Source organism: Ischnura elegans, chromosome 7 (assembly GCF_921293095.1).
Source record: "Ischnura elegans chromosome 7, ioIscEleg1.1, whole genome shotgun sequence".
NCBI classification, from domain to species: Eukaryota; Metazoa; Arthropoda; class Insecta; order Odonata; family Coenagrionidae; genus Ischnura; species Ischnura elegans.
The window spans coordinates 6,165,702-6,237,790 of record NC_060252.1 but is presented as its reverse complement, the minus strand read 5'-3'; the positions used below and the strand labels follow the sequence as shown (position 1 = coordinate 6,237,790).

The window sequence follows — 72,089 nt, the reverse complement described above, 5'->3', positions numbered from 1 at the left end:
GGAATGTTTGAAAATTAAAAATAGCCATAAAATTATGATATTTATTTAAAATAATTCATAAAATTATTAATCGATTGCCTTAAAGCTTTGAAATGTATTTCATATAATTTTCAAAATCAGTATCATATTCGTAATATAATATAATTAAAAATATTCCCCTCTTTTTACTGGACATAAGGAACAATTACTGTCTAATTTTAGCAAAAATTTCAATTTTCTGGAAAAATATAAATTTTCTTTATATGTCAATATCATATTCGGAATTAGCAACCTCGAAAACTGTTATATTCCAAATTTCAAACACAATACATGATATTTAATAATTATGACCACCTTTTAAGCATTTGGCCCCACTGTCCGTTGGTCGTGCGAGACTCAGCTGGCCCTCTTTTCACGTGACATTCTTTCTTCTATGGGGGAGGATAAAGGAGACGCGATATTTTTATAATTTAAAAAAGCCTTCGAAAATGTTCTGCACGCGAAAGCATTAGATATATACTAGAATACATACATCCATATATTATATGTTGGATTATATATTTCTTAAAGGGTAGCTCTATATGGCGTTAGTTAAGATACGGCGCAGGTCACATCTGGTGTACCGCAGGGAAGTGTCTTTGGTCTTTTTAATATTTTGATGAACTCACTACCGATGGATATAATAAAGTTAGACTCTTCGCGGGGATTTAGGGCTGTAAAGTGATATAAACAAAGAGTTCGACAAAATTCCGCTTAAGATATCAATGCTTTAAACGTTTTTTGTGGTTCATGGTATTAAGAGTTAACTATTAAAATATCTGTAGAAGTAATGAATGTTTGGAAAAAGAAGGACTTTACCAACGAAAGGTATTCAATTGATCAGGCAAGGTTATTTAATGTAGAGTCGTTTAAGTTTTTATGAGTAACTCGTAACCTATGACTCATCCTGGAGAAAGCGTATTAGGGATATTTTAGGGCCGGCAAATCGTAAATTAGTATTTATTACAATAATTCTTGGAAGATGCCAAGAAAAGGTAAAAAAAACTATGCTATCATTGTCTTGCGATACGTCGTTTGGAGTTCGACACTTGTAGATGGGACCAGAATGAAAAAAGGAATAGCTTCGTTTAAAAATATGATACGAGCAGAAACATTTGCTAAAAATTGTTACGATAAACGTAGTATAGTGCGATGGAATAGTTCAGGAATTTAGTGCGGGAAAGTCTAACCGATTGAAGGGAAAAATTAAATCATTTGCGGAAATATCAAGTGGAGTAACTATGAGGAGAATGCGCGGATAGATTCCCCCAAAGCCTCAGAAAATTCTATAGTGTACATACTAATGTTTTCGCTGCTTTTATGATTTACCGCAGAATTACTACTGAAACGCAAATTTTATGAGCCAAAATGGTGTAAAATGTATTTCCAGGCATGTCAGTTTTCAAAACCCTTTTTTCCTGTTGCCTGGGGGCTTAGAGGGTAGGGTCGCCCCCCAAACCCCTCCATCCCCCCCTTCAAAGCATCCTAGTTACGCCAGTTTGAGAGAATCTATAACTATTATGGTAGAAACGATCGCATGGATAAGATGAGGGAAATTAATTGTATCATTAATATATCCGCCCACAAAAAAGTGACCATAAAGCTTGCGATAGTTTAGCTCAGGGAAACTTTGACTGGGACAAGGTAAAATAGGCTCTTTATATGTAGTTTATAATTCACTATTCATGTAAACTCTATCTACATGAGTTTTTGGCATGCTACAACACATGCAGGGATCACTTAATACGCTAACTTCTCGTATATCTATTACCAACTAGTAGTTTATTTTGTTTGCAGAATTTTTGTGTCCTAAGCTCTCTCCTAATTTCTGTGGATATGGAAATATATAAATCACTCAAAATACAAATTTCAGATGTTGAAAAAGTCCCTAAAATCTACTCAGATACATAATTGAATTATTAGCGGTAAATATTTACAACTGCACCCGCATTGAAGTTTTCGGATGACCGCTTGGAGCCATTTGACTTGACTAAATTTTTTTGAACTATCAACTAATTGCGATTTTTTTCCCGATGAACAAGGGCGAGCTTTCTAATTACACGGGACTTTGAGACAGGCGCGCAGCTGGGAATTGAGGCTGGGGAGGGGGGTTTAGGTGCAACTAATACCGGAGTGTGTGTGGCGGTATAGAATACCCACCAGGAGTAGAGGTAGGTTGTGAGATTAGTAAATTGCTTAATTTTAAGATAAATGGTTCAAAATGGTGAGTTTTACGGCTTCCTGAGCGATGTTTTATCAATCCATATACTATTCTTTTACTAATATCAATCCAATCAAATAAAATGGATTAAACTTAAAAATTTCTCTGAGCTCTCTGTGGGGGGGGGGGTTTATCCCCCAATCACCCCCCCTCGCTGCGCCACTGCTTTGAGATAAGTCGTACACACTGGACGGATGGCGGAATCATAGGCCGGTAGTGCTGCCACTGAAATCAAACTAAATGGTCAAGATCGGAGTCGAAAAATAGAGTTTTGATCGCATCTCGATGATCAAGGCTCGATCTCGAAATCCTCAATCTTTGGCACTGAAAATTCGATTTTTATCTAAGTTGATTATTTTATCTCGAAGTTTCTGGTCTAACCGCGTGCGTGTTGTTGTCTCGAGTGCTTGGCCGGTGTCCGTCGACCGAGCGCGTTGCCGATTTACGCTAGGATAAGAGTGTCGCAAGGGACATAATGAGCAAGAAGCCGTTGTCGTACTTTTAGTCGATTTAATAAAACAATAATCCTAAGTACAGGAAATGTTACACAAGATTCCGGCTCCCTTACAAAGCCACGCCCACTTTGAGCAAAACATTGACAATCTCATAAGGGTCAATGCTTACTATTTGGTGAAATTTTTGGTCATAACTCGGTTTTACTTTAAAATAAACTATCCCTGAGGGCTGGGTCGGTTAGGTCGGCCGTCGATCTGCGCTGGGTGGAGGTGACACAGGCGAACCTATCCGGTTGACTCTAAGGCCCTGATCGAATGGGGTTAATAGCTCAAGGAGGTCGTAAATATCTGGATGGGGCACCACTCGTTTCGAGCGAAGTGTGGGCGGAATGGGGGTGGTTGGGTAGGACAAGCCACGCCCACTTTGACACCAAAACATTGATAATAATCCCATAAGATTTGATGCTTACTATTTGCTGAAATATTTGGTCATAACTCGGTAATTCATTTAAATAATCTGTGGAACTCACAATGTAACCATTTATGTCTTACGCCATTGGTTGGCTTCGCGAAGTTACATCTCAAACATCTTTTCCCCGGGAAAAATTATCATCAATCACCAAGGTTACGTTCTACAACCAGCTCACCTGAAAATTTTACGAGAGTAACCTAGTCATTTACCTGCTCTCACACTGGTATTTAATTTTATCATAGCCAACGGAAAACTAACAATTACAGTGATAAAGTATGTTTTCAAAGATATCCCTACCAGTAAAGTGGCTAACAGATACAGAGTGTATACATGAATAGAAGCATCGCGAATGATGGGAAAAATCCAATGACAATCATTAGATTCGCAAAATATCAGTCGAAGACTAAGTCCAAAAATTGTCAACCTAAGATGGCGGAACACGCCAAAAACTCAGAAACAGAGCCTCCGGATACTTGCAACCCCTATACATATAAGCGAGGGATTCGCGGGATTTTACACTGATAGTCGGCGCCGCGCGCCGGTCACCCCTTCAGACAGTGGGTGGGCCGTCACCGATGCAACGGAGTATGTCACTCGCAACATTTTATCCTAAGACGCTCCGCTCCTATCGTTCACACTACCATTATTCTCAACCAGCGTAAGATGACGTCAGAACCAGCGTGCGTTCACACTTACCATGGCTAGACACTAGCGACATCTGATGAGTGGTAAAGTAAGTGCAAGTGAAAAATGAATCTACGAGAGCGAATAACCTGTTGGAAGGAAAAAGAGAATGTGCAGGGAAAAGTTCTTGCGTTAATTGCAATGATTTTCAACGTATGTGCATATTATGAGCTGCTTATGAATTAAATATTGCATTCCAGCGTCGACAATCATTGTTCCTAGCTACGTGGAAGGTAATTCAAATGTGTTCGTCCAACTAATCATTTCATCGATAGTGTGGCTTCCATTTTTCTACTGCTCTATTTAATTCGAATTAAAGCGACTATTAGTGATAATTAGGTTGATATCAACAACATATGCTACTACTTGCCCTTGATTCGGATGTGTTGACAAATCATTGATGTAGGTGAAGAAAAGGGGACCTAATCTTGAGACTTAAGCCTCAATTGAGGCACACTTGTGGTGATTTGGGATTGAGATACACTTGTTGCTGCATTACAGTCTTAGCAATTATTTTTTTCTGATTTTGACAAAGGACATGATCCAATCTGATGCTATACCGAAAATTAAAACTATTTTACTACAATTAAATGGTGGACGAATAACTTACATAAATGTGACTGGATTGTTGAAATTAAATTTATGAAATAAGAGAGAGAAAGGGGTATTTTTTGTGATATGTAGTATCACCCGACGTTTCTTAATTTATTTTCTATAGTTGTGTCTAACTAGCCGTTATCCTGATATTTTACATATAATATTTTACATACAAAACTTTTGTTTAAGAATGAACATAAGTGATCTTTTTCAAACCGGGACAAAGAACTCTTACCAAAACATTAAAATCATTGTGACCGTCGGATTTTATTAAGGTAGTTTCGCATATTTTACATAATTCTAGAAAAATATTTATAGAGATTATTCAATATGTTCGTAACAATACAATGCGAGCTAATGGCTAATTAACTACGAACTGTATAGTATATCGCATAACTTAAATCAAGTATAAAATCTCATTATATACAACAAATTGAATCTATAACACTTTCCACAGAATTAATTCTTACGAATATAGTTCAACAATAACGACCGTCTCCTCTTCGAATGCTTTACTTTCTGTTTTCTTTCCTCCTATCCCACCTTGTTGCTGCTTCGCCATCTTTTTCTAACCAGCTTTTAACCAACTTGCGTTCACATACGCCTAAACTACCGCCAACCAAGGTCGGAAAACGGCGGTCGGAATCCCAACCACAGTTAACGGTAACTTGCGTTCACACCTCGTTTTGTAACCATGGTCGGGGCTAACCGGCGTAAAAAGAACGTAGTGTGAACGTAGTGTGATAAGGCGGGTCCGATGGCGCCGTCGCGCGGTCGCCAAAAATTCGAGAAAGGCAGCAGGTCATGTGGGAGTGTTATGTATCTCTATGTATTTTATTTTGAAAGCTTCCGCAAGATGTCTCGATAGATGCGTGCGGGGGGTGTTGAGGTTTCAAATAAACCTCAACCTGAGGGAGTGATTTAAGCGAATGTTGTGCGTGTTTTCTAGTGGCCTTTTTTTCTATCCACTACTTCATTGAGCGTGGGAAATCGAATTCCTCCACCCATCCGTTCGGCAAAGTTCTTTTTCGTTTCTACCCGACCTGAAAATATAGTTCGGTTCTCCCATCATGTTCTATTTTTCACTCTTGATAGACGTCCATCCTCGATTTTTCCAGCAATCTAAGCTTAGAGTGTAGCCGCTGAATCAATCACAAGTGGCCTCCGACTAAATTAGCTCCAAACCAACTCAGTGCTTTTTGTTCGCGCATGTTAATTTTTTTAACGGATCCCGCCCCTTTTCCTTTTAATGCTCTATTTAGTTTTATTCGCACCCTATACTTGCCCAGTGTCCCGGCCGGCCGTTTTCCTTCCTTCAGTGACTTCCATTCCTCAACATATTTATTAGCTACCGATTAAGCCTCCACCTGCTTACCATATTCGTTAGGCATACGTTAACAGACGATCACACCTTCGAATGAGTGACCCCGCCTCCGCTCTAGGGCAAAAACTGAACTTTATATAATTCAGCGGAATTTCGTTGCAGAAAACTTGTTCATAATTACTTCTAGCGGTGTAAGTCGATTTTGATTATAAGCGATATATATATATTCAAGTTTAATGTAGTGGAATTTGTCAATCATGATGATCGAAAGAGACAAAAAAAATTTAATTTTCGACACTAAGATAAAACTTACATGGTCATTTATGAAGGAGCGAAGGTTATTTACGCAGGCTCCTTCTTAAAAGGCCACGTTCATGACTGCTCACCGCAGCTTTGTGTTAACCTTCCTCAAAGGAATCATCCATGAGTGAACCACCGTTTCTTGATCCTCTGCCTAATATCCCCTTTCGTGACCTTGTTGGCGTTTTTACAGTCTCTGGTGTTTGTATACGTGAACTTATTGGTATTTCGCTAAAGTGTTTGGGTGTCATATGTAGGGGAGACCGGGGCACGTTGGACATAGGGGCAGGATGGCCCAGTCGAGCTAATTCATACAATAGACACTGAATAGTGCTAGGAATCTATCAGAATGTTGGTAGCACACTTCCCCTTTCTCCACAAAACCATTATGACTGGCGGAGCAGTATTTGACGAGCTGTAGTGATTAATTGTATTGGCGCGTGTTTCAGTAAAATTCTACTCCCAGGTTAAATGTGTGTTATTTAAGCTTTGATCAATTTGGGCCCAATAGTTGAGTACTATAATTAAAGATCATATTTTAAGGATAACTTCTGTGTGGTATACTATCTAAATGGCTTCAGTGAGTTTTGTAACGAATAGAATTTAGTGTAAACATGGCGATGGGGCAGATTGGCCCAGCGACGACGGTGCACGTTGGCCACCCAAGCCAACATGCCCCGTCCTATGCATTCCTTCTTCAAAAATGGCCTAATTTTTAATAGACGGTCACTTCCATCATCAAATGAGCTGTCATTCAGGTTAAATGACTTAATATTGTTTAAAATCGGTTACAATGCATGCTTGCCGACAAGAGTGTGGGGATGTAACCTTTTATTAAGTTTTATTACCTTTTTGGACCAACACATACGATTATTAGGGTATTTATCGTAGCATGACATTAGCATTACATGTCATATTGCCTGAATTTATCATGCCATACGTTCCTCCTTCTCCAAAGCTAGATTTACATTTTTCTGGTTAGCATATATGTCGCTGTTCATGCGAATGACCTTAAGCAGTTCGTCCGAGAAAAATGAAAAAAAAAAAAGTCGAGTGGACTTACGCATTTTATTGCGTCTTCAGTAGGAAGAATTGGATTACAATTTAAATTGAGCTCGAAAGCTGGATTACCCCTTCCCCACTTGCATAGATTATTTTCTGTTTCATTTGAGGGTAAGTTTGCATCAACAGTCAACTCCAGAGGTGCCGCTGGGTCTGCGATTAATCGTCTTCGGGAGCGTTGGGTTGCGTCTGAACTGATTAGACACAAAGACTCAAATTGAATTCACAGAGGCTACTAAACTATAAACGCAGTGGTGAAGGCAGACATCTATTTGAACGTAACATAGTATCACAATGTAACGCATATCAACTGAAGCTAAAGAACATAAAATACGCGCGTCCGATATAGGAAGATGAAGATTCACTGAGCCTAAAGTGTGCCTTTTTCGACGGTCAGCCTGGAGCACAATGTATTTAGTGCACAAATCTCAAGCGTTGAGCTCATCAGACAGGTGTGAATAATGAAATCCGCGTACTATTTTACACGTGCAATAACTGTGCTGATCCTTTGTATCTGAGCAGTCATAAAAGTTGACTAGTTTGTATTAGTACGCCATAAACCCTAATAATTTAAAGCTTTCCCGTTGTTTTAGTAAAATGATTACATATATTGAAATATATTTCTTGATAACTATTAGTTTTATTTTGATTTCCTAAAATTATACTAGTTTAGATTAACAAAAAATACATGGGCCAACGTGCTCCAGCCGCTGGGCCGATGTAGGGGCAGATTGGCCCACCTGTCATATGCCCAGTATATATTTATTTTTCAAAATTTATAACTCATTTATTCAAGTTTAATTTTTCCCATCCAGATTCAGAAAGACTGTTCTATAATTTAGCAATAATTTCATAAAGTTAACTATGCATGTATAAAAAATATTTAAAAAGTAAAAAAATCGGGCCAATGTGCCCCGGTCTCCCCTACAGTGTATGTCCTCATCATCCACCTTGTTCCCACTCACTGCATTTTTGCTAACCACTCCAACTGCAACATGTACATGTATTTTGGACCTTGGCTGGTGTTCGACACCTTGAGAATAACGGTTATCCGTTGAAACCCCGGTCGGCGCGAGTTGCCTTAAAGTGTGGAACATTACAAAAGTTTTTCTATAATCGACTTGGGATTGTTATTAGTCGGAAAAGTCTCAAATTCCTTCAAAACCACAGTTTTGCATGCATAAAGCAATATAATATAAGTATGTATAATACCATCTAGAGCAAAGAGATGAGCTCGATCATAATTTACTTGATCGCGTGGGTGTACTTTTAGCTAATAAGTAGTGCCTGTGTTATTTAGCACTAGGCTGATCAACAGTCAAACCATTCTGTGAAATCCTTTGAATGCCTGTATTGAATGAAATGGTCTGAGGTACCCTTTGAATTAAATATGGCAGCTTTTGTTTGCATACGGTGTTATTATCGACGTTGAATCGATATAAATAAGTTTTTGAAACATTGACGAGATCGTGAACGGGTTCAAAATATCTTAAAGTGACGTAATTGAATTTCGAATAGCCATTGCTTTAAAAAAAAATTTCTCCTATAATTAGTCATATAGAAACATAGGCGGATCTAGGGGGGTGACGGGGTCACGTGCCCATACAGACCCTAAAAAAATATGCAAGATTATTAATACGGTCCCGTTATCATTGCGTTCGTTTTGTATTACGGGGTATCCTTGTGCCCCCCAAAAACAAAATCCTGGATACTTGTGCCCGTCCAGAAAGAAATCCTGTATCGCCCCTGTATAATAGAAAGAAATGCGGCAATGCCTATTGACATTCTAGTAAATCCATCCATGATTGGTACACGTTCTGGACTTCGACTGACAGAATATATCGCTTTTCTAAATGATCTTAATTCAAGCTACGCTGAGGCAAGTTGTTGCGAACGGGACCTTAGAAAATTTTAGCCCGACCAGTTACTTTTGTGATGATTTAGTTCCCTGATGCAATTCCACCTTTTTTCTTATTCATAAGCCCCAAGTATATCTGTTCTATCATGTAGCCCCAGAATCAGCAGTAATTCTCGACCTTATCCATTCCACAGCTGCGTGACGATCTCTATTTGTTCTTTGCAGTATTATTTAAACCAATGCCACATTTTGCTGTCTTCTTTGTGTTCATCTGACATACTTTTCCGGGGGACCAACGTTATTCAGATCTCTGAACGTCTGTACAACGTCATATCTATCATTCATTTCCTTTAGAGAAACCGTGCTACACTTCTAAATTTTTATCATCAATTTTTGTACGTACGTGACATTTGATAAATTACTTACGGTAGTATTTTTTAACCGTAGAAATAACCCTACTTTCCCAAAAACATATTACAAGCAGTTTGAACAACTTTTTTCGAAAACACATTTCATGTTTTAGTACCATGCGTCATTAAAGGCTTCGAAAATCGAACGATAGCGAGGCACAGATGAAAAATATATTTTATGGGAGGCTGAACAGTTCCTTCATTTTCCTGACTTTTTTTCATTATTTGATAAATAACAGAAACCGATTTTTTTAACACCAATAAAGAGAAATTTAAAAAATAATTTATAATAAATTTATATTGAAGTTACTACCTAGAAATGGCAATAACAATTTGGCATATAACTTTAAGTTAGTGTTTAATTTTAATAGTCATTGAATTTATTGTATGTATAAATTACAATATAATTTTTTTTATTTTCCAGGATGAACTAAGGAGACTGTTTCTCGGGAGTTGGACATGAAACATTAGGCGTTCCGAAACAATGAAAGAGATACAAAGTGTCACTAGCACTGAGGAAGGCCTTTTTGCGGCAGATGAATCTCTTATCAAACGGGGGTTTGCAGTGATGTGCAGGACGCTGCCGTCACTGAGGGTTTTTCTCATTTGAATCAGTGATTTCTTTAATTCTGCCAAAAGCTTGTGTTTTCTCCCACAGAGTTCATCCAAATAAAAGCTCTAGAGCATGGTATATACCGAGGTATGACGGTAAAATAAATTATCTCTATGATAAGTGCATTACAAGAGATTCGACTTGGTAATATGGCCCTAGAATTATGGTGATATTCGAAATGGTAAATGCTCATGAATAATTGAGTATTGTTATGAGAATTCTCGTGAACTAGTTCACAAAAACACATTGGTAAATAGGGAATGATTGCAACATTCCTAAACACACAAATGGTACCAATACGGGAACAAAATATCCCAAAATACACAAGGTATAATGCCGGCATAGGGAACACGAACATGCTGTAATTAAGGTATCATATTGAGGAAATCTATGTGTGAGGTTATGATTACTACATTTTGCGGTGCATTTTTGTGGGACTTGATGAATTGTAGTTTAGATACATGTGCACTAACCAATTCTATTACAGGATGACATAAAGACAACGATGAGATCTCGAAGAAAGAAGCGATATGCGTATGCAAACCTTGCGTTCTATCCGGTGCGAAGCGTAATTGAGCGGAAATATCCTTTTGATCGGACGAACGACAAAAGGCTACGAGTGATTCGTGTGTCCTCCAATAATTGGAGGAGAAGAGAGAAGATTCCAGGACAAGAGGACCACAGTATGAAGAATGCGTGTGATTTCGCTTAGCTTTTGGGCCTTTAGGGCCGTGATGATTGCGTCGAGTAAGGCTAGGATTTTTATCTCGCGTTAATTTTAGTTTTTTTTTGTGTCGAACCGAGGTCTGGCATGCGCTGTAAACCATTGCAGTGTATGGGATTGGAACTGTGTCACTTGGATGGAAAAGTGGTGATTTCCTCCTTGTGTCATGGTGACTTCCCGTATGTTGTAGTGGGGCGTATGCTATTCCTTGGGGGAAGGGTTATTTATTTTCCTTGTATGTACTCTCTCCCTCTGTCCCCAGGCTTAGGTCATCAGAACTTCACGTGAAGAGGACCCCAGCTTCACAACTAGGTTAGCTTTTGGGCCTTTAGGGCCGTGATGATTGCGTCGAGTAAGGCTAGGATTTTTAGCTCGCGTTAATTTTAGTTTTTTTGTGTCGAACCAAGGTTTGGCATGCGCTGTAAACCATTGCATTACACGGGGATGAAACTGTGTCACTTGGATGGAAAAGTGGTGATTTCCTCCTTGTGTCATGGTGACTTCCCGTATATTGTAGTGGGGCGTATGCTATTCCTTGGGGGAAGGGTTATTTATTTCCTTGTATGTACTCTCTCCCCAGGCTCAAGACATCGGAACTTCACGTGAAGAGGACCCCAGCTTCACAACTAGGTTAGCTTTTGGGCCTTTAGGGCCGTGATGATTGCGTCGAGTAAGGCTAGGATTTTTATCTCGCGTTAATTTTAGTTTTTTTTTGTGTCGAACCGAGGTCTGGCATGCGCTGTAAACCATTGCAGTGTATGGGATTGGAACTGTGTCACTTGGATGGAAAAGTGGTGATTTCCTCCTTGTGTCATGGTGACTTCCCGTATGTTGTAGTGGGGCGTATGCTATTCCTTGGGGGAAGGGTTATTTATTTTCCTTGTATGGACTAACCCGTTCTCTCGCTAGATTCAAGACACCTCTGGCCGAAGAAATGAAGACGTCTCGCAAGAGGCAGTTTCACCCCTGAAGGAGGAAGAGTTTTTCCTGTGACTTCCACTGAAAACGGTAAAAAAATCGTTTCAAAATATTTTTCTCTACTGTTCCCTCAATGTTTTAATCCCATTTTCTTTATATTTAAATGCATTTTTTGAGTAAATTAATTAATTTTCCTGATGAGTTACTTTGAACTTCCCCATACTAATCTGTGACACCTTGTGTGATACCCAAGACATATTCGATCATTCCCTAACTTTTAAACATATAAAGTACACTAAACGTATTATCCGTCAGAATCTATATATGTATTTTATCGATATAAATTTTTGCTCAAAATGAGTTCACGACAACAAATTTTTGTTTCATATAATTTTTCAATGAGTTTTTTTTACTTTTGATTCAATTTTTTAGTATATTCTAGTGAGTCTAATTTTTATAAATGTGGTATGCATATTCCTCAATTTATTATTCATTACTTACATTTTATCTTATTTTCGCCATTGTAAGGCTTACTTGGGTTACTTCATTCTGTTCTAACAAATTAGGTAATATTCGTTCATTAACTCTAAAGATCTCATTGCCTTTCATCACTCGTAGTGGTCATCGTCATTGCATACTATCTTCCTCCGTTCATTTTTTGTTTATTACTTATCAAGCATAGCCTTTATCCGTCGTATCAATAAATATATTTGTGATTTCTTTTACATTTTTGATTGAGTAATTCCATTATTTCGCTGTAAGTTTCCATAAGTCATTTCTCAGAATAGGACTTCTTTTATTTTTGAGAATTCATTCCATTTCAATAATTTAATTATACCTTTCCCACGATAGAAAGTGCATTTTGTCTTTCAGTTTTCTTCTTATTTATTGACAAATTGTAAGGCGAATAACATTTGTTTTGATATATCAGGTCTAAAAGAAATCTGATTTGATAAGTTAAATAGTTATGCGATACCTTTGCAACTGTAGAGGTTCCCTATATTTTTTCTTTCAATTTAATAGCTAAGAAGACTTTGTCTATTGCGATCACACTTACCCTCTTGAATCCGATGCGATTCACGTGAATATATATGTAAATCGAAATTCAATTTCTGTACCATTTATTTTTCTTCTTTTAGTCGCGAGTCATCTCAGAGGATGTGGGCACAGAGCTGATGGATAAATAGCGCTAATCCGGATTACGACGGGGCACTGACCACGCCAAACGGTAGGAAAATCATTTCATTACGTCCTTTACATTGTTCCATTCATTATTTTGAAATTGTGTTTTCATTATAAGAAATGGAAGCATGCAATTTATTTAGGTTACATCCTATGAATTACTTTTCTTGGTTATTTATTCCGGTGTGCTGCGACTGTGCTGCCACCTTTTGAATGACAAGTGTTCCTGTCAACGGTGGATTATTATTTGGAGACCTTTATCGTCATCTCCAATTTAGTAGATTTTTTAGAATGCATATTAATGCTAAAAATTCAATGGCATTCGAAGCTCTAAATTGCATGTTATGCTCTGTAGTGCACATTATGATATTCTAAGAAACATATAAATTATTGTTTTAATCCCTCCTATTCTTCCATAGTATCCTTTAAGACTACCGTAATTTATAGTATTTTTGATTCAGTCGGTGTCGATATCCGAAATTCAGTTTGCCATAAGGTTCACGGGAATATTCTCAGCTGAATTATGAGCATTGTGACATGAATATTGCAAATTTCAGATAATGGCCAAATTACTGCTCAATTTTTCAGGGTTTTAGGAATGATAGCCATCAAATATTACTTGTCTAGGTCGCTACATGCTTCACTTTTTTCCTGAATTCTTCAGTTCGTTGTCTCCGAAACCTTTTTTTAATATTTTCACAAAACCTGTGTTGCACTTGATTTTGTTGCCATTCTTACTTCGTATTGATTGAAAACTACAACTAATTTATTACCGGACTAGAGTGATTTGCGAAAGTGAAAGGAATAGAGCTGTCTAAGATACAGAATCATTTTAATATCATTTTACTTATTTCTATCACGTGAAATCCGTCTGTCGAAAATCACACTGTTTTTCGGATTGTTTCATCGCTAATCTCATTGTATTTCATCAAGCTGAGGATTGGTTTGAGACCAGGGATGCCGACTTACAAAAAATATTGGGGGGGCCCAAACCGGGGGTCTTGTGCCGGGAAATTTTATAAGTAGTGAGTTTTAAGTTTTTTTAAGCATTTTAGAAGAGTGGATTGATCAACATTAGAACCCTTATAATTCGAATCTCGATATCTGGACACTCCGGGGAAAATCGACAAGCCTGACACATTTTTTCCTCACACCAATAACGAATTTTTGAGGCCCCATGGAGTCGGCGCCACTGTTTGAGGCAGATATACACTACGGTGGGCCGAAAAAAGGTTTATTTTTCCTGATCAAATTTGCCCTGTGCGGGAAAGTTGCGAAATGATATAACGATCTCGTAAACAAATTTTTTTTCAAGTCAGATGGTATGATGACTACCACACACAAGCAGTTGAAAGGATGGAACTAATGATCACGGTGGCATCAAAATCCTTGTGCAGTACAGAATGCAGGCATGGATAGGAATTATCTTGTACAAGAGATAGAGAAATTCAGCCGAAATTCGAAAATATATCACAATATAATTTTGTCAGAGTAATTGATGTGCTTGCATTCGTGTCCTTTGAAAGGGTATTTGGGGGGACACGGGTGGAACTCGATGGCAGCCACTTCCTCATGGTGAGTTATGGGTAGTTTATTCACGAAACAAACTGATAGCTACTTAGTGAAATGCTTGGTGTTCAGGTTCTGCTCTTTCTCAGCCTTGGCTGAATTTCTTGCTGCAAATATCTCGTTATTCGTCATTATGATTGATGTTAATTTAAAATAATTTACCTTATCATTACTTTTTGAGGGAGTATTTACTACCATATGATGGATTATTTACTAAAAAATAAAATTCAATCGAAATAAATTTTATTTTAACTGCAATTTAGCCCCCAAAATGGAATTTTCGATACGATGCTCTGCGTAGGCAAAAATCAGTTGTGTTGTGCGTGTGGTCTATACTATAATTTTGTTTATTCATAGACATTGTTAGAACCATAGATTTTTGTCAAATGAACATCAGATTTCATTTTTGTAAACTATAAACATGTATCCACTCTTTAATATCATCCATAATCCCATATTTACAAAAAATTAGTCTTCATAACCGTTTGATTCTGAAATCAGCCTGATTTTTCGCGAAATTTTAAACTTTAGAGCTCGGGCGGCAGTGGTTAATATCATCGATTTGAAAAAAATGTGTGCGAGATTTCCATATCATTTCGCAACTTTCCCGCATAGGGCAAATTTGATCAAGAAAAAGAAAACTTTTTTCGGCCCACCCTACTTTTCTTTCCAATCTGCTAACCTTTTCAAGCATAAGTATAATTTCTTTTTTGAATTCTCAATGGCTGTATAACTTTTTCGAGGCCGTCCCTTACCCTCCTTTCCGTTCACCGATCGTCTTCATCAGTGCACCATGCTCAATTATATGCCGTTCTAAAATGGACCCGTCTCCTCCTGAACATTTCCAAAAGGCTTTTCACGTTTCTCTTAGCTCTTCATCATTATACTCGGTGAATTCATTGAACTTGCATCGTTCTACGGAAGTACAGTAGCGGATACAGAGGAAACTTAAGAGTAGGGGCGCAAAAGATATCTAGAGTTACCCTTACTTTTATCGTAATGAAAAATAATCAAGTCACATGCAGAGCTTCAGAAATTTATAATTAAAGCGATTATAATCGTATTCAAGACAATGCCATCTTATGATACAAAAGTTACAATTGTGGTTCTGCTATGTTTGGCAATACAAAGCCCCGCAAAGGGGGGTGCGCGCCCCCCATATGTATCCGCCACTGAGGAAGCACCACATTTGAAATGCTTCCACTCTTGCATTATCTGTTGCTCCGACGTCAACGCCATGCTACCTTAAAGAAACAGAACCTAATGAATTGCTTCCTCGCTTTTATGAATTTGTTCTGGGCTGCTTTCCTGCTTCTGCTCCTGTCAACGTCCATGCCTCGCTCACATAGACTAATATGATCCACGGTCGTTATCTCTTTTATCTCTAACATTCTAATTATAACCCACTGTTGCTTATAAGTTGCATCGAAAATTAATACACTTTCAGCTCTTTTCTTGAAAGGTTTAAACTGCGTGTTCTTTTGTGTGATAGGTTGGTAAAATAGGCCTTCTCCGATAATTCCAATCCCATTTAAGAATAAAACTTCCTTTCCCTCGTACCAGTTTTATTTATTCCGCGATATTCTTCTTTACGTTTTCGACCAATTCATTTTCATAGTTGACGTCGTTATTTATATCTTTACCGCCACTCTATCTACCCGTTTATATCCTTACCATGAGTATCCTGTCATTATTGTACTGTAGTAAGATTTTCTCACTCGGTCTGGCATTCTTCATCAGCAATAAATCAGGTCAGCCATCGTCTATACGTGGAAATTCGTTATTTCGCCTTATGATACCATGTCCATTTATTCCCGAGAAAGTTATTTTTAACGTCATTTGACCCTTATCATGCAGGTCCTATTAAAAAATTAACGTTGCAAAATATTTTCATCGCGCTTTTTTACCATCTTGTATTTTTTGCTCTTTCCTGGAGAATAAAAAGATTTACGTTATAGAAAAAAACTACTTAAAATGGACCTTATGTTTAGCAAACGAAGCTAAGTAAACTTTCTTCAATTTTGAAATCATGCCCAATGTCGGTCGTTTTCACTAGAACGTGATCATCTTAACAAAATCCTTTTTTATTATTATCCATTAATTTTTACTTGGTTGTTTCAAGAATTATAGCTTTTTATGCCGGACCAAGAGACCTCCCTATCTTATTGTTGAGTACATTAGATTTTGTTTTTACAATAGGGGGAGTACGGCAGCTTGCACTTGGATAGACCTTGAAGCAGCAGCTGTAGGAATAAAATCAACGTTGACTGCATCTACTTCGACAATTACTGCTGTGACACAGGAACTCGGCAAAGTGAAAAAAGGAACTGAATGTTTAGAGTGAGCACTGAAGAGCCGTAGAATTGAAGAATCGAGAGTTGAAGACACAAGAGGAACTATTTGAAGATTCAAGAGATGAAGAATGGCGATCAACATTCTGAAGAGCTTGATTTTATTTTGTGTTTGTAATTGTGTGTTTATGCCATTGCATCCTCGCCATTTTGTATTTATTTCATGACTGTGATTTTGCGTGAATGACAAAATGCGATTTTGTGTGAATGATAGGGTGCAGTTTAGCGTGAGTGAGATTATGCGAGAGAGTGTGAATGAGGGTAATCATTTGGTGTGAATGAGGTTATGTTGTTTCGTGTGAATGAGGACATTGATTGAGTATGAATGAGAGAATGTCATTCAGTGTGAATGTAGGTTAATTTTTAATGAAAATGAGGTTATGATATTTCGTGTGAATGTGGGTATTATGTTGTATGAATGAGAGAATGTCATCCAGAGTGAATGGTGATATTTATTTGGTGTTAATGATGATGATGGTTATGTTATATAGTATGAATGAGGATAATTATTTAGTGTGAATGAGGTTATGATATTTTGTGTGAATGAAGGTATTTATTTAGTAAGAATGACAGTCATTTAGTGTGAATGTAGGTTATTATTTAATGAGAATGAGGTTATGATATTTCGTGTGAATGTGGGTATTATGTTGTATGAATGAGAGAATGTCATCTAGAGTGAATGGTGATATTTATTTAGTGTTAATGATGATGGTTATTTAATTTAGTATGAGTGAGGATATGGTATGCAGTGTGAATGAGGTTATGATATTTCGTGTGAATGACGTATTTAGTAAGAATGAGAGAATGTCATTTAGTGTGAATAATGGGAAATTATTCTGCGTGAATGAGGTTATGGACAATTTGTTTGAATGCGAGTGTTGTATGTAGTGTGAATGGTTTAGTGTTGAATGAGATTAGGTATGTTATTTAGTGTGAGTGATGATGGTTATAACATTTAGTGCGAATGCGCGGTTATTGTTTAGCATGAATGAGGTTAAGATATTTTGTGTGAATTAGAGTATAGTATTAAGTGAGGAATAGGGTATTATATTTTGCATGAGTGTGGGTATTGTATGTTGTGTGAATGAGGGTAATTATTGAGTTTGAGTGAGGTTGTGATAACTTGTTTGAATGAGGATATTAATTTTGTATGAATGAGAGAATGTCATTTGGTGGGAATGTGGGCATTGCATTTAGTGTGATTGAAGGTATGATATTTTGTATGAATGTGGGTATTGAATGTAGCGTGAATGAAGGTAAATATTTCTTGTGAATGAAGTTATGAAATTTTGTATGGATGAGACTATGAAATTGAGTGTGAATGAAAGTGCCACTTGGTGTGCTTGTGAGTATGTTATTTTATGTGATTGAGAGAATGTACTTTTGATTAATTTGGTCAATGTGATTTAGTGAGAATGAGAGATTTATTTTGCATTTTAATGATTCTTTTTGTATATTTGTGATTGGGATTTCGCGAAAATGAATTAATAAAATGTCATAAAATTTATTGAATGTGACTAAGTATATAGAATGAGAGGATTTTCTGGTGAGTGAATCTTATAGCATTGCGTTGCGGATGTGTGTGGATGAGAGAATGTGATTTGGAATGCATTTATGAATGGCTGAAGTAGTGCTTGTTTTTTTATCGTAGAGCATTGGTAGCGTAGCGTAGATGGTAGTGTAGTGCATGTCCCCCTCAAATCCAGCTGCGTCCTCAACGTGGAGAGGGGGTGTAACAGCGGACAGTCATGTTTCAACGAGGTTGCCATGGTGATTTAAAACAAACTGCCACATTTAGTTCGGCGGTTTTCTTGCTTATTTTTTTCACAGCACTGGCAAAGTAATTTCAGTTAATGCAAACCTCGTATAAATAACTTTTTCAAATGTAAAACTGGTGAACTAGTTTCCATTCATGACTTTCCGCTGGCTAATGCAGTTGGTGACTTATATGTATGTACTATGTATCAGAATGTGTACCAATTTGTTCGCATTTGTAAAAAAAATTGAATTGCCTCAGTTTGTTCTATCTCACAGCCTGTGGTAACTAATTTATCAATATCTGCAATAAATACTATTTTTGTTCCAGTGTACACTTTGCTTTTTTTGTCAATAAATTTGCATGGTGAACTAATGTTTAACTTAAAGTACCTTCGTAGTTCATGTGCTACCGTCAGCAATTACATTTTAAAATTACCTCATTTTATTATGTTACATCTTACAGAAATATTGCTTATCCGTTTTTTATTAATTTGTGATTTTCAATAAAATTTAACCGTATGGCTATATTTAACTGGAATACGTATCAGCTTTTGGTGCTAATGTGAGAAATAAATACGTTAAAATTGTTAATGTAAGTTATCTGCGATTTCCAAAACCATAATATAATGTTTTTTTTTCAAATTCAGAGTATGCCATGTTACTATCAATAAAAATGTTTTGATATCCCCATTTTTCATTTAAAATGTCTTTCTGGTGTATGTCTAGTGTGACAGAAAAAAAATTAAATAACTTATTTTTTGTATTTTGGATTTGTGTTGAAGAATTTACTTTCATGTCACTGATCACAGGTATTCATTTCCAATAAAATTATATGATACACTCATACATAATTTTGATTAACTGCTTGATGGATTTGCCTCTGAGGGAAATAAAAATTAAAAATGACTTATTTTATGTTATTTAAACTTTATGGAAACAGTTTTTTTTTATATTTTGAAGGGTGGATCTGGTCACATTGAATTTATTTGACTATTATTGCATATGTAGTCAACATGTAACTATGAGAAATAAAAACGTGAATTTCGCGGAACTCTATTTTTTTTCTGCTGCTGCAAATACCAATGTTGGTTCCATTTCAATGTAACATAGCCTTTGTATTTTCAATAGAATAAAATTATACATCCTATGTTTATTTTTAAATATTTTTTTATACTTTAATCATGTATTAATGTAAAATATAGACATTTTTAATCGCCTATTTTTATTACATGTACATTATAGCAATGCATTGACATTTTCTTTTAATATTTTGATTGGTAACTTTCTATTTTTTATTAAAATTGAGTGGCACAACCTTTAAGTACTATCTACTTAGTGGTATTTATATAGTGGTATATTGGCATTGTATGTATTTAGAAGATTTATTTTTTGATTGGAGTACTTACCCTCTAAAACTTAATATTATCTTCTTTCTTTGTAAGCTTTATTGTATTTAATTTAATATATTTAACTTTTGATGCATGATTAATTCATACACTATCGACAGAGGGGGAGCATAGTGGCCTAGTGGGTAGAACTGCCGGTCGGGGGGTCCTATGTTCAAATACCGGCTGAAGCCTTTTGAAAACCCAATCCTTGGAGTTGAGGTGGCCCACGTAAAAGTATTGACCCCTACGCTAAATATGTGAAATACACCCGCTTGTGGCACATTTTGAGGCGAGCCCCACACTCCAAACTAACCTCCGTATTGATTCCATGAGTGATTGACCACAGTGAGCAAGATAAATTTTACATTGCCTGTATTTATTACTTGTATATTCCAAAACCAATGTACGTTTTATTTTTCAAATTTGGGTATTGATTATAACTTGGTTTTACATTATAAGTATCATTAATTTCAGACGAGAGTATGTAATTAAATGCAATGAAATTTTGTTGCTAAATGTTAATAAGAATATGGTATACAGTTAAAGAGGACTACGTTGTATAGTGTGAATATTGGGATTTAATTAACTGTGAATGTATGAGTATGTGATTTCGTGTGTTGAGAGGATATTGTTTAATGTGTACAGGGTATGTTTTTTTTATTGTGAATGTACGTAATGAGAATGTTGTGTGCGTAGTATGAGTGCATGTAATTCAGTAAGATGTGAGTATGTTGTTCAGTATGAACGAGAGGAAGTACTTGAGTGTGATGTGAGCATCCTACCCCTTTCCCTATCAATGACGACCCCCTGAGAAACAGTACCCTTTCGGTGGATTGCGGGATATTATGTAGTAGTAGATCAGTCGAAATTTCATGAGAGCTTTTACACATATGTTTGTGATAAGAGAATGCAATCACAAATACAAGGTGCAACGAGATGCAGCCAACGTGTACGAGGTAATAACATTCATCTGAAAAACGGAAAATTTTAAAATGGCAAGTATAGCTGATACTCTGAGTTAGGGGCACATTTACAGTACTGCCAGCCACAGCCTGAGCTCAGCACTTCGTGAAGCCTCACTTCAAGTAAGGCCGCAACAGAGAAATAAAAATAGAAATATAATTAGATCTAGACGTCAAATGTGTGAATGAATATAAGTCTTTTTGTATTTCGAACTATGTTATTGTAGTTCGTCATGTTACGTCCTTTAATAATCAATTTACATTTTATCGGTACTTATCCATCACTCACTGAAACCAGGAACGCCCACTTCGAATCGGCAAATCTTCTCTGGTAAAGTAACCGACGCCTCAGTGGGGAAATGAACAAACAGTATGAGACGGCCAAATCATGCGCGAACCCCACTCAAACACCCCACCGACTCAACCGTTCATAAGTGTTGATGTAATTTGCCAAATTTGGCGGGTATACGATTCAAAGGATCGTTTTCCTTACATGACCTGGTTTTACACTTTAAAATTGCAGCTAGAGTGGTCAGTTTTCGGGGGGGAATTGCTTCGCTTTGGGGGCAAAGGTGAGAGACCAGCGAGGGTAAGCGACTCGAGGAAAGGATTAACCTGCCTCAACCTACAAATCTCCTAAAAACATATTTACATGCTAATTCTCACTCCTAAAAAATATGGAGACATTAAAGGACAAAATGAAGTTAAAAGCCCATTTTCTGGCAATCCTTTCCCAAAGAAGATTCGGCCGGCAGTTATATTTAAATAATGATCCGATCACTGGAGTTCCTCAAAACACTACACCGATGCAAATTTTAACTAGTGGGCCCACTTGGTGCGTCATGTGGGACGCGAATACGGCTGGCGTACTAAAATGCATAATGATAGCTATAAATAAAGATAAAATAAGTGATAAAGATAAAATGCACTTTGAACACGTTTACTCAATGAGGTTGAACAATTCGTATGAAATTTCACTTTAGAGAGTTGAAAAACTGAACGTGAAAGTGTTTCACCGAAATAATACGTGTGGTATGCATTCACTTCTCGTAATCCCAGGACGACTCACCGCGAAGTCAAGTCCAGAGAGAGAGGGAGAGGGACTTCCGGCACTCAGCCAATGACAAATAGACGTGACGTCACGATAATTTCTAACAGTTTTCTTTTTAAAGCGTTGAAAAGTGTTTAAACCACTTAAAAACGTAGATTTAGGATTATTTGAAATTTTATCCAATGGAATACATAAATTCATAAGTGATACTTTCTAAAATAAAATAACTTTATCGCGCGGAAAACCGATGCTTCGCGGGAACAATGATTTGCTCTTAAGGTGGCGCTGTTATACAAGAATTGCACGTAATTTCGCTGACAGCTATTGGTAACAAAACACGTCGATCAATATTCCAACCATCTCCGATGGTCAGTGCGATTGGAGAAGACGTAATCGTATAACTTTAAGAGGAAAAAACCACAGTCGACGGTCAATTTCTCGCCTCCCTGCATTCGACTGTGATTTCCAACCCAACACTTCCCCGCCCCACGTTTCGAAAGAAACACCAGCATACTCACACCAACAGTCCTTTAAGGGGAATCGTATTATTGAAGTTTGTACAACACTTGTTATTTTAAACGTCGCCGTTTTTCGTTCGTTGAAGTCACCGTGTCATTATGTGGAAACGAAGATGGAAAGCTAATAACACATGCCATCAGCAGAAATAGGAGCAGACGTACTCACTAAAGGTAAGCGAGAATGGTATGAGGGTTCTGGGCGAACCCTTAGAAGGATACAACGCACCGGGGCTGGGAACCAAGCACGTGGCTTATACGCCCGATCACCTGGGGAGGGGCAGGAGAGGAAGGAAAAAGGAAAGAGGCGCCGCGGCGAAGGGAGCCCGACGACACCTCAGGGAAAGGATAGGTAAGGAAGGGACGGGACGAGGGAAAAAACACTTCAACGCTATAGAAGCGAAGAGGGCCCTACTATCAGCGAAACCATGCATACGCAATTAATGTGCCAGCGATTTTAGTGGGTTTTCCTATGAGGAAGAAAAATCCATCGATCAAATCGCTAGATGGTAAGCGAGAATATGTAGGTAAGTCATATTTAAATGGCATGGTGAGCACATTAGTGTTAGTTGTAATTTTGCTCTTTCCGGAGAACATTTGGCTGTGGCATAGCTAGGGAGGATGTCCGGAGGGTCCGGATCCCCCGTTCTATAAAACACAATTATTTTCCTTCATAAAAGAAAAAATATTGAAAAATCATGAATTAACAAAATATTTCTCTATCAAATGAAGTTTTTTTTCGATTATGAAAAGGGTTAACATTAGTTTAAAACCCTCTACTTCGTACCCTGTTTTTCAAAAACTTCCCCCCTGGTTTTTGACTCCCCCCGAACGAAATTCCTGGCTACGCCACTGACATTTAATGGAGTTTCGGAACGATAATAAAATTTATAATCGCATTATGCGTTAAGCACAAAAACGTGGCGTATGATTTTGTTCGCATATGTGCATGAAAAATGGAATTCACCTAGTTGCACTTAGCTCTTCTTTACGTTATGTCATCGAAGTATTATATTCAACGACGATTTAAATATAAAGACCTCAAAATTGCATGGGTGCTAATTCGAGAATAATTTAGCTTCCATTCAATGAAAGGATCGCAGTCATCGTTTAGAGTCCATCCAATTCTTCTGCGGATCTAGGCATTATTTCGGTACCAAGGAAACGTATTCATAACACGGAATTATTTTGTAGATATCCTATGTTAATTTCGGCTGCAATTTTGACTTTCGTGTTCTCGAAATTTCTGAGCCGCAGTGGCTAACTATGGGATAGATACCCCCCAAAGACTCAGAGAAATATAAAAAAAAATATTTAAAACTATTGTCTAGTGTTGATATGTGATAACTACATCTGCTTCAACTTAGATTTTAAGTGCCATAATGATATACTATAATGTATTTCCAGGTATGTCTTTTTCCAAAAAAATTTCCGGACATCTTGTTGCCAAAGCTTATGTCTAGTTACGCCACTGCTGAGCCTCGTTTAATTTAGATAAAATTTCAAACGACTACACACGGAAATTACCTGTCATCCTATTTATCAGCATAAACAGTGGAGAAATACCAACAGTCCCAAACAGAACTTTAAATAGCAGCAATAGCCTTCCACCACAGGTCCGTGGAAATCGCAAATAGTTTCCATATTAATTCGGCGTGGCGTTAGTAGCTTGCACACATATATTGACTTCGAAGTAGTATTTGTAAGCCTGATTGAATATCAAATTAATATTGCGTGTGAAGGTAATGAAATACAACTAAATGAAGGGTGAAATGTATGATTAACACAATAGTATGTATTATCCTTTTCGTTCATTCGTAGATTCGTTCCCGAGATAGCATACAGCAAACCTAAGCCATGCCAGAGTTGAGTAACCTGATAGGGCCGTCGCTTTACTGCAGGGATAGTGGAAAGTGTACGAGCAACTCTGTAGCCTCAACAACCAACTGGATATAAAGGGTACCTGCGAAAGCTACTAGCTCAAGGAAAACATAAGGAGTTACGGGTGGAAACAATTTCTTCGCTTGAAGCAAATCAAGATGTTTATCGTCGACCCTTACTGAAGGTTAGTCATGTCGTTATCATTTTACCATTTGAATCAATAAGTTTTTCAAGACTAAAAGCCATAGTCTTCGTTGGTTTAGTTAGCTTCATCATACGTAAAAACTGCCATCTTGAGTAGTTCTAAACATATTTTACTTGAATAATTACAAATTTGGGTTACGTTTTCAAGGGAGTATTATCACTGTCAGTAACAATTAAACGAATGCTCAAGACGCCAATGAGAGCTTTGAGTGAAAGACGCCATGATGCGTTGCACAGGCGCCTAAGTGTATGAAAGACCGTCAACAATCAATGAAGCCCCATTTCCGAAATTTGAACGTGCGCATATGACAAGAAAAATCAGTCTGGAAATAATTCAGATGATTTCAGATCAATCACTCGCCTACTTTATGCTGTGGTTACCCCAACACCATTGATTTTCCATTTGCAAGATTGGAGGCATTCCAGTTGTGGGTAAGGAGAAGGTGAAATGGACGGAAAGGAAAAGGAACGACGAAGTGCTGGATATGGTTGGCGAGGAGAGGCAGCTTCCAGATGAGATACGGAGGAGACAGAAGGTATGGATGGAGGGAATACTTAGCGGGGAGGGGATGTTGAACAAGGTGTCAGAGGGTAGAATGTTTGGTAAAAGAGAGAGGGGAAGGAAGAGAATACGATTTTTAGATAGATTGAAAGGGATTAGGCCTTACAGTGAATTGAAGAAGGTAGCGCTGGAAAGAAAAGGGGGCTCCCTGATCACTTCTTAGTACTCCATGGAAACCTACCTTAATCGGTAGAATACCATAATAATAATGAAACGGTTAAATGGATTGAAATAAACGTGCTTTAGCATTTTAATGTTGATTATTTTTCACTGGTAACGCAGGAGCACACGGTTTGGTTAGCTTATCAGTATTGTGTAACTCAGACATATCGGTCGTCGTAGACTAAAGTAGGGCATTCAAATATTGCAATGTGTACATCACAATGAGTACATCTGGAAAGTTTTCACAGATTTTGCTTAATTTCCCAAACGTATTCGAAATTTCCAATTTCTGTGATTTGCGTGAGGAAACAAAAAAGGGTGAGGAGTTCATTTTTGGAAAACATATCAGAGGAGTGAACAGGGCAGATGTATTGGCTATTCTCATAGGGTTTGACTAGTTTTACTTCAGAGATTTAGATGTAAGCGAAAGAACTATTTTACGTACACAGCCTGAACATTTCAAAGTAGCAGCTGGGGTTTTTAGCAAGTAATACGGCGTGAAAAAAGACTCGTCGCGCAGGAATTTCACGCCCTCTTATGTCAGGTCATTTAGAAGAGATAAATGAAAAAGCACCTTGATCCTTACTTAGTATATCATCCAGCAGTGGCGTAACAATGGGGGGATGGGGGGGATAGATCTCCCCCCCCCCCACAAAACTTCAGAGAAATGAACATAATATTAAAAACTAATGTCTAGTTTTGACTTATAGTGAATTTTAACATAACCTTTTAATGAAACCCAAATTTTAAGTTCCAAAATTAAGTAAAATGCATTTGCAGGCATGTCATTTTTCCAAAATTTTCCCAAACGGGGGGTGGGATGTCGCCCTTCTCCATCCTCCCTCCCCCCCCCCACCAAAGCATATTCCTAGCTACGCCACTGTCATCCAGTAATCGTATTGGATGCTTCCCATTCATGCGACTCACGCGTCGACTTTTGTCGTCTCGCGGTAACTGTTTATAACTCTCTAATTCCAGCGCGTTATCGTTTCTTCACTTGTGTCACAACAGTCGCCGACACACAGAATGGAACACGAAAATCGCGACGCAAGTCGACTTGTGTCGACGTGTGTCGATGAATGGAGAGGACCTATTATAGTCAGTGGAATTGAATGGGGACCCGGTCAAATGGAGCTGTGCCCCCCCTGGGATCACTGCGTCGCATAGGTTTCCATTCGATAATGTTTCAACAACGTAGAGGGAAAGGGGGGGGGGGGGTTAGAGGCTTATCTACTTCCCCCAAACAAATACGTTTCTCACGTTAACCCACGTTTTTCAAGTGTTTTTTTTCAAGTGACCGATGAGAGTGACGCACGAACTCCCTAGAGTGTAGAATTCGAAGATTGCAAAGGTTATTACATAACTAAACCCACTTCATTAATTCAAAGAAGTCGAGTCTGTGACAATCCGAAGTAATGTCACACAAAACTAAAAAAGGCGAAAATAGCATTAAATGGCCATTAAATTAATTCGAGAATTGTTACTTTCAAATTTATCTCGCCATATCACCAAATAAAAAACAAGAGCTGCGTACCAAATAAAATTGCGCATTTTCAAGCGCATTTCTTCACGTAGCGCAAATCCTAGATCAGAAAAAGTTGGAGCTACATTTTAACCATAATCTGCTTCAATGTTTTTAAGCTTCTCAGACTGCATGGGGAGAAACCTACTTACCTTTTCTTTGCTGCCTGGTCCATCGGTGGCAGAGCTCATCTTTGATTTCCCTAAATGTATAAATTCTCCAACAGTTACACTTCACATTCATCACACAACTGAGCATGAGTTTTCTCATGACACTTTCACTCCACTGTATATCTAGATGAGCACTCCCTCGTGCTGTTGAGTAACACGACAGGCACCTTCACACGCTTTCCTCGAGACGACCATTGTGTCAGATGGATGCTCCAATGGTCGAGATGATGGCTTGAGAGGGAGCATTGAAATATTCGTTTTTAACGTGTATTATCATTCAATGGTTAGTTAAATAATTCAGGTTCCGAACACCAAGAATATGGGGAAAAAACTTCATTAATTTTAACAAAATCTCATTGCCAAAGAACACGTTGTCGTTTCGCACTAAAACCATACAAAATTATGTTTTAATATGCGGAATAGCAGAGAATAATATCATTCGCGAGCGTAAAACTTCTTCTTCCGTACTCTTCGGCGGCAGACTATCAACCTCTAATCGCTAATCGAACAGCTGTGAGACTCCCACTTCACCATAACGGAACGAGGACTAACAGGGAAATGTCTAATGTGACGCATTGCTAGGGGATGAAGGGAGGGGTTGTTGCTTGGCAAACATTGCCCAAAGCAGAGTCAAAAATTCTGCCCTCGTTTTGAGTCCGAGCACTTATCACGAAGGTGGAAGGCAGATGACGGTCGTTTTGCGCGCATGTAATTGTGTGGGCAAGGGTGGGAGGGAGGGGATTGGTGGTTAGGGGGGCGGGAGTAAAGAGCGGAGGTGATGAGGGCAGAGGAGAGGAAGTCAGGGCGCATACACACCTATACATGGGGCTGATTAGTTAGAGGTCGCAGGAAGGGAAAGAGTCAGAGATAACTTTTGAGGGCTTCATCTCATCGACTGGGTGGACCTCCAATTATAGGCAAGACAATTGAAGTGGTAATCTCTGTTAGGTACTGAAAACCCATTTTAATAATTGCGTCCATGATATTCCAACCTCTGGTAACACGCTGAGAAAGGTTATTACAAATAGGGTAGATCAAAAAAACGAAAGGCATTGATTGCGATTCCTTACCCACCATTAGTGTATTCATAATATGCAAATTATTTGGTTTTTTGAAATCCCAGTTTAGACGAATGCTAATGGTCAATTTTATTAACCTTATTTGAAAAAGACCAGATTGGCGCCCATGCGATTCCACTCCACGTGACGCCACAGGGACCTAGTTTTTATATGAGTAGATGGGAGTTTTAAATCGTCTGAGATTACCAATGCATGCATAAGGCACTGAGCTCAGGGAGACATGTCTTAATAATCACCTATTAAAACTGGCTAAGGTCGGAAAGTTTCCTTCGTTTGATATGGTATTAATAACCCTTATTTAAGCCAAGCGCTACCTGTTAGCAGGGTACTCTACGCTACCGCCATGATCGGCAGCAAGCAGCCTGCATCGTAGCGGCGTTCATAGCCTCGCACCCAGGTGGCCTCACACAGCAGCAGCCAGACGTCACACGGGCTTTTCCCAGCATCCATACGTAGCCGTCGCGTTTTCGCGCGCTTGAAATTTTTCACTTTTCATTAAATCGCGAAAAATAGATATCGTCATTTAAAAATCTAAAAGCGTGAAATACGTACTCCAGGAGTAATAATCGATTAGGCAATAATAAAAGAGGAAACCACCCTATTGAGGCTATTGACATTTGGTAGCTGTCGAACTTGAGAATAATTTATATCTTTCATGAAATAACATTTTAATTACTATTTGTTAGCTGGGGGAGACGACATGATTTTTTTTAATTTTATACCAAAAACAGCGCTAAGGTGTTGATGTATAGATTTCGCGCAACAGGATTAGCGGCATCAACGTACGATGTCCACTTCTCGAACTTACCGGACTTAATTACGAGAGGATTGGAGGTGATTTGAAAGTTACATAATGCACGCCCATAATTACTTGTAAACTATCCGAAGACATCTGCGGTTTTATGAAAAAAAAGTGTGGGACATGAGTGAGTGATGATTGTTGATTTTCCTCCTTAAAATACATTGGCTTACTTCTTCATTTATTGAGATCCAACCGTCATGAAGAGGATTTCGACCGACGTCTTTTATCAAAATGCACACAATTTGCAGCAGTGAATATCAACATTTTTTTAAGCACGTTTCTTCAGTTTCTGTTTTCCCAAGTGAAAGCACTATATTCTGATCAGTAGTTCGTCTTCTTTTTTTGGAAATCTACGTGTGAAACAGCCAGTTACTTCAAGCGCGTGAGCCCTACAGTAGTTTTTATATCGGTTATTCTCATCCCTTTTCACAAGCAGACGTTCTCAAAGCATTTTTAACCCTTCCTGACGCCTGGGGTTGAATTTGAAGCAGTCCCATGTGAGGAGTAAAAGGTCACCCTGTGTCACGTTCTCAAGTTGGTCGTTATAGCCGTGTGACTGTAAGGTCCAAAGGCTCCTTCATGCGGATTGTTTGTGAAATTAAAACCGAGTAGTTTTTTCCAAAATACTCGCGTCTTCTCACTTATAAAATTATATGCAACTACTCATGATAAATTCAAGAGTTAAAATTCACAATCGGTCATTATTTACGTTAACGTATTCGAAGTGAGAATTCCTCCTATCGGAGGATTTGATAATTACCGATTATTTTATGTTCACAGTCGTGAAAATGACATTATATTTGCGACAGGTGCACATTAAAAAATATGGATGGGCGAGATATTGATGTTCTAGTCGAATTGTAAAAATTTTGTGGTATTTTATTTCCACTTACAGGTGGACTCGTCAAAATTGTTTTTATTACTTCTACATCTACCTTTGCGATTTACTCACGAAGAACTTTTTAAAAATGTTTAAATCTTTTTCAATTTTATGAATTTGATTGGGCTTTTCCCATTACTTGACCATTTTTTCAACAATGCATCATTCCCACTGACGCCAAAGGACGTTCCGAACAAAAATATTTCCTTGTTGCAGTGTTTGCCTGCGTCCTGTTGACTGATCTATTCACCTGATGATAGCGTTGTCCCGGAATGCGTCTGGTATCAAGCATTCCGGATCAATGATCCTCTACTGCAGTTGATTTAACGCAAATTAGGCCGCCGAAGGGAAAATTTGAAGTGATTTCACTTTGCTGCCAGACATTAGACGGACATGGTGGTATGCGAGTTGCATAAACTCGAAATGTTTTGATCTTTCTTACCCAAAATAAAATCATGTAACTCCTTCGCGGAACTTAAAGCATCGTATCAATATAATCTTTATTGATAAAATCACCATTAGTTATTGCCAAAACGGGATTTTTTGCAGTGATTAATTCGTCAATTCTACATGTTTCCAAATTCAGCCTAAATTCGAGCAAATTTTAAAGGGCTCGAGGTATGGGCGTACCCAGCGAGGGGCAGGAGGGGGCAGCTTTCCCCCCCTCCCAGAAGCAAAAATCGCAGATGTCTTTAAGGAAAATAATATTTTTTCAGGCAAATAATTTTTTTTTAACTGATAAAGAGCTGATTAAGTTTCCTTAAAATACTGATTTCATTCACCTTTTCCATGCTTAAATCTTACCTACAACTTGAACAACCATAGCTTGGTCCCCCCCCCCCCCTCCCCAGTTTTGATCCTGGACACGCCCTTGGCTCGGGCGCCAGCGGTTAACAATATCCGATAGTGAAAATATTTCGGATGTTAGGCCCAGATGTGACTCGACAACTTTCCCGTTATAAGTAATTTGATCCTGAAAAACGTCATTAATTCGGCCCACCCAACTGACTGGCCAGGGCAAGGGCCCAGCCGAACCACGGCGGAGTGACTCCTTCCGCTTACGCGTATCCGCTTAGTAATTTATGCACATTGGCACATCATCTAACCACTGACTTTGCAGTAAGACAACTGATCTCAAGCGTTGTGTCCCCGTAAAAAAATGATCAGCTGTAATGAAATTAACTGTAAATGAAGAGAATTTAATTTTGACGTTGTCTCGACATACTCAGTAATGCATCCTTTAATTGATAATTCTTTTATACGACTTTCTGCGAAAAGAGTACTGTTTTTTACACTCGGAAAACGATGGCTAGTCTTCGAACGATATTTTTTTAAAGAACTTCTCGATGCATTGACATGAGGTTCAATGCAGTAAACGAGGACACTATAATAGGTGCATACAGGTAACCACGGAAGAAGTTAAAACTATTGGCAATTGCGTCGAAAATTCGTTTTTGAAGAAAATTCCGCGATTTGGGGTCGTGGGTTGCGGTGGAGAGGTCGATGACACTCGAACATATTTAGAAAGGGAAGCGGAGAAAGGAAACGACAGACAAGCGAATGATGCAGGGGCGAATGACCGTCCTTGTTGGATTGATTGTGTCGCCGAGTGTCAGCGGGGCGAACTACACGAAAAGAAGACTGCCGAGCGACGCACGGATCACAGCGAGTCATTCAAAGAGCCCAGCGGGACGGCTTCCTGTTTGTGAGACCGTCGACCTGCTTGTTTATTTTTTTGTTTCCGCACCACCGAAAACAGCTCTATACGGCCTTTTACATCGGGATTATTAAACCGGTGACGCCTGAATTAAAAAGTCTCTGCGATTTTTGTGGTAATCATATATGTATTTTAATACCAATGAAATTCTGAGTCATTCAGTGCATATTTTATTCTTTTAGCACTAATAGTTACGGAGATACAGCCTGGTACCACATGGTACCGCTAGGCGTTTAAGGGGTCAAAAAAATCGAAATTTAAAAAACATTTCGGGAATCACATTTTTAAGCCAAATACGTTAAATATTTATTATTTTCCGCAAAATACATTCACTTTCATCCAAAATTACGCTAAAATATCGATAATATTTAAATAATTATCAAATATCTGTGATTGTAAAAGGAGAAGTTATGCAGTTATAAATGACGTAAAAATCAACAATTACACGATTTTAGTGCTTCAGACAGTCGTTGTCGCACATTAATATGTTAACAATTTAACGTACACTAAATCAATGCCCTGAATCGGGGTAACTTACCCAGGTGAGACTCGAACCCGCGACCTCCTATTTGGCAGGAGAGAACTTCACCCCGCCGCCACCGAGGACGGCAGCTCATTGCACGAGTTTAAGAGAATGGAGAAAGAGTCAACCATCCGGTAAACCCGACAGCAGCGCCAAAACGGAAAAATAAACAAAGGAAATGACGACGGCCAAATATCTGCTAAAAATCACTTAAAAACAGTGGCGCCGACTCCATGGGGCATGAGGGGGCCCGAGCCCCCTCTAAAATTTGTTGTGGGAGGGAGGAAAAAATAAGTTAGGCTTTTCGATTTTCCCCGGAGTGTCCAGATATCGAGATTCGAGTTATCAGGGTTCTAATGTTGATCATGTGACTCTTCTAAAATGCTTAAAAAACTTTAAACTCGCTACTGATAAAATTTCCCTGGGCTAGATCTCCGGTTTGGGACCCCCAATATTTTGGCGGCATCCCTGCTTAAAAATGTATGTATGCAGAAAAAGAGAGGAGATTCATAACAAAAAGAGAGAGATAACAGGCATTCAACTAGGATAACAAACTATTGAAGTGGTAAAATAGTTCTGCTACCTCAGAAGCCGAATCACCAGAAGAACTTAAGAAAGAGCAGAATGGCGCAGGCGAAGCGGGCATTCGACGAAATGAAGGATCAACATGCAACCTACAATATAATGGAATCTTTCGAAATGTGGAGTTGCAGAGGAACGATGAAAATCGATCGAGCAAGCAATCGAACCCCCAGAATGAGTCAAATAATTCAGTTTATGACGGATGTAGTACCGACGGAAGTAAAACGAAAATATAAGCTGACGGGAGAGTGGAGTGGACAGCTGCGTCAAAGCAATATTCGGAATGATGGCTTATGGTGACGATTGTGATGGACGAAATAATTTATTTAGGTGATTAAATTTTCTTTGAAATAAGGTCAACGCATAGGTATTTTAATGCTGCTATTCTGGATAAGGGGTCGGAATAAATAGTGGTTGCTATTCCGTAGGTCATTATTACACCTGTATTCTGAATGAAGGAGTGCGATAAATTTCTTCGGAACAGCACCGTGCTATTTCTTGCGTGAGCTAATGGAAGCTCCGCATCTTCCTGTATGAAAATCTTTCTGAACAGTTTTCGCAACCAATGAAGGAGAGGAGATTTTATATATTTTTCTGTATTCAACGGAATAGTGACTTACAAATATAAGTAATGGCTTTTTAATTTTTTTAAATTTAAATATAGCCTTGGATACCTCATTATAATACGCTCTGAAAATCTCATTCAGAAAATCAGCAGTTAGTTTCTGTTATGATAGATTTCACAATGGCTTTCGGATAGGTGGGTAAGATCATTATTCCATAAAAATACGAGGGTGGTTTGAAAAGTTCTCGTAATCACCACGAGTTGTCAGCGGTAGTGCAACGAACTTTTTACGTGATATCCATAGGACTGTACGCTGTAAACACATGCCACGTCAATGCTCGTGAAAAAGAACTGTGTCGGTGACGTCGCTTTTTTGTTGTTCCCGCATGGTAATTTGCGAAGATGGAAAAAATCGAGGTTCGTGCAGTGATTAATTACTTCGTAAAAATAGGTATGAAAGCAAAGGACATTCATGCCGATTTCCAGAATACACTAGGGGACTCTGCTCCTCCATAGTCACTGTTGCCAAGAGGACAAAAGGATTTAAATTTGGTCGGGGGAGCTTAGATGATGGTCCGCGCAAAGGTCGGCCAAGAAGTATCACTACTCTAGAAATCATAGCAAAAGTGCACAAAATGGTAATGGAGGATTGCTGTTTGAAAGTGGGTGAAATTGCTCTTGCTTGCCAGATGTCATATAAAAGGGTTTATTATATTTTAACGGAAAAATTAGAAATGAAAAAATTAACTGCAAGATGAGTGCCGCGACTCTTGACGCTGGATCATAAACGCATGAGAATGGACATATCGGAACAATGTTTGACCCGTTTTAGGGAAAACGAGCAAGTTTTATTGCACCAGTTTGTGACCAAAGATGAAACTTGGTTCCATTACTATTCCCCAGAGACAAAACACAGCCAAAGCTGTGGAAACATGATGATTGTCCACCACCAAAAAAAGCAAAGACAATTCTTTGGACTGGAAAGGTCATGGCATCAGTGTTCTGGGATATGAAGATGATTCTGTTTATAGATTGCCTCCCCACTAGGCAAACAATTACTAGACAATACTATGCTAACCTCTGTGACTGATTTCAACAAAATATACGCGAAAAAAGGCCAGGTTTAGCAAGAAAGAATGTCATCTTTCGTCAATACAATCCGCGCCTGCACACTTGTGCTGTCGCCATGGCAAAATAACACGAACTATGGTATTAATAGTTGCCACTTCCGCTTTATTCACCTGATGTGCCTCCGTCAGACTTCCATCTATTCCCAAAATTGAAAATTCTTGATGGTGGACCTGGTGGATAAAATGATTTACTTCAAATGAAGAACTGATAGCCGGAGTTAACAACTATTTTGCAAGCCTTGAGAAATCTCATTTTCTAGATGGGATCAAGGCCCTAGAATATCGTTGGACCAAATTTAGTAATCTACGAGGAGACTACCCAGTCAACACAACAATTATGGCCACAATGTGGCCACACTATGGCCATACTGTGGCAAGGCATTATGGCCATAGTGGGTTGCCATTATGGCGCCATAATGGTTTTGACCCCCGGCCACACTGTGGCCAAAGTGTGGCTAGCCATAATGTGGCTTTAGTGTGGATAGCCACACTATGGCCACATTTTGGCTAGCCACAATGCTCCGCTACTAATATATTAATATTTATACATATAATAATTCCTTTTTACTAGTATTATTATGCCTCCTTCAATCCTAGCTATGCCCATCAATGCAAAAATAATGATTTTTTGGAAAATTAGATGCGAACCAAAAATTTTAATTTACCATCAATTTAAATCATAAATACGTTAAAATGCCCTCTGGTTGGCACCCCATACCCCAAGTAGCACTTTGCGATATAGAGTATCAGAAAGGTAAATGCAAATAAAAGTTCCTACTTAGTAAATGATATTTGTAAGTACTTTATTATTGCAGTAAATTCACCATAAATAACATAATATAACCATTAATGATCGCCTAGGTTAGCCACTAAAAAACATGACAACATTGCAGATAAGCTAGTATTACAATATTGCCTTGGATTTGAGACAGTAACATGTTACACATCCACCTCAAGTTATTTTAGCTAGGCTTATGGACCAATCTGTAACAGGTAAAATCACATATTTAGTCATTACAACATTTACGGTAGTCTATCTAATCTTCCCCACATTTCAACATCACAGTACTCACGGAAAGACGCCGAAATAGATTAAATCAATAAATAATGTGGAAGCCTTTAATACATTTAATTCTTTCTTTAACACACTTTCTTTATATCAATGAAATCAACCAACTCTCATTTTGATAACTCATCAACAAGTCTGCATCTATAGCAACCGTAAACAAACTTTATCATCTGTGGCAGCTGTGGCTTTCCAAAGTGTGGCCATAGTTGCATATGTGTTTGGCAAGCCACACTATGGCTTGCCACATGGCAACCACAGTCTGGCCATAGTATGGCAAGCTGTGGCTAGCCATAGCCATAGTTGCCACAGGTAAACCACAGTTCGGCCACACTGTGGCCATAATTGTTGTGTTGACTGGGTATATTGAAAAATAAAAGAAGTTTCAGTGATGTAAGAACATTTTTTCTATTCCATTCCGAGAACTTTTCAAACCACCCTCGTAATAATAATAATGATTTTTTGGGAATAAATATTGACTTTTATTACCCGTATCCGCTCGGCTGTCCAACGTAAGGTAATTATTGTTGCTAAGTAATTATTGTCCAACGTAAGGTAACGTTGTTGCTAAGTAATTATTGAAAAATAAATATGTTCGAAGTTCTTCACAATGGCGTTTAGCTTCGGCGTCTGTTTATTTTTTGCATGACAAAATAAATATAAAATTCGATAGTGTTATTCGTGACAGTGGCTCAGCGAGGGGGGGTTTTGGGGGATACCCCCCAGAGCTCAGAGAAATTTTTTAGTTTAATCCATTTTATTTATTTGGATCAGTATTACTTATAGAATAGTGTTAGGAGTAATCAAATATCCCTCAAAAGCCGTAAAAATCGCCATTCTGAACCATTATTATTAAAAATTTTCTGGAGGAGGGCCCCCGCAACTCCTGCTTACCATGGCGGGTATGCAATACCCCTACACACGTTAGTATCAGTTGCGCCTAAAACCACCCCCTGACCTTAATTCTTAGCTGCGACCCTGATTCGTGACGATATGGTTTGATTGAATGAACTCGTAGCTTTCGTTTCTAATGATAGCTTTGTATTATACGACTCCCGAAATTTCACTATTTATTCTTTTGCTTAGGAAATGTAGTAGGTTACGACGTTACAGCTGTGCTTTCCTGTATAATGATGGTATAATCTCGATGTTCCATCCGTATATTTAGAAAAAACAGAGGGAGGTGATGGTGAATTTGAAGATGGATGGAAAAGCTGTGAGCAAGCCAATCTAAGCACTAGTGAATCGTGTGGAAAGTGTTGTTGTGTCACCTCTTATTATTGTTTTCGTATCAGCTGATTGCAAAATGCTCAGTTAAAATTCTGATAGACCCTCTACTGTACCGATAAACTGAATCTTAATTGTGTGAAAAACTATCTTGCTTCTGGAGGCAACTATTTGTATTGAAGTCCACATTATGAGTATTGTATTATATTGTTGTTCATTGAAACTGAATATAACTTTTATGGTTAATCATAAAAGTTCAGAACCTTTTTTAATATTCGGAGAAATCAATTTTTTTAAGCAAGCAATTTATGTTTGTTACCCGAGTTACCTTTTAAAAAAATTCCAGGTTTGTAGAGGGATAGCGAATGATGTGTGGAAAAGAATTTTGACTCGAAGCATGTACTTGTATATATATATATGCAGTACACTTGAGCGAATGAACCGCAGATCAAATACATGGTATTATTCGTTTTCGTTTTAGCTATACCTTTTATTTTATTTGGCGAAAACTTATGAAAATGGGTGAACACAAGCTTGGAGAAATTCAAGGATTTACCTGAGAGGCTACATTGAGGATCTTTACGCCGCACGTAAGATATTGAAATAAAATTATGCGGAGTAAATATGAATGTATTGCGGAATAGTTTTGCTATTCGTTGTATTTCTTTGCATCAATTGTTATTGCTTACGTGCTTTCAATGAAGCAAGTTTGTGCTCCACACATAAGCTCGAAAAGATCATTTCTATTCAATTCGCTTAACTACTCGTAATTCAGCACGTACCTATGCTACGATTATATTACTATAATAAAGGCGATTTCATTTCATTTTTAGTTATTTTTCCATTTTTCGATACGTAATTTGGCTACTTTATCCTCAGAAAAACAATTCAACATCGCATTGCGGGGAGTAATACCGAATAGTCCGGTTCGGGAGACGGTGGAATATTTTCCAACCCTTGAATATTGAATGGCACCGGCGCTACAGAAATTTTGAGAACTACGCCTTCCGGTGGAATTGAAGCATCGACAACACCGTTCGGAATATCGTATTGCAACAGGTCGGCATACGCAATATTATTACGCTTACTCCCGCTGTATTGGCGAACAGCACGGTGTAATTCCATACAGAATAGCAGCCCAAGACAATGTAGGTTGCGTTGCATTAATATATCAACAAAATATGTTTCATTGGTAACATAATTTGAACCACAACTTAACATGAGACTCCAGGCTCTAGCGATAATTGAGGGACGTTCGTAATTTTTCCAAGCGACAAAACCACCGAGGAATGGATTTTATTAATATTTTTATTAGCAGTTTCTTTTTGGGTAGGCAACCCGCAATAAGCAGCCTCGTTTTACGCTATACATGCGATAAATGACGCAAAGTAGAGATTTTCTAAGTCATAAACGAGGAAATCATAACTGAAATTGCCAAGGGTAGTCACTTAGATGGGATCACTCTCTTTTATGCCATCGCCGACAGTACTGACCATATTTTCCCGTAAGACGATGTCACTGAAGATGGATATTATCATTTGGGATTCACTATGACGGTTTTATGTCCCTCAAGGATCAAATTCACCTCCCCCTGTGATCAAAAATGGGGTTTATTTTAGTGTAATCTCGCAAATGTGGAGCTCTTCGCTCACCTACTCAGAGAAGCTAGCCAAGCGACCCAAAGCCCACCGCGTGGAGGTGGCTGCACCTTGGGCTCCTCCGCTTCTACCCTACCAACGTAATGCAGACCAGTTCATTTTATCTGAATCCTCACCGTCCTCCATTATTGTGAAAAATTGAGATTTTGATTGAAAATTTGGCAGAACTTGCCGTGAAATCAAAGTGGATCTGATGAAGCGGTCCCTGTCGTTATTGCCGCATACATGGGTAGCCGCTTCGGAGTCTATCTTCACAGTCCGTTCCACTGCCACTGTGTGACAGAGACATGCGGCGAATTACTATTATGGCGAAGTATTTTCAGTAAGATACAGTTTTTTTTAACGAGTCATTCATTTGATATATTTCTCGCAACCATTGCCATGGTAATAGAAACATCAGTGCTTTCCCAGTTAATCATTTCTCCATAATTCATGGCTTCAAAATTCAAATAGGGAGCAATTTTTCATCTGATGCAATGATTTAAATTATCTGATTCGTGTTCTATAGCCCTTAGAATTTTAATTAGCGCCTCCTGTCGGACAGTCAGTTGATGATCACTTACCACTACGGGAAGAATATTTTCTGGGAGTGCAGGAAACACTTTTGTTTGGATGTATGAATCTACTGCTTGGTGTTTTCTTGGCAAGTATCTATATCTATGATCATAGAATTCGATTGGTCACACAGACGTGACGATCATCATCGGCGATGGAAGATTGAGTCCTAGTATATACCTAGGCATTTAATATAAATATCCCCATTTCGATGAATTTATTGGTAGGTTTCGTAGTCCAAATGTATAACCTAAGAAGTCTGTTAGCTATGGTCAATCAACGCGCTTTATTTAGTTTCCCAGGCATCATATTTCCCAGGAAAACTATGTTACCTGTGTATTAATACGGGCTGGAAAAAGCACGGTTGGTATGAGCAGAGAAAGCTTGAAACGGGAACTCAATGAAATGCAGAAGGCAAGTAGCCCATTGCACAGGTTTTCCCGACATTTCTTCTAATTTTTGGAGGGTACCTACCGCCCTTCCAGCCCGCATTGGTGTTCGTCCCGTCATAGCCAAGAGCACCAATCTCATCGAATTGTGCCACCACTGTGAGTTGACTGGTCATGAACTCGAAAATAGCTGTAGCCTCATTATGTGCTAAACCGGAAGATGGTGCGACGTGACCAACGTATTGTGCATTAGATTCTGCCACAAGTGATATATTCCCTGACGGTACCTTAGGGCGTTTTTGCCTTGTCAAGACCTCCATCAAAGTACAGGGTTTTGATGGGATCATCATCCCTAAAGCAGCGCTTTAGATATAGAGAACTTTTTAATAGAGCACCTTGAATTTTGCTCATGTCCATAAACAATACAGACGTTATGTCACTATATTGCTTTTGAGATATAATTCCAGCTTTTAAAGCTGCGTGGAGTACAGTGGATGTAATGTGTGTTGCAGCCCCCTCACTTACGCTATATCTCTGGGGAATTACGGCAGTCTCAGTCAAGTCTAATTTGACTTTGGACTTTCTTTCCCTTGGTTTGGTGAATACTATATCCTTAGCGCACCATTTGCCATGGTTTTCCTCATCAACTTGAGTATCCTCAAAGTATTCACTATCATTCAAAAACGACAACTGTTGATTCAGATGATTTGAGTTTAAGCCTCTCATTTATATGATTACGTTCAGCCCTTTCTTGCATTTTTTTTACATAGGGATGTCAATAGTTCCAATTCGGAATATTCTTGGACCTCGCTTATCCACAAGGAACTGGTACTCTACGAAAGAAACATTTTTTCCTTATGACCGACACATTTGGGAAAGTTGGCACATTTGCAGAAGGCTACATCAAATAGTTCGTCGCCTCCTTAGTAAAAGACCTCAACAAGTCATCCTATGTTTTCTGAACTACCGTTGTACCCTATCGAATTTAATTTGTCCTATTGTTTTCATCATGTAGCGTGAGATGGGTTGAAGTACTCTGGTTTGCGTAACTGCTGGAATAGAAGCTTTTTTCCAAATGGCACATGCATTGACAGAAACGTCAGTGATATCTTCTTACACGAAAATATGGTCAATATAGTCGGTGATGGCATAAAAGAGCATACACTCATCCTAGTGACTGCCCTTGACACTTCAGACATAATTTCAACGTTTTGTACTGAAAATAAATCTCTATTTTGCGTCATTTATCGCATGCATAGCGTAGAATGACGCGACGTGTTGCGGGTTGCCTACCCCAAAAACTTCTTTCGGGGGTGCGATAAAAGGTCATTTTCTCGATATTTAAAGCAATAGAGCTGACATATTTGGTCTAAAATATCAAGGAAAGGCCTATGTTATACTCCATTGGAAAAAATGAGTTCTTGCTAAAATCTAATTAAAATTATTTACATTTTTTAAAAGTTCTTCGTTAAAAAATTTTAAATTTCAAAACAAAACGGCGAATAGAAGATATTAATCATATATGTAATACCCACCCAAGTACGCAACTTTTGCCGGGTATTACGATTCGTTTCTAAACAAAGGTGGCAAAACGAGGCACCCTAGTGCAGACCAATCCATTTATTCGCGATAAAGTAGGGATGGTTCAGTTTGGCTCTTCGGTTCTCCACACCAATGGTTCTCAACCTTAGAACCAGAATCGGAACAGAGCCATAAATCAATCGATAAGTACCAAAATCCCAATTTGAAAGCCCCCTTTCTAAGAATAATGTAAATGGGAATTCCCTAAAAAATAAAAAAATTATTGTTGCATGCATTAGGCAAGAGAGATTTAATTGATCTAATCACTTTTGAGACAACATTATGGGTTATAAAAAACTATTTTTGTTAATTTCTTTTTTTATTCTCTCATTTTAAATTTTTTCACAAGAACTTAGTGAAAATTATTTAATGCTTTTGAAAAATAGAAATGGAAATGAAACCCATATTTAATGATAGGAACCGAGAACTGGGAACGATACCATTTAACAAACAGGAGTCAGAACCAACGAATCAGTGGAATCGATCCATACTTTCAACAGTGTGTGCTCTTGCAAGGATGAACATTGAAAATTTATGAATTAAATAGATTATGCCATCATAAAGTAAAAAATGCAGTAACCAGCCCAAACGATAGTTCATTTCCTAGCGACATTCGGACTGGAGTGAGTGAGCATGGGGATGACAGTGCATGAGTGAAAGGGGTTCAAAGTCATCTGAAATGTTAGTGGGCAAACACCCTCTAAATTCAACCCCATAAACCCTTCTGAGCAAAATTTATCCTTGAACAAGGGCCATGTTTTGAGAGAAAATTCATTTGAGCATATGATCTGACTGGCTATCCTTTTCCATCAAGGGATATCCATTTCAAATTTAATTACGTTCACTTTCTGGCAATGAAAAAAATTCTCCACAAGAACTACAGTGCCTGCAATGAAAAGTTTAAAGAGGATGACAATTTAAATTTAGCATTAAAAAATAGAAAAAATGAACACTATGTTCGAAACATCACTTTTATTTCTTTTTAGTCAGTATAACAATCAATACACACTCTTGGAGCTGTTTTTATTTAACTCTAAGTCGTCCAGTTTGAGCCACTTGCAGGGATTCGATCAAGAAGAACCCACGTCAGCAGCAACACACAACAGCACACCCTGATTTGTACCCTAACATGCGGTGCACTTGGCCACACAAAGTAAAACGTGCAATTGATTTGACAGGCACAAAGTAACGCTAGTTCAGCAGACTGAATTACGGCATCACAGACGAAGGAAATTTTTCAAAAAGAAGGAAGAGACCGATCAAGTGATATTTTTTAACTAACAAGTCAATGTTAAGAAGGAAAAATCAATGCAGGAATGTATTTATTGACAGAATATCATGAACAGGACACCTTCCAATCCCGTGAAAGTCATTTTAGAGGGCTAAGCGAAAGAAATCATGGGCAGCAAACTCATTTCTTGATCGACAAGCAAAGCAGCGCAGAAAACCTTTTTTTTCACTTTTCTTAATGATAATGTTGTCCAGAGATATCAATAAGTTGTTCAATGCAACAGCTCTACCAGGAACATCCAAAAATTTAGCAATAAAAGTATGTACATAAATTTTCTTTTAGGGATGGTACTAAGGAAAAATTATCAATATGTATATTAAGCATGGGAAGCATAACTGCATCAGAGGGTGCATGTGAGATTAGTGTGCACTGCGAGGCATTCATTGAAAAAATAAGTGGACAACATAAATATTTAAACATCATTAAATTCAATTTGGTAATATAATCAGTGAGGCCACTTAAAAATATACCAATATCATACTCCTTGACTTCTCCTGACAATCCAGACTCGTTTGTATGCAGATTATAATTAATTTATGATCCCCCATTTGATGTAAAACAATCCACACCAAACCACTGATCAAAAATAAAGTAATTCATTATTTAATAATGAGGAGAACCTATTTCTGAAAATATAAATATACAAATACTGTCTCCTCTCATGTTATTCTAAAAAATCATAAAATATCTTCCGAATATTTAACTACATAAACATCATGCCTTATAACGTATGATTTTACACTTTCCCGATGAATAATCAAGGAATAACACCGTGATTGTGACGTTGCTATTTTTTTTATATTCTACAAACGTATGTAATGCCAACAATCTTTTTCACATAAAATATCTTAAAGTAGTCAAAACTTCGTGATGATTTTAAATAATTATCAATTGCAGTAACCTAAAAAAATTAATTTATAACAGCTATGGGAACCACCTGAATGAGTTGTTGTAATAGAAAGCTCAAAAATTGAAGGGAAATAAACACCTGAATTTTTTAGAGCAAATAGGTTTCTTTTTTTCCAGATCTTTTGATCTTTTTCTAGGGCAATTCAATTTCTTATGACATTTCCCGACTTTCAGTGTTTTCTAAAAGAGTGGCCAGCCTGATTTAAGGAAAAAGTAGCCTTAGGTTCCATCATTTTTGTCTTCACATGAAATTTCTTTAGTAGCCATTTTTTTAGGGGCTCTCTTTGGCATTTCATTTGCTCAATGAATGAACAATGGAAGAAGACATCCCGGGAAGAAATTTAACTAAATACGCAGTATTTGAAAAGAAGGCACCTATGGAATGACATCTACAGAACAAACCAGCTCAACTTTAATACAGGGTGAGAATCAGTTTGCTGTGTGTTATATGATAGATGGCACCCAGCGCATGTTAATTTAATGTACCAAGGTACACTAATTTCAACCTTACATTTTTGTCCATAAAGCAGCCTTTCCTCTTTAAATAATGAGTGAGAGAGAAAAAGCATAAAAAGTCAACTTGAAAGATTCCCAGAACTACTAAGCACAGAAATAATTTGATTTGAAATGCTGACTGAAAATAACAAACATATGAAGTTCAACCAAAAGTTTTGAATGGATTCCTTTTCGCTACACCCTCATGACTTGATGATTTTTAAAAGGCAATCCAACAGAGATAGTGACTACTAAGTGAAGGAGAAGAGTTTCTCTCGTAAAAAAAACTACCCTTGCCATACCATGAAATGATGAACAGGAAATTATGGAGACTTTCAAGATACTTCAGACTCAGGGTAACAATAAGAAAACACTCAAAGAGACACAAAAGAAATGACAATCAATTGAAAGAGACGCGTAGGAACGACCACTCATGTCTAAAATAAGTTAAAATCACGGCAGTTTCACAACACTTAAGTCTGCTAACATTTCAAACTGAAGGAGGCTAAATAGACCATAAGATACTTTGAGCAACAAAGAACCACTTATGTAAAACACTTTGAGAAATTCATCAAAAATATAAAGAACCCTCACAGGAGGCTAGGGAAGTATTTTACAAAAGAGAACTGTCTATTCTGCACACCCTCACACAAGTGTTAGACTGAACATGGCTACCACACAACTCCTTACGATGAACTTACTAAAATAAAGGATTTGCCTCAGGGATTTACACGTTTTAATGTAACACTTTCTATACATGCCTGTAGAGGGCTTAGAAAAGACTGTGCAATAAATTACAGTATACAAAATTTATCAAAGAAGATCTTCCATGCAAGAAAAGTGCAAAAATATAACTTAAATTTGAATACAGTTACAAAAGCATGCATTGAAATTTTTTTAAAAATATATAAAATTGATATACACCTGTAGGACTAGCTCCAATTTTAAAAATTAATTTGTAAAATTTGAACAAATATATTTATGTGCTATGCTTAATCTTGCAATAACACAACATACATTAAAATATTCACAATTAGCATCTGATTCATATTTTTCTCCTTGGCTCAAAAAAATCACCCTTATCGAGTGTGATATTGAAATAATGCAACAAAAATTAAATGTAATGTATTTTATCAGTCATAATGAGCTTAAAGCGTTTAACGAAGGATGGAAATTGAGGTAAACTGAACAATCACTGAGCCAGACTTTACAGTGACCACAGAGTTTGAAGTTCACATTTAAAAGTGAGACACCGACGAGTTTTACAGACCATTTCCAACCTCATGTGAATAACAATGCGCTAAGCACACTGCCAAATTAGTCAACATAACAGCACACACTCCATGAGATTCCAAACAGTCACATACTCTCTGGACCTCCTCAAAAAAGAGGACGCATTTAGCTTTTTCCTTGGTTAGTCCCACAAACATCGAACACCAACCAACAAACAGACTTGGTCACTGTCTCTACTTGGATGCACAAGAACGAACAGCACCTAACAACTTCCCTAACGTCCCCTCACTCGCAAGCAAGCTTACTGTCAAAGCTGCTAAGGGCAACAGCAAACGCCTGTAAGGCACACATGGGGTAGCGATAGTCCATTGTGAAAACATCCTCAGCCACTCTCCCAAACTGCATGACAATATACTCCTCTGAAAGCGGATGGATGGAGTTAATTGATTAAGAATTAGGAAGCACATACACGAATGTATTAAAGAGCATTCTCATTCCGAGCAAAAACCACACAGGTCACATTCCCACAATCAAGACTGAAAAATAAAGCATTAGGTGATGGTGATGGCTTAATTGATTGATTCGACCCTCGAGACCTCATTACACAATACATTGACACGCAAATTGATGTTTGAATGCATTGACCAAATTAAAGAGGTTACATTTCCCTTTCATGCATTCTCATGTGTTGGGTGGTTACATGGTAGATTTTTGCATTCATGGGTTAACACATAAACTCATACACACTAACACAAGTGTAACCAGGCCTTGACGTGATAAGTTGATTGGGATGAGAGAGGGAAGACCTCACTCCAGCCATATGCATGAGAATTTTCAGACATTCAGGGAATGGCAGTCAGTTCCTTTCAAGGGGCCACCCAGAACATTGAAAATTGTTGCACTGGGATGACTCAATGATTCATTCAACCACCATCCGACTCTTCAATCAGTAGACAAGAGCTCTACCCTCAAGGGCAAACACCTAACTACTGATTGCCACTTTTATTTGCCAGCATTCCCCAACTTGGAGGAGAAACTGGCAACATACTTGATCACCCATTTGGTGAGACAAATTCAATGATTTTTCAGAAAAAAATTCTTCCTTGCAGGATAAATAAAAATATGTATACGTACATAAGAGACCAAGAGTATGAGTAGGCCTGTAACTCATTCATACTTCTCATGAAGTACAGTTTACAAAAAAAAAACAAGCAAATGAGTTCAAGCAGTGATTGCATGGACAAAATGAGGGCACAAACATTTAAGGCTGCATTACGCCACTCAAGTTTGCTTTTTTTGCAGTACACATCACAATCCTTCAGACAACATCAAGGATTATTTAATCACAACAATAGTAATAGCCCAAGAGGAACCAAACGTTGAGCAATGAAAGTTCATTCCGCGCAGCAGTTAACACAAAGATGGATTACACTAGTTAATCTAATTGCAGCGGAAATCTAAAAACAAAAAAAATGAATGCCCTCACTGCAAATAGATGAATGCAGTTGTATTACCCTCGCAAAAAACAGGCAAAACTAAGCATACAATGTTATATTACAAATCATACATGCATTTCAAATCCACAAATGAAAAATTTTGTAATGGCATTGACAAAATATGTCATAGTATTCAAAAAAATACTCCATCATCAGAATCACAGAAAAACATCAGAATATAAAAAAATCATGCATAGCATAAACATTAGGCTGAAATGCAATTTATTTATCATGGAAAAATATGTTATACCATAGGAAGTATGAATAAATATTGACAATATTACCAATTATTTTTACTAACACATTTAAGCTCAATATTTTAAAGAAATACAATGTACATTATAGACAGAGATCCATGAAAGTGGTTCCATATTTAAATAAAATACACTTTTAAACATAGATTCCAGTGTTAGTGAAACTCTAAGCAACATTTACCATCTCAAAATTTAGCACATTTCAAAGGTTACTTGTGGAAAAATAGAGCAAAATATTAAGTCACATATTTCATATTAATTCAAATATTTATCATTTCATACATATTTCACGGACCTCAATGCCTATAAACCAAGGCCAATCATACACATGTAGATTTCATGCATTGCCAACCCCAAGGTATTCATGCTCAACATTTATACTACTCAACTGAGAAGAATACTCCCTCTTCAAGTGCGTAACTCCCATGATGCAATCAACACATACACATAAGAAATAGAATCCCAGCACCCAATGCTAAATATACATGCATTCAGATTTAAAACGTGCCACAGGAAATCAAAATGATGATACTAAAGAAGAAAAAATCAAGAAAAACGCACACCTGTAAACAGTCATCAAAGGTAAAGAAATCTCACTCATATTGAGCTGAAAACAGCGATTGTCTCTCCTCACAACTCATGGCGACACGAACAGACCATGAGATTCTAAGTCCACATATGAAGAGATTCAAAGCCCGGCAAAACATGATTTTGTTGAGACAGTGCTGATGTGTCTCATTTACATTGATTTCACAGGTGACGAACACTTTGTTTGCAGCTGACATAAACTTTTCTCGAAGCCTCTCCCAAAGGAGCTTTCCCAGCCAATCCAAGTGAGGATAACTCCCCCTCTGCTCTCTCGACCCCTTTCTCACTTTTCACTCTCTCTCTCTCTCTCTTCCCTGGCAGCCAGGACGCCACAAGCAACGAGGAGCAAGTTCTGCCCAGAAGACTACGTGATTCGCCCAATATTGTATCACTAATTTCTGGGCAATACTAAATTTGCTACGTTTTGGAAATCAATCCCAATTGGATGTTGGTTATTTTCATTCCTAGCCACCATCGTCAATTGCATTCTCGTAATGGTGCGTGCCGCAATGTGCATAAATTACTGTCCAAGTATGGAAGTTTAGGGACTCGAAATGGCGTGACACTAGTTCAAGCATTCCGATGAAATTATCTGCTTCAAAACTCACTCAATCCAAACAGTCAGCAAAATACAGCTGAAGTGCAGAAAAATTAACCCCAGAGGAATACTAAAAATTTCCAGTAAACAATAAACTCACAACGACCTGAAAGAGGTAGTTATGTACCCTTCAGCACCGGAACAAACGCTCACGTGCACAAGGTTAACTGTAGGAAAAGCATAACGGTACATATGCACAACCCTGTCTTCCCTCCTGCTCAACCGTCCCCATACATTCTTGACTTCCCAAAAACTTTCTCTCTTTCTTCAGAGATGTGTGTACATTCCTCCCTTCCTTCCTCCATCTCCTTTCTCCCTCCCTCACTCTCCGAAAGCCACAAATACAAGAGCCAAGAGCTATGAACCTTTTTTCCATCTGTCTTCCGTGCACTCAGTTAGTGTACCTTGAAGCAAGTATTAACGGATTTCCTGGCCATTTGGTATCAAATGAAATTGCCAAGAAAAATAAAATGCTGAATGTATAGCTCTAATCTCACTAAAAAAAATTAATCTGTGTTCATAAGTTTCCCTAATTCATCACCCTTCAACTCCCTTTGGAGCATCAAATAAAAAGGATTGGGATGCGATAGCAAAGGGTATCATCAAAGGATCAGTCAAGCTGACCAAAGAGTATTTTCTGCGCATTCTGGGTGCATTCAGGGGGAGTGAAACTCAACAGCACTACCACTACAGCTGTGAAACTCTCCCCTGAATGCGACCACTACATGGCAGTTCAGAATCAGTGCTCGGTCATTTCTTCTTGGAGGGGTCTTTTCAGCCACTCTCTGCCTGAGCACTCGTCTCCCATTAGCTAGGATTCAAATATAGGTTCTAGGCAGCCAATAGGGTGTTCCAAATTGTTTCCAAAGCCACTCAATCACCTTATTTCAATCAGGAAGTCTGCTACCAAGACAAACACTCCGATGCAGAGCCATACCTCTGACTGCCCACTCCCCCGGAATTGTAAGACTAAGCAAAATACGTACCTAGCACAGCTGAATGCTTAATTTCAGGACCGGAAGAACTACTCTCAATGAGCATGACAGAGAAACTACGTCTTGATGTCAATGACAGACAATGAACAATATGACGGACAACTTACACTAATATTTTCTACTTCATGCCGCTGCAATTCAACTATTTGGTCAGCATCTAAAAAAAATTCTAAATACATGCACTTGACAGATCTATGACAGGGAAATGATGGTACCAACCGTCACTCTCATGAACGATTTGAAAATTCTTCACAGATGCTTGTGTGACTCTCCCGTGGAAGTTGAGAACGTAAGATTGGCTTTCATCATTCCACACTGGAGTTTTGTTGTGCAGCTCGATAAGCTTATCCATATTCTTGTTTTTCCAGCACTCTAAGAGTAACACATTAAAGAGAGTATCTCAAATTTAATAATGCAAGAAACATTAAACAATATACCACATGGAAAAGTGAGCTTATTCACAATAAATAATCACATGATAAAATGTATGACATAATGTACAAAAAAAAAAAAAAAGAACCTAAGAATGTTTGAAAAACATAGTAGCCACTGGATGCCTTAGATGCCCATTCTGCAACCCTCATAGTATCCATGGGAAAGCCAGGGTTTCTCATGAATAACGTTTAAATTATTGAAAACATTTTATACCCAAAATACTAATGAAATGCATCGTCAATTACGTTGCTGAGGTTCTCATTAATTACGCAACCAAGGTTGTATACAAAATGAGAATAGTTTTAGAGGTTAAAGAGACTTCTATTTTAATGTTATTGACTAGTGTAATTTGCATTTTATTTACAATGCAAGTTTGTAGTGTTTTTACATTATATGTGCAATGTAATCGGTTAAATCACTTTAACAATGACCACTTACGTATTAACACATTAAAACCGTCACCATGCAAGATATATTTCATTCAAACACTGTACACTTCCCAAATAAATACACTCAGATCATCATTGGAGAGTATAACTAAAATACCAACCAGAAAAAGCAACCAAATCACAGGCAATGCCACCAATAAGCATTACCATTTGATTATTTACATGTTAGTTGGCCTGTACTACAATTCCCAAATGTATTACACAAAATAATAATAAGTCAGGTCTCAATTTTGTGCTCTAAAGGTTGGATAAATTATTAGGCTTATGACTTCATAGACCTATTAAATATTGGGGGACCAGTTGACCCAACCCTTCCGATTCTCTAATTATCACACTAAGGACACTAGCCTTTACTTAACAATTTCTAGAGGAAATAACATAAACTAGAGATTACTCTTTATTATTATTATGGCAAATCATGGGTATATTTTTTTAGATTAGGTCCCTCTAGGCATAAAATATTGTCTTACTGACTAACAAGATAATGACAATAAAAGTTTCCCATTGAAATATTTTAAAATAAAAGTAAATATGGAATAAAAAATTAATGTGCCTCGCATCAGACAGCTGCTTTGCTCAAAATATTGCCTCAATTCACAGGTGATGCAAAGCCACTGGCTTCTCCCCTAATCTAAGCCCCCTACAACTAAAAAATATCGATACTTAAACACTACAATATGGGTAAGTGCTCTTCAGAAGGCTCAGCACTGAATCATACTTACCTAAAAGACTTTCATTTTCTGAGAAAGGGGAAATAGTCAACCGCTTTTGGTCATGGGTCATGCCTGGTAAAATCACAGTCATTTTGCGTGGGCCTTTGAATCCCAATACATTTGTTTCCTGAAAATAAAAATGAAACAGAGGTTGACAGGGAAGGTGAATACTACACCTCTCCAAACATGGAGTCTAACAGCTGTAACATTTAAGACAGCTCATCAATGGTACCAATTAGTTTTCGGTGGACATTTTTAAAAGTCCCAACAATCAAGTAAGCTTCTTTTCGTGTTCACTTGATGATGCATGACAATCATCCCACAACTACCTCTAAGGATACATCTACTGGTCTTTGCCAGGGAAACAATGAGCATCGAATTTCCAATGGAACAGAAAAGACATTGATGGTCACAATATGTCTCCTCAGTTGGAGAAAGTTCATAAAATGTGACATGAGATAGTTGTCCTACATCATGGTTAACCAGATCTTTGACCTGAAGACCCCAGGAAGATCACAGGCCAAACTGTTGTCAATGGCACTATTGGATACAGCGTACCAAGTAAAAACGGTAATTCACAATTCAGGGTTACATCTCCACGGCAATAAAATGCTGAAGTGATCACCCTCGGAATCGTAAAGAATTGGCACCATGAAATTCAGGCCGCTCTCAGATGAGATGGCTCTTACCAGAGATGATAATTATATTATTGACCCAATGATGCCTCATTCTTCACCAGATGATGTGCCAAATGTTTCAAAATCTTGGTAAGAGTACATCTAATCTTCAACTGCCAATTAAGACTTGCCCAAATGGTTTTACATAAAACTAATAAAACATAGAAATACATAATAGAAAATGCACATCTATGAAACTTACATATACTACAGCGGCTAATTCTTGTCGCGTGTGATTCCTCTCGGAGGGGAGGACAGTTTGACGAGGTGAGTGCCCATTGTCATAGACGGTGAAGTGAGTGCCGAGTAAGTTTGACCTCAGCTTCCCCACAAATGATTCCCCGCAGCGAGATAAGTCGGTGGGGTCGGTCGAGATGAGGTAATTGCTCGTTGTGCTCTTTTTCCTTTTCCTTCCGGCGAGGAGAAATACCTGTGGATGAAATCGATACATGAATTATCAATTATAAACATTTGTAGGGTTATTTTTGTAACTGATACCCACAAGATTTGAATTTGAACTGAACAGCCACATTCTTTCACAGGCAAGCATGTGGAAGAACAAATCAATGTGAATCGGAAGAAGTTAAGAGAAAATCTTCGTTTTGATGCACAAACCCTGTGTCTGATGTTTCAGTCACGGAGATAGTTGGCTGAGATAGCAGGAGCAACTATGACACAGGATAAGCGCATATATGTAAATGAAAATGTTCTCTTAACTTCTTTAAATTCATTTAGTTGGTACTGCAGAATGCTTGCCTGTGAAAGAATAATACCGAGGTTGTATCTTCTTTTTCTATTTTTTGACCCCCATGCCAGGTGTTTTCAGACCACAATTTCAAATCCACAGCACTTCAGAACATATTAAATCCATAAACATATTAATATATACGTATACGGTAAGTAGTGCAATTCCTATATGCTGCTTTGAGCATTACACAACTTATAACCAGATAATGTTAGTATCTGCTAGCGATTCTGAGGCTATGTGCAATAATTAGATTTTTTGGGCAATAAAGATCAGAATTCCTAGCAAATGATACATTGAACTTACAACAACACTATACATATTTTCAGGTCTAGCAGCAAAAATAGAATAAAAGAGATACTTTGACAAAAAGAGAAGTTTAGGAATTTGTTTTTTCTTGAACATAGAAGGCCATAAATACATGCCAGGTCAAAGTTAGGCCATTAAATTTTGCAACGAGCTCCTTCATTTTTTAATATTCTCTCACAATTTAAATTTTGGTGTCCAAACACTACCAGAATCATGCCTATTAAGACAGGGTTTGCAAGGTTGAGAGAAAATTATATCAATGAGAGAGTTGCATCAACTAGAGTCCTCAACGTGGTTTCGGAGTCAGCTAAGAAAGCGTGACACACGATGATCCATGGCACAAAATTCAAAGCATTCAAGGCATTTGAGATCGCACCTTTAGCATAATTATTCGAGATGTCAAATATTGAATACATTCTAGTATTTGAAGTATTCGAGTATTTGCAAATACTATTTGCACATCTTTAGTTAGGATAGATATTAAATTTCAATAGTGGTCACCGACATTTGCTTATGAGAGAGTCAGCTTACTTTTTTCCCATCATCTCGCTCTTGATGAAGAAAGTACGTTGGGAAGAGTCCTCGGTCCATTCCTTTCTTATCTCGTGTGATTCTGCACTTCACCAACACTCCCTGAGGAGCTGGTTCCACAGCAAACAGCTCTAAATTGTTAAGCAAATCAGCAACAAGGAGGTTGTTCGTTTTCGCATCACCACCTTCCTGTTGGCAGTGGAAATACAACATATTAAAACCCATCGCATGAAATAAAATCCGGATTAGGTATTGAATTGGGAGAATGATTAATGCTGGGATTGCTCATGATAACAGTAGAACCTCTCCAGCTAAACAACGGAGGTTGAATTATGTTGATGTTCACATTAGAAACTTAACAAAAATTAAATTTACCCATACATATAAGGAAGATTTCCCTTGAACACCATAGGAGTGCCACAATGACAAATATGGATACCAGGAGCAAGTGTACACATCGTGGTGCCCTCACACAAAAGTAAAAGATTCAAATGTACGATTTACGCCCATCCTGGAGAATGCATAACCTCGAGTAATTGAAAATGGTGACTTACATACTGATGAAGAACTAAGACCATTCAACCACATGCAAATATTTGCTAGCACACACATACTCTATATAAGCCAATTTGTTGGCCTTGGTGGCAATGGGATAAAGACCTCACACCTCCCAAACCTGAAGGTCGTGGGTTTTTAGTCCCACCAGGGTAGGTTGCCCCTATTTCGGATACGGATGTTTGTTCATATTTAATTGTTAAGGTGTAATGAATGCCAATGTAAAGGCTAATAACAGCGCTATTTTTGGTGGTATGGTAATAAAAATAAAAGCACCCGAATTTATGAAATCCTAATGTCAATTACAGTTAGTAGCGCAATTTGATCAAAACAAAAGATCACTCTAAGCCTGGTGTTCAGTGGATAAACATCTATTTTCCCACTCATTGACGATGGCCAAAGACAATAAAAAAATCTGCCTCAGAGATATTCTCCCACAAACTTTAATTTGAATTTTCATTTCTGCTCTTCTGTCTTCTCAACTTTCACCAATTAGTACCTTAACATAATTATTCTAACAGTGGTATACCCAGGAATTTTGTCTTGGGGGAGGTCCAAAACCAGGGGGGAAAATTTTTGAAAAACAAGAGGATTAATTAGAGGGTTTTAAACTAATCTTAACATTTTTCAAAATCGAAAAAACTTCATTTTTCAAAATCTTTTGTAGATTCATGATTTTTCAATATTTGGTTTTCCTTAGTAATGCAAAGTAAGTGTGCTTTTATATTTCGGGAGGGGTGGGTCCTGACCTCCCACCTTGCTGCACCACTATATTCTAACCATAAGCAAGGCCAACAAAATGAAGAGGTTGGTCACCTACTTGGCTAATCAAGGCATGATGAGACTACAAAAGTTGGAGATTCAAACAATGAAACCAGCAGTTTTCTTTTCTCAGCAATATTTTTTCACTGCCTAATACAAATTCTGAAATTTAAATCAAACATGAGAAAAAGTTATCGCGTTCATGCTTAAAGTTGGATCTACAAGGCCCAAACCAATTTACCCTGCACTCTCGCATTAACCAAAAGATCTAGTAATTCAGTTCCATATGTGAAATACATATCTGTGATATAAGAACTAGTGTCAAAACTACCAAAGTTGAATCTACAACCGTAAAATAAATTATAATAATTATTAGGTTGACAAGTGGGCAAATGGGCCACTGGTAACAGAAAAAATGTTATCAAAATAATAAAGTGGACAAGAAAAACCTCTCCACTTTCTTAAAAATGATTAAATTTCATAGGTAAGTCTAGAAAGGTTTTGCTGGTAAATCGTTGGTGAGAATGACCCCATTATAAACAAAAACTTTCTAAAATTGGTCCTCAGTGACCATTTCTCTACCCTGAACTGGTGAAATAACCGCACTGTATCCAAAGTTAAAAGCTATAATAACTCCACTGATTCCAAGACTTGTAAAAGGTAAAATGAAGACATTGGAATCTCACTGGTTTGGGGCAGCTGGGTACTCTGGATTCCTTGAGGGGGCCGACAGGAGAGCAAAAGGCATTGTTCGACGATGATGACGGCATTGGCAAGGACGAGGGAGCTGCTTCGATGGGGGATGACTCCTGGTCTTCCTGCTCTGTGCTGCTTGGCAAACTCAATTCCTCCAACTGCCTCTCTATCTCTGAGTGGTGACATGAAATCCAACACATTTGAATCAGAAAAATTTGTACACCACCTACATCAACAAACAATAGATACTGCAACAACCATCTAAGCAGAAAATATTTCAGAGAATGCATGTTATTTAGGAGTGAAACAATAAGGATTTTCTACAAAAAAGGGATCTTTATTAAACTGCAAGAGGCCTTGTTAAAATGAGATGAAGTGTCGCATAAATAGGGAACTCCATCCGTGTCAAAAGAGCTAAATAATACACCACAGAATAGGTGGAGAAAGCTCTTCAATTAATCAAAATGTAGACACGTTTAGACCATTATTATTTTAATCTTTAAAATATTACTATTATATCTATTACAAAATACACAGAGATAACACCATGTGGCACCAATACATCTTTAAAGAATTATTTCCAGAAGAAATCCATTAGCATATCGTAAAATGTTCTACCAAAAACTTAAGCTTCAGCAGATCATTGTAATTAGCCTTATGCAACTAATACAAGCTACAAAATCAATGGTATGCCATTATATCATCTAACAGCTAATAATATTTGCACTAGATACTACCATTGAAATAATCATATGCAAAACAGACAACCAAATTAGATCCATGCATTCACTTAATTTCCTTCACAAAGCATGATAAATTTACAAAGCAAATGGGATGATTCATTCGAACAGAAACAATTACTATTAAATGGTAAGCAAAGGAAAATTTTATATTTGGACAAAAAATAATACCAAAATTTTTAACGGCCAAATGATCTAATTCATTGGTTTAACTAGAAACAAGGGTTTGAATGGCATTAATCAAATATCAATCCTGAAATTATCAGTATCCAATGGCTATGAAAGTAAAACATCAAATAATAACCAATTCCATCACATGCTTGTTACAATTTTTTTTAATTTACCACAACAGTGAAATAAACTCCATGCATTGAGACCCACTCATTCAGATCAATTTAATTCTAAGGAAACCCATAGAGATATGAGTGAAGGTGTTTCTGTAAAAAATACAATGGTTGATTATTCAAAAATCAACTGCTACGGAGCTGCAGGGTTAAAATGAATCAAAAATTGGGAATAAGCCTTCCAAATGATATGGAGGTGATGGTGCTTCAACTGCATGATGATATGCTCAGCCACAAGGGTGATCCCTACCATCTTGGACATGCATTAAATCTGCCCCCAATCTCTATTTACCTTCGATGTCAGAATGGTTAGTCTTGTTAGAATTGGAAACCACCACATCATCAGGATTACCATGTACCATGCTGTATTGTAACGGGCCATCATAACCTGAAATTGAGTAACTTAACTTCGCATCATACATTTAAAACATCGAAAAGAAGTGATAACCGTAGGTGACCAATACCATCAATTTCTGCTTTCACACTTCCGTTTCTAGGACCACCACCAACAGAATCAGGATTCCCCGGGCTCATAGTGTACTGCAATGGGCCATCATAACCTGGGAATTCCAAATGCAGAAAAATTCAACGGTTGATGATCGGAGCTTACTTTTAATTGCATTTAAATAGCACAGACATGAATGACAATTTGATAGGTACAATTCGGAAAGTAAATACGGTTTCACACACATTAAACTTAATAATGTAAAAGAGCAATCTAACTTCTTCTGAGTAAATAGATGAAAACAGTCTCTGGCATGAGGATAATTCACAAGAAGATAATTCTTAAAACACATATTACTATATCCTCAGGCAGTAATTTCACTTAAAGCATGCAGTTAAACGAACAAAATGAGAATTTCTTCAAGAAATACTTACAGTGAAGTTCCCTAGCTCTTCCAGAGGACGTCTGAGGCCTGGACTGCAGTGAATTTTTACTAATAGATACCGATGTATTAATATCGGATGCTTGTAAGGCCCCTGACATTTGTCTCTTGTTCCTCAACTTCTGTTCCATTAGCTGCCGCTACGAAAATATAGACATTATTTGAGTGAAAACATGACCGAGTGAAACGTTCACAGCAAATATCTAAGTGAACTTACCTGCTGCTCAAGTTTGTACTGTCGAAGGTTAACCGAAGTCATTTTGAACGATGTTTCACAAATAAAAATAATTTTCACAACCACAAAAACACCCTGACGTAAGAGTCAAACGCTGATGCTCCGATGACATCTCATTTGTACATATTCAGATGCGAACGCGAGCATGTTCAAACTATGAACGACTGCCGGACGGTTACAGAATAAAATCAAGCCACTTTTTCCCTACATAACACAAAAATTAAAAGTGTAACACTGTTTCGAGCACTGAAATAGGCAAAAAAGACTTCAGATATGACAATTGGAACAAAAAAACCAAAATAATAACCTAAAACACTGAAAATCAATTATGCACCAGGATAGTTGTAAAATATTTGATTCTGGCATTTCCACAATACTCTCACAGTGCCGCCAACGTATGAAATTTAAACTTGATATCGAGTTCACTGGTGGCGCTACTGGTCACTTTACCACTGACGTTTCCGACGTTTCATACGATTCTCTAAATAATATACTCCTTTTTTACAAAAATACATACAAAGAAAGCAATCATACAAATCGTAAGCCTAAAATTTATGACCGCTTTCTCGACTATTAAGCAATGCAGGAAATTATAAACATATATACAGTTAAGAAATACTTCCAATTTAACTTTTATTTTACTGTATTATCAGCGTCATATTTATCCATAATAACGATCCAAGAAATTAAGTTTTTCAATCTAGCTGTTACAAAACCCAAATTGAAATATTTAATTATTTTCAGTTAGAATGCACAAAAAAATATTTCTGTCTAGTTAATAGAAGTGAATTAAAAATCCTATTTCACAAAACCTAGGCTCTTAAACTCGTACGAATGAAACTAAATTTCAAAAACCCTGAATCCTGCTTAAATAGTACTCCATTTTCGGCCGCTTTTCCGGTGATGCTGCAGTACGCAGATTGGCACGATAGACTTTGTGAAGGCGTTTAACGACCCACTCGGCACTTTTCACCAGCCCGCGGGGCGCGTGCGAGACTCAATAGGGAAATTGCATACTTTTTATAAACAGTATGCTGATATACTACAGTAAACACTTAGTACCGCAATATACTTTTTTCCGCTTAAAATTCAGTTTATACCCTAGAAAATGACTCCCAAAAGTCGCCCGAGTTTCGCGGGCTAAAAAATACCGCCCCCACTAATCTTTGGCTGTGACGTCATAGTTCAGTACGAGTCCAAGATCCAAGCCCAGTAACTGCAGGTTTGGAAGAGCCACGTTGCGTTTAAAGGAGAATATGGGTGAAATAAGGAAAAATTACAAGTGGTGCATTGTTCCTCTGTGCAATAACACCCCAGAAAAAATTTTCGTCTGCATTCCCACGGAGGAAATTAGAAGAAAAGCCTCGATGCATGCCGTCTGTCGGGATGATGGTTACGGAAAAATAAGAGTATAATAAACGGAATGATAAACCCGTGTGCTATGTGAGCGAAGATAACTTTAATACAAATAATATTTCCATACTTCATTGACTGAATAACTTGAAACTGAGATTTTTCGATAATTCGGCCGCCGTAGAATAAAAACTCAACTTCCGAACAAAAATCTAGATAGGTGTTTCTCGACGGCTACGATCGCTACGACCGTTACGATGGACTCAAATTATTAAGGCACTTGTTCAATTTCAGTTACGGAAGGACATAGAAAATTCCATGATGTTTAAAATCAAGGGAGGAAATATGAAAATATAGAGCAACGTTGATCCTCATGCATTCGAGTGCCAGCCAAAAAGAGAGCGTTTTCTTCTACTATCGGCGTCAAAATGATGTGCCGCTGTACTTTGCAAATTTATATCCTGGCTTCACTGCATGCTATAATAATGAACTATTCGTCATTTTAAAGGAAATTTTATCCTAAATTCTGATTTATTTTATTACAAAAAAATTCAAAAATGTAGACACGGCCAGTGCAATAAATGACTCCGCGCACCGAAAAATTAGCCGCTTTGTCAACTTCATGAACTTCGCTACTCAACCTTGGGAAAACTACTACGTCTACAGCATTCATCTTCCACATTAATTTACACTCATTAGTGCGGATTAATAAAATGACTTTTGGGTATTTTTAGAACTTATATTTTGTTATAAATTAATGAAAATATTTAAACATTATTTGTCCCATAGTTTATCCCGAAAGATAAAGGAAGTTGTAGATGGAAAAAGAATGGAATCCAGAGGTGGTCACAAAAAATTAATCGCAGCATTCTTTGATTTTATTCTAGGCCGTTGCTTGCTTTTCAGAAAAAGTTGAGTCTCAAGAGGAATGTTCCGCGGCCCTTGATTTGGAAACTGTGGAGATAGAGGAAAACGTGTGGATCGGCAATTTCCATTTAGTTGGTTGTCAGGATAAACCAAGGATCCATTTAAAGGTTGTCAGGCCATCGTATAAAGATAGGATCCTGATGTGCACCACAGGGGAAATGGGGTGTTTGAGGGAAAGTCAAACCTATGGTTGCCCAAAGAATGTGCAGTTCTATGTTGCTCTTTCCCCAGTTAAAACCAAATAGAAATTGGATTGGGGTGATATTTTCACCACGGGTTCCAGTGATAGTGATAGTGGAGGTGATCACGGGCATCGTCGAAGGTCATCCCTCTAGGATTTCCGATACGGAATTTTTAAGTGACAACCGATCGCAATGACGATGAGCTCGCCTTTAGAGAAGGTTTCAGATATATCGTGAGAAAAGCTCCCAAAATGTATTAAAGACTCTGTTTGGAAAATATGCACATTTTAATGCTAATTTAGGAAGTATTTCATTTCAAAAGTAACTTATTAACACCTGAAGACGTTGTGTGTATTATAATGATCGAAGTGCGATTGACCGATTCTTTCTGCAGAATAGGAAGTGGCTTCGGGGTTTTTAGTCACAAGATGGTAGATTGTGTTGGAAGTTCGTCTATATTATCGCTACTAAATTGAAACATTAACAGTCTGGCTTCCTCAGAGCTTCCTGTCGCCCTCCAGGCAAGGTATTTTTAAGTTGAAAGTATCATCGACAGCTTCGAGGTGGAAATAAATTCACCATAAGACTTTACCGGACTGCCAAAAGAATACACATTTCACATGAGTATACGCTTTCGCAAATATTATACGCAAGTCTCACTTTGTTATGAACTATAAAACATTACAGATGCACATCAGCTACCTTTCCATTTCTCGGCATCGACTTTCCGAGCCGACGAAGTCTACAGTTTCACTAAAATACCCTGTTATCATGATGGAATCAGTAACAGGAAGCTTGCTAGGATCAACCTAAGAATAACCATATGCCTTCATCTTTACGCAATCTATCGCTTTCAATGGAGGAGAAATAGATCAAATAATAGCCCTGAAGTCACAATGAACAACTCCGATACGTCTGCACTTCAATAAATGAATCATAACCACGCCGTCGCATTTATTCAAGTACGCAACCTATACTACGGCCGTGCCGCCGTGCCTCGTACTGAACTATGACGTCACTTTTCTACCAGCCAATCATCGTGCGTTTTCGCTTCTCACTTGCATTTGAAAATTCTCGTGATCTTTGATGCATTAAATATCGCAAACCACGTCATTAAATAATAAAAAAACTTTCACCGAGGTATGCAAACATATATTTTTAAATAATTTTGGGGTTATTGACTATATCTAAAATATATGCAAGTTCCCTATTATTCAAAGCGCATCGTCAAGAGTTTGCCCTCGAGCGTGTACTTAAATTCTCGGATACGGGCTCTCATATGGGAAAGTTAACTCGCAAAACGAGGTAAATAAAGAGAAATGAAGAATCGTAGGCGGAGTTTGTTTAATGAATCATGCGCGAAGCCATAGCCGCGGATTGCAGTGGTTCTAACATAAGTCAAATTTCTCATCATTTTGCAATTATTCAAATACAAAATATCATGGAGTTAGTTGACACCCCCCCCCCTCTGATGTAAGGATCCATACACTAGTATTATTATCCTACTATTATTTAAGTATTCCACCGATTAGGTAGGTCTCCATGGATTACTTAAGAAGCTTTCTCGCAACCTTCCCTATCTTCCCTACTCAATTCAAGGGCTTACACCCTTTCATTCTATCTGAAAATCCTATTCCCTTCCTTCCTCTCCCTCGTTTACCCAATATTCTACCCTCTAACACCGTTTTCAACATCCCCTACCCATTTCCAGTATTCGCTTCATCCATACCTTCTATCTCCTCCGTATCTCATCTAAAATCTGTCTCTCCTCACCCACCATACCCAGCACTTCGTCCTTCCTCCTCCTCTCCGTCCACTTCAGTGTCTCCATTCTTCTCCACACCCACATCTCGAACACCGCCAGTCCTCTCTCGTCCTCCTTCCTAATGTGTCCACGTTTCTGCGCCGTAAAGCGCAGCACTCCAGATCAGGCTTTTCTTTAAACAGACCTTTTCTTTAAACTCTTACTTATAAAGATCCTCTCATAAGATCCTTCCTGTTCATGATCGCCTCCTTTGATAACTCGATTCTCTTCCTGGTGTCCTTACTGCTGTGTCCCTTTTCCTCTTATGTGCCCCTCAAATTGTTGAAATGCACTTATACCTGCTTAAGTTTTTACCTACATACTTTTACATTACGTCTCATATTCCGAGCTCCCGATGCTCTACAAAACTATATAACCTAGGTTATCTTTCGATTAATTTTTATGCCATTATCCTTGCAAGGGTTGCGGAACGCAACCACAAGATAAATTGAATGGAAGAAGAAATAATTTGTGGAGATCCATTATAAGATATGAAGTGATACTACTTTCCGCTTTTCCACGCAAACCTTAATTTCACCTCACTGGCTTATCAACGCCTGATCATCCGCGATCCACAGTGATTTAAATATCATTCCTCCCACTTTTACTCCAGCTTCCAAATCATCCCACGCCTCTCTTAGCATCGCCTCTGTGTCAGTGGCGAAAATGGACAGCCGTGCCCCACTCCTCGACTCACTAGGACTTATGGCAGCGGAATTACAACGTTTTCCCGTTTTCATGAAATCCTCGGGCAAACATCCCGCCTCGTGCATCCTAGGTCGAAAGAACATTTCTTACCATCCCTGCCTGGATTCTTCAGGAGCTCACATTGGATATTGTCCACTCTTTTCCGAGACTTCATATCACGAAGGTCTCCCTCGATTCCTGAAACCAAGATTATCCTCCTCCACTGCACTTTCCTCCTCTAAAGTCAATCTCTCCGGCTTGTTCCATCCGACATACAGATCCTCCACGCATTCCTTCTATCTACCTACTCTGTACCTCTTCTCGCTCGGTTAGCATCCTCCAGTCAGTAGCCTTAATTTTAAACATGACTTGTCCTCTTTTGCCGCCCGATAACGACTTAACTTTGGCTTACAACGCGCCTGCTTCTCCCTCCTTCTGGAACTTTTCCATTTCCTCATACTGCCTTTACGTGACACTATCACGTGAACTACCTTTCGTCTGGCTCCGACCCTTCGACCTATGGGTGGCCCTACCGGAAGCAATTGATAATTAATCCCTCCAGTGCAGCACTTGGGGTCATACGAACGCGAAAGCCTGCCTGAAAGGGCTGCCAGTACAAATGCACGAAAAATATAAGAAAAATTAAGATCACAAAATTTACGATTTTCATTCTAGCCATTCACCGATGCCGAGCACTACCGATGACAATCGCTAAAAAATTCGCGAGTGATTACCGACCGACTTTATTCTACTTATACATACCTCCCCGAAGGCCGCCTCAACACGCATATGAGTACATCAGCCGCTAAAAATGAGAAGAAAATTGTGAAACAAGATAGCGACTAGCATTTTTAATGTCCCCTCTTGTTCGAGGGAAAAATAATTTCCCATATCTATCCGTTTGACAAAACATCTCTCAATGTATCGCTTCGGTCGGACATGGAAAAATGTTAAGGTTCTGATATGATTTTCTCCGTGTTACTCTTGATGACATATATTCTCAATTGTTGTAGAAATCTAATGTAGGTAAGCCTCAGTTGCGCTGCGAGGGGGAGTTTTGGGGGATCAACCCCCCCCCCTCCCCCAGAGCTCTGAGAAATTTTTAAGTTTGATCCATTTTACTTAGTTGGATTGACATTACGAACAGAATGATCTAAGGATTAATAAAATATCCCTCAGAAAGCCGTAAAACTCACCATTTTGAAACATTGATCTTAAATTCCGCACTTTATTAATCTCGCACCTACCGCTTATCCTGGTGGGTATTCCATACCAGGGGCGCAGCCAGGAATTAAGGCTGGGGGGGTTTAGGTGCGACTAATACCGGGGTGTGTATGAGGTATGGAATACCCACCAGGATAAGCGGTAGGTGCGAGATTAGTAAATTGCGGAATTTTAAGATAAATGGTTCAAAATGGTGAGTTTTACGGCTTTGTGAGGGGTATTTTATTAATCCCTACGCTTTTCTATTGGTAATATCAATCCAATTAAGTAAAACGGATTTAACTCAAAAATTTCTCTCAGCTCTGGGGGGGGGGGTTTCTCCCCCAAAACCCCCCCTCGCTGCGCCACTGTTCCATACCCCGGTATTAGTTGCACCAAATACCCCCCAACCTTAATTCCTAGCTGCGGCCCCGGTAAGCCTAGCGCACAGCCTAGCAGCTCCCAGCCTGAATCGCCAATCATCTGTGTCACTTTTCGTCCGCAAATCTTCCCACAATACGCTTGACGGATCCAAGCTTCCTCAGGACTCTGCCGCAAATATTCCTTACGCGTATTCCCCACAATAGGTTCGAAGTTATCGTAACTTCCAGATCATTCACTTCATCTGCCGCCTTTATTTTTACACCATCCTCAGCATATGCATGGGAGTAATTGGATGTCATACGTAAAGGCCTGTTTACACGGTGCATTAACCCGTACAAGTTGATATCTAAATGTTGTAAACGTGAGAAAGAACGCCAAAATGCATCGTTCAACTTCTCAACATGTGCGAATTAATTGCCAGAAAATAGAACCTGTTCCAATTTCATTCTTTCACTTTTATTGCACGCTCCGCTCCGGTCTAGTAATGGAGAAATCGATTTCGATTAAAGTCTAAAATCGAGTTTCAATGTTCAAAGATGATGGAAATTGAGATCGAGCCTTGATCTTCGAGTTTCGATCCAAACTCGATTTGTCAACATCGATCTTGGCGATATCGTTTTATCACAGTAGCGTCACTACCTGCCTGTGATGACGTCATCCGTTCGAGTGAAAAACTATTACCTAAGGCCGGAAAAATTGAAAAGGGAAGTCCTCGATCATCGAGAAAGTATCGAAATCAATTGATATTTCCTAAAAATTTTAGTGAAGCCGAATGGTTACAAAATTCCATTGCGCTTGCATTTGTAAATTTTCACCGCTAATAATTCAATCTTGTATTCTGAGTTTATTTTTTGGGATTTTTTTCTACTTCTCAAATGTGCATTTTAGGTGTTTTTCGAATGAATTTTGTACGAACTATTTTTTCAGAATAGACTGGCCAATTTTTTTTATTAATCGTTTTTATAGTTCAAATTTCGTTTTCCATCACAACCTCAGTCCACAAAACTCGTTCATGCAATCAGACATTAGCAGTACGAGTTTACGTTAACTAATGCGTGTTAACGTCCCACATATCCATTCATTTACGTCGAGCTTCCAAAAACTTGATGAGAATATATTATCTTGAGTTTTCTTCTGTCAAGTTTTTTCTTATTATAGAAAACTTAGTCCGGAGGATATTGCTAAATTAATATTCAAATTAATATTCAAAAATGGATTATTCTCCATTCAGCTGCCACTCATCGCGCATACAAATGCCTTTATAAAAGAGGCAGGGCGACCCGACTTTCACGAGGAAATAAGCAGACATTCCTCAGTGGTGGGGGTATCAGGGGATAGATCCTCCCACTCCCCAAGGCTCGGAGAGATTAAAAAAAAAAACATTTAAAACAGCTGTCTAGTTTTGACATACAATGACTGCATCTGCTTGAAGTTAAATTTTAGGTGCCAAAATGATGTAAAATGCATTTTCAGGTATGCCATTTTTCAAAATTTTCCCGGATCCGTGGCTGGAGGGGGGGGAGTCGTCACCCCAGGCCATCCTATCCCCCCCAAATCATATTCCTAGTTACTCTACGTGCATGCGTTATGGATTGTAACCGAAATTTGTACTCGAGGTGATATAACCTTACAAATTCATTTCTTTACCAAGCTAAACCTCGCGATTGCAGACACTCTATTGCAAATGTAATTCATACAAATGGATTACTCTGCCCTCATTGCCAGGATGCGACGGACTTTCGAAGACGGTTGAAAATGGTACTCCACGAGTGAGTGAGGACAAGATAAACGAAGCGTGCACGGGACACACTCGGCTCTCTTCCACGTGGAGACGTTTTATAGCATCGGTTTTACGAAAGAACAAAGAATACTTCTGAGCAAAGTGAATCCTGAATGACGCGTTCGTTTCTTCCTTCCCTCTTGAGTGATCAGGGACAGAAAAGACTGATGGCTACTTGACTATCATTTTCTGAATCACACAGTCATTCCCACCCAGGGGCGCAGCTAGGAATTAATGCTAGGGGGGGGGGGGGGTTTAGGCGCAATTACACCTGGGGTGTGCGGTATCCCCGCCAGGATAAGCGGGTGGTGCGGGGGTCCTCCCTCAGAAATTTCTTAAGATAAATGGTTAAAATGGTGAGTTTTATGGCTTTCAGAGGGATATTTTATCAATCCTTACACTCTTCTATAAGTATATTAATCAAATTAAGTAAAATGTATTAAACTTGGAAGTTTCTCTCAGTTGTGGGGGGGGGGGGTTTAATCTCCCTAAACCTCCCCTTCGCTGCGCCACTGTTCCCACCGTCCTTTATTTCCATCGCTTATTCCCTCGCTTTCCGTAATTGCATTCGTCGATGAACAAATAGCCTATCATGGTGTTGCAATCGCTGTTAGGGGCCGTGCGTTATGATTGGCTTAAAGACTGTGTCAGCGATAGTTTCAGCGACCAAAAAATGGATTTGCCGAGAGATGGGAAAAAAGGATGTGATTATTTCCATCCCTATGGAGACATCTGGGAAAATGATCGCGTAAAACAGTGATTATAATTCGCCATCATTGGAGCTCGGAAGGGATGGAAAAAAATGATCGCGTTATGCAAGTTTTAGTAAGAAAAAATATACATAAAGAAAAAAACTCGGCCAAAAAAAAACGGGGCAGTCGTGTGACTGGCCGACAGAAGTGAAAACTGACATCATTATTATCCATTTATTTTTTATATAGATTTAATATTATTAAAGAACAAATTTTTCCAGTAATACTCATTTTTCAACAAAAATTTAAATTATTTTTTTCAGCAAACTGTTTATTATTAAATAAATATTAAAAATACGATGTGTATGAATAGAAAGTAACATCATTTATATATTAAAATATAATATGCTTTCATTTCTTTACCGTGAAAAATTTTTACATGTATAATTTATGTTACAATGTAATATGCTTTTATTGCACTATTTTACAATATTTTTAAAACTAGTTTACATCAAACATTTTATACTTCTGAAAAGTTAACTTTCATGTACAGTTTGAACAACACTTTCGCCATCTTGACGACCAGCACCATCATCATCAATTTGTAAAACTGATACAATAGGTTTATGGTAGCTAAAATAAGAAATGAACAATTTTGATTCAAATCTATTTAAATGTCCTGTAAAGATCGCATCTATTGTAGTTTTATATTTCGTAGTACTGAGATTGCGATCATTTGACATTTTTAAACCAATTTTATTATTTAAAAATTCAATTAATGATATATTTTTATCGTCTGCAAAGTTTATGTTGAAATCTCTACTCAAAATCATTGGCAAATCATCAAATCTTTTTCCAATTTTTTTTAAGCAATGCAGATGCGTCATGAGAATATATAAATAAATTTTCATACAAAAAATCTCGTATAGCACGTAATGAATTATCCGGAGAAATGTAAACGGCAACCATAATGATGAACTGACTATCACCAGAGTGGCAACGACATAAACACATATCGCCGATATCATAAGTAATAGTGTTGAACATGCTGGCGTATTTCGCATGCACATTGTACAGTACAGAACTAGAAGCAGACAGATGCCAGTATTCAGTACGTAAAAGAATAGCGGTGACGCAACCTATACCATTGCATACACTATACACACTATACATATGTATATCTCGCTGTAAAGATCGCGGTGTCGGGTCGGTGACGCTCACGCGAATTCTATGCTTTTTCCCCATCCAACAAAAGTGCTTAGCGCCGCTAAAGAAGTTTTCACTTCAAAAAAACAAAATAACACATTACCACCATTTTCTAGTTGTACAGATGTACATATATGTATACATATCTTTTCTGCCGGACCGATTAAAAAAATATATCGCTTCCATGGGTAATTTCTGCACGTACAACACTCGAGGCCATTGGAGTCGCTGATGAAAGGATGTCACATGTCGCTATCCCACAATTACACCCCTCATCCTTATTTAATCCAAACTTTGAGATTTCAATGAATTGTAAAACTCCTTCCTGTATGATGTTGGGCGCGGTATGGTGTAAGTTCTTAATATTATTAAAATAAGACATTGCAATACTTGCACTGAGTTTTATTATGACACTACGCTTTACGTCGTTACAAACAACTTACACTTACACTTGTTAATGTTGTTTGTAACGACGAAACGCGTAGTGTAATAATAAAACTCAGTGGAAATATTGCAATGTCTTATTTTAATAATGTAAAATTCCACTTATTTTATGCGAGAAAATTTCGCGTCAAAATGCGGTTATAGCACAATTATGTTAATTTGAATACGAATTTTTCACATCTACTTATCGTAAAAATATATTCTGTCGTTTCAAGTTCAAAGGACTTAGTTGCCAACCAAAATGTTGCAAAAAGTAAGGAACTCATTACCATTTCCTACGAGTGAAGGGAATGTATTCTTTCGATTCGCTGGAAGCCCTTGCATTGCGACTATTTCTCTGTTTCCTAACTGTATCTCCGATGTTTCTCATCCAATGTAGATGCGCGATAGAATCTCTTGGCTAGTTAAGGAATATTTTCTGGCTCAATCTTTGCAAGTGTCTGTCAATAGTAACCATTGATGTGGAATACGTTTTCGTGCACTAAAGCCTGTGCTTCACAGTCGATAAACAAACTGATCTGCAACATCTCTAACAGTTCATTATTTATCGGCAAATGATAAGGGATTTGTTTTTTTCACTTTAACATGACTGGTGTTTCTTTCGCTCCCCTTTAGAATCTCAACGGGTACCCACGCCAGTGACGTACACATGAAAGAGTATCACTGAAACCGACGACCATTCCCTCGTGTATCGAGCTGATTCAGACAACGATACTATTTTTTCCCCATTTCGGAGGGGGCCTGACCCCCTTGCTCCCCCAATATACGCCCCTGGGATGATATGAGCATTGCCTACAAAACAAAAGGTGTTAGGTGTTTAATTCCCGCGAAAATCGCCCACATTAACCATGATTCTCGTGGCAATGCTCGTTCAAGTGTGTCCTCCGTTCTGATAAAAATCATCCGGTGGGGATCTCATTTCGATCGAGTTTCGAAAGCGGACAAAAGACTCGCGTTTTCCGCGCACTTCTCCCCGTGAATGAGAGGGCTAACGATTTCCATCGTCCGAGCGAGCCGTTCCATCTGCACCCCTGTCTCCCCCAACTCAATGGTTTTCGGGAAAAAATCGGGACAGCCCTCGACTTATTGATCTGGGTGAGTGGGGTGTACTTCTGTCCCTGATTCTCCGATAAGTGAATATTTCATACGACTGGTTGTTTTCGCCCGCAGTCGATAATTTGGCGGGGAGAGAATCCGAATTGATTGGAACAAAATGTTTTACTATACCCGTTGACATACCCATTCGATGAATCACTTCGGAATCGATTTGAAAACATATTTACAATTAACTTCGACTTATTCCATATAATAGAGTATAAAACAGTGGCGGAATATGGGGGTTATAATTACTGTAATATTTGAAAATATGGCAACGCTTAATTGGTCCACCAATGTAAGTTTGTATTTTACTGGTTCAACATACAATGTTTAAAAACAATTGGTGAATATGTAAAAGTATATTGTTGGCTTCACATACCGTGGGAGCGGATTCAAATAATGTGAGGATATAGTTGCAGAGATTTTCAGAGACAGCTCGATATGTGCTTCAGTGATTTGTGGAGGGCCCTTGATACACAGCACTCCGTCCGTCAAATGGGACGTAAAGCCTTCCGTTAGGAGCAGTCTAATGCCGACGCCGGGTTTCTCTCCACGCTTCCCTTCTCATCCCTCATGGCGCAAATGACCTCAGCTGTCGGCTTCCTCTTCCAAATACCATACTACGAAATATATATTGACTGTAAGGGATGTTAAAGATGCATTAACTTAAGTCCATAGTATTAAGTTTTCTTATCGTGAATGTAATAGAGAGGGGAAAGTTTGTGGGCATCGTTCAAAATAGTACGAAATTTTATCAGGTTTGAGGTTAAAATATTTTTTTTACCTTTGCATACTTTCCTTGAAAAAAAACACTCTCACCAGTTTTACGGCACATCGATCGCATTTCAGGGCAACGACCTTCGATAAGTGAGCGCAAGGTCAGATATAATCGCGCTTTTGATTGCGGTTGGCCGGCCAGGCAGGTCACTGCACGAGGACACAGACGAAAATCAGAGCCTCGAATCGGCCTCAGGTCTAAGGGACCGTTTTCCATGTTTTATGTAAGATTCACTAAGATTCTTCGCTATGAAAAAAAATAAATGGCATCAAATAAGATATTTGTGCAAAGCCTAGTATTTACTTTTTCATTATTTTCAATATAATAGGGTAGTTTCCTTCATCAAAGAAAACGAAAGGAATTGATTGCTATTCATTATCCACCATTAGTGTATTCATAATATACAAATTATTTGTTTTTAGAAATCCCAGTTTAGACGAATGTTAATGGTCAATTGTAACCGCATTTGAAAAAGGCCAGATTGGCGCCCATGAGATGCCACTCCACGTAACGTCACAGAGACCCAGATGCTATACGAGTAGTCTAGAGTTTTACCTCGTCTGAGATTACTAATGCATGTATGAGGCACAGAGCTCAGGGAAACATCTCTTAATAATCACCAATTAAAACTGCCGAAGGTCGGAAAGTTTCCTTTCTTTGATAGGGTATTAATAATCCTTACTTAAGCCAAGCGCTACCTGCAAGCAGGGTACTCTGCTACCTGCTAGCAGCCTGCGTCGTAGCGGTGCTCATAGCCTCGCACCTAGTGGTCTCTGAAGGCGGCAGCCGGAACCAAAATTACGTTACATGGGCTTTTACCAGCATTCATACTTAGCCGTCGCGTTTCCGCGCGCTTGAAGATTTTCACTTTTCATTTCATCGCGAAAAATAGCTATCGTCATTTCAAAATCTGAAAGCGTGAAATAGGTACTCCAGGAGTTAATCTTTCGATTTAGGCAATAAAAAATAATAGAAAACCACCCTGTTGCCATTTATGCATATTTGCGAACGATGTTCCAGCCTTCTTATGCCGCCGCATCTCACAACTCTCCCGCCGCCGCTACAGATGCTCATGCTCCCGTCCGTATCAATACGTATTCTGCTCCGAGATGCACGTACAGGCTGGAACATCCGAATTTCTATTTTCATTTGTTCGAAATTATTAGGCCCGTTGTTGAGTTTGTCCTAATGGGGATAATATTGAATGTTTCTTATTTAACGTCCTTTGGGCTGCCAATATTGGGTTAGTTCAATAAATATCTATAAAATAATGATTTAAATTTTCAGCAATCGCTTTTGATGGCTCATGCAGCGTATTATGTGATTTTATCCAATATGTTATCTCGTAGTTCAAAGAAACGCGTTAATCGATTTTTTTTCTAACTCCACCGTATGAATGATTACTACTGAAAGTTACAAAAATTATTAATTTTCTCAGGTAATCGTTGCGTAAAATTCCGTCTTAAATAATACCGAGGACCTTAAATAATACTTAAATAATTCTCCTCTTGGATAATACTTATGCTTTTCCTAGTGCATTGGTACTTTAAATTAATTTGAGTTGGCACATAATATAAGACGTGCGATAAGATATAAAAGTTCAACTTTATTGAACTCCTCCGTAAGAATGAATGCCAATGGAACAAGTGTATTTCCCCCGCAGGCCATAAACATATAAAATTGGGGGCCGGGGAAGGGGTTTGCGTTCCTGTAGCATGGGCTATACAACTCGCCTATGGCAACGCTTCAATCTTCCAGCATCGTCGCTTCCCAGCATGCAAATGTTTGGTCCGAACTCGATAGTCGCCCAGAACGTACTTCCTTATGTCCGTCTTGAAATTCCCTGCGTCATTTGCGCCTATGTTGCCCGCACATACACGACTTCAAACATGTCCATCGACGCACTGTTCTTCACGCACCAACGAAAGCGATTCACGGTGTTGGGTGATTCGCAATTGGCAGGCTCCATCTCCAAAGGCTGCCACACTAATAATAATGCTAGAGTCAATTCCCCTGATTAATGATAAGGGGGAGGCCCAGCACGTCGGACAGCGAGTCCAGCATAACGCCAGCACGTTTTAGAACCCTGGTCAGCAATAGCCTGCATCTCAGATTTGAATCTTTTTCCTCGTAATTAACTCAGTAGTTATTTTTTTAAATTTGAGTTTCTCGTGTATGGTTACAAAAGTATACTCCTTATTTATTTGAAAATTTGACATGTTATCGTCAGTTCTAATTGATTAATTCGTCGCTCAGAAAGACGAATTACGATAGGTATTTTTTCGTGGCATCTCTCATTAACGTTTTTTTACATTTAAGCGACATCTCATTAACTGTTTTAGCATATATCATTGTGTTATTTTCAGGTTTTTTGAATAAACTCTTCTCTACCTAAAACGCTAAAATTTCATCTGAGAGAAAATACTGAGGAAAATTTCTCGTACCTGAGATTCAAATAAATTTAAGTAACGGCCAATTGTATGTATTCACCCTGAAAATTTCAAGATGGTGGATAAGTTTTAATGGAGTGTTAGGTCACGAAAAAAGGCACATCGATGTGAATGATGTGTCCTCCGAGGCATAATAATGCGAAAGACGAAACGAAAGAAAATTTTTCTTCATAATGCATATGATTAATAACAAGGCAAAATCAATGAATGGAATTTTTGTTTAAGAGTACGTATCACTCCCGCTTCTTCAAATGAGCTTATTACTTTTGAATAAAAATTACACAATCGAAAAATCGCAAATTTCAAGGCTACCCTGGTCAACATTAGCCTAAATCTTAAACACTTATATAGATTAACTCATTACTTTTTGAGTGATAAAAATGTTAATCTTTGAGAGATGGGTAAGTGGTGGCAAAAGAATATTCAACATGATACGTTAAATATTTTAAGATAATAGCGCAAATTAAAGATAATTAT

The 72,089-nt window shown here is 38.2% G+C and overlaps 1 protein-coding gene across 3 annotated transcripts; it reads right to left on the bottom strand.

Moving 5' to 3' along the window:
• Positions 1–41,644: 41,644 nt before the first annotated feature.
• LOC124162085 (protein king tubby 1) lies at positions 41,645–57,006 on the bottom strand. 3 transcript variants are annotated; one of them, XM_046538458.1, is made up of 10 exons: positions 56,607–57,006; positions 56,382–56,529; positions 55,967–56,062; positions 55,795–55,890; positions 54,409–54,590; positions 52,406–52,594; positions 51,023–51,250; positions 50,153–50,270; positions 48,766–48,918; positions 41,645–45,034 (listed from the first exon to the last, which is right to left on the bottom strand). In XM_046538458.1, exons 1-10 carry the CDS (start codon positions 56,646–56,648, stop codon positions 44,901–44,903), a joined length of 1,386 nt encoding a protein of 461 aa, XP_046394414.1. In that variant the 5' UTR covers positions 56,649–57,006; the 3' UTR covers positions 41,645–44,900. The 3 variants fall into 3 exon arrangements, with proteins under 3 accessions (XP_046394414.1, XP_046394416.1, XP_046394415.1); XM_046538460.1 differs by lacking the exon at positions 48,766–48,918; XM_046538459.1 differs by lacking the exon at positions 55,795–55,890.
• Positions 57,007–72,089: the final 15,083 nt, after the last annotated feature.

Excerpts from the sequence above, each read along its gene's own strand:
- LOC124162085 (XM_046538458.1), bottom strand. The coding sequence starts at position 56,648 with ATGACTTCGGTTAACCTTCGACAGTACAAACTTGAGCAGCAG. Across the intron at positions 54,591-55,794 it reads TAACCATTCTGACATCGAAG|AGATAGAGAGGCAGTTGGAG; the intron begins GTAAATAGAGAT and ends GTCACCACTCAG. Across the intron at positions 48,919-50,152 it reads AGAAAATGAAAGTCTTTTAG|AGTGCTGGAAAAACAAGAAT; the intron begins GTAAGTATGATT and ends TGTTACTCTTAG.